A 72,089-nucleotide genomic window follows, 5' to 3' on the forward strand; every position below is an offset into this window, starting at 1 on the left:
AGCATAATAACAACTCAAGCAAGGTTTGTTATGGACAAACCTCCACTCTTCCCAGTGACCTCTACAGAACCTGCTAAAGTCAAGGCTGTGGTGACCTATGCATCAGGAAATCTCCTTCTGATTGACTCATTCTGATGAAGCATGGGCACAAATGCAGAGGGAATGTGTGGGGTGGGGAGTTTCCCATGGGGATGCACTGCCAGGGGTCAGGCACTGCTGATCCAGGGCACCTGTGCTGGCACTCTGCGTGCCAAGAGGCTGGAAGAACGTGCTTTATGTGGACTAGAAATATACAATATCAATAAACATTACAAGTCCTTTTTTCTTCCTAAACCAGCATGTCTCGGCATACAAACACCAGTCCAGGCTTCTTGTGTTTCAGTTAACTCAGAAGCGATCTGTACAAATCAATAAACCCTGCATAAGCAAGTAAGAAAAACTCTAAGGAAGTCTAAGCTTGTCAAGGGGAAAGTGCTGAAGGAAAAGTACAAATTACAAACAATTTCTCTTGATTTGCCTTTGAAATTCATCTTTAGAATGCTGAACTGAATCAGAGCAGAGAAGTGGTGGTGGTACTAAATGCCCAGTACAACAAGCAACCACGAAGAAATTTCTTTGCCTATTCTCAGTGAAACTTCTAATCAATTAGTCGGACTGTACATGCTTGCAGCCAATTTATATGTATTTCCAAATCAAAGAAACTTTTGGAAAATACACCAGAAACACAATTAGAATACAGTAGAAATGGGAATAAAATGAGCAAATCACAATTAATTACCTTCTTACTGCCGGAATGCATATCAATATCTAGAAGCAATTGTTTTAGTTTAATTAATAATAGTTTAAGTTCTATGAATTTACAATATTATGCTCATAACAAACTCTTCTGATATTTCATAGCAAAAGAAAACCCAGTTATTTTAAACAATTTTGGGGAAGATTCAATCTAATCATGGCTAGCAACTGTTTGGGCTGATTTTAGATGAATGAAGACAAAGAGATGGGTGGACTACTTTTCATGGCTCATAAAAAGAGAATTCCTCTCTTAATTTCTCTTAGCTGTACAAAGGGATGGTGAAGTGGAATCATCTCAATATGTGAGGTGTGTGTATCCCACCCAGCAGTACCAGAGATTCAGACTGGTTATGCACATGAAATACACCAACTGTGATCCCTGCTCTGCTACTGTGGTTCTACATTAGACATCATGCTGTAATGGCACTGCATTAATAAAACTACCACCAACAGTCAGGCAATGCAAGGATAGTCCAGAATTTCCATTGTGGAGGATAACAAGCTCAGAAGGAGCATTGATACCCATTTAGGCACCCAGAAGCAGAAGGAGCTGTGTTGCCATCTCATGAGATGTTAGAACGCAGACACCCAAAATCCTGTTAATATCACCTGTTAACCTAATTACAAAGAATGTGCATCTGTAATAAATTATTTTCTAAATCAAATAGCTTCCAGCACATCTCCTATGACTGCTGATTTGAAAGGCTGACATCTCAGCTTTTTCAACCAAAACAACAAATGACAAAGTGCCTTCTCACCTGCCAGAGATTTAAAAGTCTTAATAGATCAAACCTTGATCCTTTTGTTAGGATACAAACCTTGAACTTGTACATACATGACACCAAACATAACAACTACAAACATTTCTTAAGACTAGTACTCAGACTTGAAGGTATTTGGACTCAATTTGAGTTTTCTTACCAATTTCTCTATTTTCTTTGTGAAACTGGCTCTCAGATGAGTTTAGCAGTTGTTACTAATGATGCACATGTGTGTGAGAAGATAAATGGGCATGGTTAATTATGCAGTATCTGGTGAGATTAACGTTGTATCTGTATTATGCACATGTATCATTGAGAAAGACAATTTTATACACCAGACCAGGCAATTGATTAAGATGAATCATCAGGTCACTGAAGATCATTTTACCAGCCAGTACAATGGGCTCTGTCAGGCAATTTCAGCAATTTGGGTTAACATGAACCTCTTTTCTCAAGCTGTTTTGAGGGGGTAATTCAAGAGCAGAAAGGCTCAGTATTTACTGTCAGATAGATGATGTTAGAGGGGGAAATTATCATTATAATTTATCTCCAGTGTACAGGTTACCTTTCATTTTACAACATTTCTCTTTAGGGTGAAGCAATTACATATCTCCACATTAGAGCAGGTAAGGCTATCACCTCTTGGCTAAGTACAGTCTTACACTTAAATTAGTCTAGGTATAAAGAAGATTCATCAACACCATGAAAAAGACTTGGCAAACTTGCACTATCAGATTTACTACTTCTGAGCTGCTGCAGGGACTTTCACTCTAAATGAATGATTTGATTTTACTGTCTCCAACACTGTCAACAAGACCTACAATTCTCTCCTTTTAAAACAAAGGCTCAAAGGCATGCAGTGCTATTCACACTGGAAGCTACAAATCCAGGACAGGTGAAATTTTGCCATTGCTTTAATACTTCTGTGTTGTTGGCTATTCAGTGCTGACCTCTGTGTTTGCCAGCAGGGATGAAGAAACAGGCATTTTAAATGTATGTTTAAGCACCATTACAAATTGACAGTAGCAGTCACATCTGATGTATTTTTAAAAATGGACCCAATTGGGTCCTGCACATCTGCCACAAATGTAGCAGGCAAACTTAATGGCATCTTTATTGCCCACAAGACAAAATGCTTGGATTAAGTTTTTATTTCTAGATTGAAATTAATCTGCACTCACTGGAGACTGAGTTTACATTAAGAAAAAGATTGAAGAAGTCTGTCTTGCATCTGGAATGGAAGCTTTGTAATGACACTCAGCTCTTGTGGGAATTTTTCCCACAATTAAGCACTATTCCCTGGAAGCTCTGTTTGCTGAATAAACGGGTTTAACTGTTTCCAAAGACCATTCCACACGTTTCTTCCTAGAAATCACTATCACCTAAGTGTGATTGGAGAATGCTGAATGCCTAAAACGAGCCTAGAAATTTAAATTTGATTATATATCGTGGGCACAGCAAGAATTCAGCAGAGAGAGAGATGTTAAGGGACTTGATGATGTATTGCCTCACCTAGATAAAATGGTGACATTCTAAATTCTAAATGTTTGTAACATGTTTCTATTTGAAGGACCTCTACAAATTTAAGGGAATGGGAAAAAATGAGATGTTTAAAAGACCAGTATATTAAAAATTAGGCTGCTGTAAAAACATTTTTGGAAGTGTTAATGCTTTTCATGTAGCAAGTCATGTGCCATACTATAAAATTTGGGGATTTTACAATATCTCTTAAAGAGTAATATAAGCAGATGGTTGATGTTTTAGTGGCAATCTCTTCTATGTGCATTTCCAATAAAATAAAAAATGAAACCTTTCCTGGCCTGTGATGTTATGATGATACAGATAACTGAACTATGATGTGACATAACGATTGAATAATGCTTCCTATGAATTGTACTTTTTAAATGTAGAGGAACAACTCCATCTAATCCATAGGAAGGTTCCATTCACATTTCATGTAACTAAAGCATAATAGTGAATCATTAATTAGAACAGTCTCTCTTATGCATTTTTGTATGGGTACAAGAGAAAATGAAGAAAAAATATCTGGACAAAGCACAATGAAATTCTATTTTTCTGTGAAATGCATGGCCAGTGTTGAATTAGACTTTGATCAAGCCATGTATTTTTTGAGAAACTCTGAAGAGTTTTTCAGCACCTGAAGGTGTTCAGGCCATCACACTGTCAAGGTCTCAACATGTTCTGGCTAACTAAACTCTCCCAAAAGATGGTGACACTGACACTTCCCCAGGTCTCTGCTCTGTCCTGACTGCAGTGCTCTCTCTGCTGCTGCTCTGTTCCTCCTCAACAATGGACAGCACACCCAAATTTCAAACCCCAGGCACCAGCAGATGCACCAGGCTGCCAATCACTCTCGAGCCAGTTCAACACACACATTTAAGCCTAACACCAATACCCTTTATGACCATATTTACAGTCTGACACAGCAGCATCAGTGAGGGCTCCTGCATGGCAGGGATATTAGTTCACAGCCAGAGATAACCCACTTTGGTAGACAAGTTGTCCTTTTGTCATTTAAAAGTGATAATTAAATGCTGGTTTTCTTACTGGCCATGCAGGATGCTGTTATTCCTGTGACCCTTTGGATACTGAATTTTTAGTGAACAATACAGCAAGGCAGCTCTCAGGGCTTCACACAGCATGAATTGAGAGGGTTGTGGTTTGGCTTTGCTGCTCCAACTGGCTTCTTTTTATCTCACCTTCTACAGTCAGATTTGGGGGCTATTTTCCCATTATCTCACAAAGGTGTTATAAGGTTTAATAAAATAGAAATTGTAAAATATTTTAAATAAATATTTTAAGCCTGTTGAATGAAAAACACTGCAAACCATAAACACCACAAAAGATGAGTATTAGCAGCTGAGACTCCCATTCTTGGCACTTGCTATGTTGAAGAAAGACCAGCAGTACTCCTGGCATTGCAACACTGCTCTCTTGCTGCAAGGATCATAATTTCTCTGCCAGTTTAGCACTTCATGGGTATTTTGAATTCCTCTTCCTTTTTATGTACAATGTGAAATTAATAATACTCTAAAATACTGATAGTCTAAAAGAGGTAAGTATGTCAAAAAGTTTAGCACCGACTTACAGTCATCTGCTCTGAGCTAAAATGATTCAGAATTACGTAAATTTAGTGACTGTGGATAGATGACAGATAGCCCTCTAATCCTGCAGTGGGAAAACCAAAACAAGACAATATTATTGACATTAATGAGATCAGAAGCAAATTCAACTGTTGGTCACGATTTGAACATTTGAAGACCAGACTTGTGACAGCTCAGAGAAACCAATGATTTCCTTCATTTCCCTCTGACATTTCCCATTGAATTACAGACTTTGCTGTGTTCTTTCATGTTGCAAGGAATTGTGGTCACCCAGATGGATAATGTTTCCTTTCCCCTGCAGAAGGGACATAAGATTTACACATCCTATAAAGGAAGATATCAGAACATTGAAATGCTTTTAAAATTACATTCTTCACTTCTCTCTAAATATATTTCTTTGACTGTGTGTATCCTACAACATAAAGAACATTTCTAGAATCCAAAGCGGCATACATTAGAATGCTTTTCAACAGGAAAATAAAGGATAAAAGCAGAGCACTACTTCTCAAGTATTTTGAACTTTCAGACATCGCCAAAGATGGGAACCTTTTTTTTTTCCCAGTCATTTTTCAAAGTATCAGACTATGCCTTTATATTTTCCTGTATGGCTGATAAAATGCTAAGGGCTGCACCTCATCTATCTCCCTGCATACAGTTACAGAACAGCTGTCAGAGGCTCTGAGCACCTCTGAAAAGGTGATGAAGCTCCACTTCTGGAAACGACCGTTTGTTGCAAAAGACACTTCAATGTTTTCTATCTTTTCCTCTGCATGAAAGTCATTGTTGAGATACCAGCTATAAATAGAGTTTTCTTTGTACACTAGGTGCTTTTCTCTCATCCTTTCTTCCTCCCTCTGACTCTGCCCACTGAATAAGCACTTTGCTGAAGAAATTCAGCTTCTTGGTGAAATCAAACCTTCTCTTTTTAAAAATAATGAGGGTTGGTTGCAATTTTTTAATGTTTTCATCTACTGTGATAAGTCAGCAATCTTTTTCAAATATTTTCCTGTGTGATAGCTAATAGTCTTGATTTTGGAGGTTTCAAGTGTGAGTTTGAGGATTAGGATTGCTTAATTTTAGTTTTATTCTTCTAAAAGTTAATGTTAAAATTACATTTTTTATTAAAAAACCCCAAAACATTAGGCATCCTAGTAGTGACAAATATCACCTAAATAGGCCAAGCTCTGTTTGAATGGATTTTCAGTCCAAGAATCATAAAATCTCCCGAGATACCCTTCTACCTTAGTGGTTTTTCATTCCTTCACAAAAGGAAAAAAAAATTCATCATTTAGCAGACAAGATATTGTCAAAACATGGAGAAAAAAGGTATGTCATGCCAAAATAGTGCAGGAAAACAAAAGGTAAAATCTTCCACTCTTCCACTCACTCTGAAAACAGCAGAAATCAAACTCAGTCAGACATTGCTGCTGCTACAGGAACCTTCCAGCAAAGAGGATTGAAGACTGCAAATCACCACTCACACACAGAGTTATGTCCTCTGAAATTTTAAAAGCTTAAGCTAAATATTGAAAGAACATCAGTTTAGAATATTCATGGGTCTGATAATGATATTTAAAGAGCTTCCCTTGCAGCAAGACATAAAAGCACAGGATAGCTCCTGATACATTGCTGGCTGTAAAACAACTTTCATTACAACCCTTACTGTGTTTCCCACATAATGTGACTTGGAAAACTGATAGGCAACCTTAATCGAGTACACATCTACATCATTGAATATTTAATGCTAAAAACTAGGAGAGGCAAAGGTAGCAAAACTCATATAACATTAAACGCTGCTACACAAGACATTTTTCCTGTTTCTGCTGTCACAGATACTAAATGTGTGCCACTACATCATGAGTTTAAGATCAGAGTAAACACTCCCCCTTCACCCCATTCAACTGTCCCCTATGACCACTCAGTTTGAAAGTGTTACATTCTGTTCTATTATCTGAAGAACAAAAATACTTTATCTGGGCTTACTGCTTTTATTCAACACCCAGAACAATCTATGTCTATTCCTTTAAGCTCCTTTGGATGTGAAAAAATATGGTTACATAAATCTTTGTAATCCTGAGGGGAGGATAGCATATAAAGAGTTTACTGGCATTAGGATTAAGTCTAGTGTATTACAGTGCAATCTTTAATCTCCTAAAATCTACCTCACCATTCCAAGCTGTTTTGTGTGAGTAGATGAAGCTTTGGAAATAGGACACAGCTGGCAAGAGTGATAGACAGAAAGACTTAAAAAAAAAGTAAAGAAAAGAAAGAAAAGAGGCAATTGGTAAAACCATTAATGGCCTGATTTAACACAGTGACCTGCATAACATTATTTTTATTAATTGAGAAGTGACAGAAGTTGGATGGAGTTCTTGTAAAACAAATTAGGAGGAAAAAAAAAATCATCAAAGTTTGAAAGCAGGGAAGATTCAAACATGGACCAGAACACATCTGAAACCATTCTACAAGATAGAAAAATCCTGTTTGGTTTTGAGACTCCTTGATCCAAACAAATATAATAAATGTTTCTCAGGTAACAAAAAAGGACACAACTGCATGCTGAAATGGGCTTTTTGCTCCCTTTTGATGAAAGTGTATGGAATGAAAGCACTGCTGAAGCCATATATCACTCAAGAGAAAAATGTAGGAAAAGGTTATTATTAGGCACATTTGTAAAGAATGCTTCAGCTCTCTTTGGACAGGTGATTTCCCGTTCCAAGCCTCCTGCTGAGGTACCCATGGTCTCTGCTGAGTTTAGCGGTTCAAAAGGCCAAAAGCAGCACAGCTCAGCAACACACAGGCTGGACTGGGTGAGGTGCTGGAGCTCTGACCCCAGCTCTGCAGCCTCAGCTGAGGGATCTCACTGCAGAAGTCTCAGTTTCCTTTGGCTCGGGTAAGTTCAGGAGAGTGTATATATACTGACAACAAAATGTAACCATTTGTTTAAAGGCTACTGTGACCACTGGTATCTAAAATGTGTTAAATTACAATTAAATTAGGCCTTAGATAGTAAATACAGATTGCATGCTGGTGCTGTGTTTGGAAGGACAAGTTTCCTTGCTCCTCCTCTGTGGCTGCAATCCCAAGGCACAGGAGCATCACGCATTGAAACAAAAAACAATGAAGCAAATTCTTCCACCTCTGTCCTGAAATGATACTTAAACTTTTGAACCTGATATCACTGTTTGGAAAAGTTACAAGTGTCAGTGCAATAAATCACTGGACACCAGCACAAACCTTTGTATCTGCCTGGGACACTGCTAGCACAATCTGGATTTTTTTTCTTCCCACCCACTCTCTTTTAAAAGGAGATGCCAACTTTTCTACAGCTCAGATTATTCAACCTGCCTTGTCTAATCTTTAAATACACTAAAGGTCTGGCTGAAGATGAGCCATAATACACAGAAATATGTTTATCGGATAAATTTATGCAAATAATTCTGCATATAACTGATATTTATCAGCATTTCAACTGTTAGGTAAGTTAAGTTTTATGTATTTCCAGCGCTGAGGAGAAATATGAACAGGAAGTAATCATGGTACTGCAGAACCTACAAGACAGTACAATAACAGCATTTCTTTCTTATTTGTAGTTTGTATTTCCAAAGCACCACAAAACCATGAACAAATTAATCTAGGGCTTACACTGAATTTTACTGATAAGGACATTAAAACCCTTTAGCAAATGTTTAATTGAAATAACTGCTGCACATTAATTCCAAGAAACTTGTTTTAGTATCTTAGAGATTTAGCAAACACCTAATGAGTGAACTCCATATGCCCCAGTGCACAGAATTCTGCGTGCTCTTCTTGAGTCTCAACTAGCAAGAAAATGCTTTGAAATGACATCTTAAAAGCAAAAAAAGGGCACATTAACAGAAAGAATCTAATGATACACTGTACCATGGAGTATGAGCAAAAACTACAGTCTTTAAGGGTCTCTTTTAGCTGACAGTATAGGTTTTCATGGAGAAAAAAAGTCACTCTGTTGTTTCAATAATTCTGAATTTGACTCCGAAATCCAAAGGTTTGCCCTTTTTAAAGCAAAAGTGTAACTGTCATCCATTTTTCCCTTCAAAACCAGTAAATTAATTGTGATAACTCAGTAAAACCATGCACTGTGATAAACCCAAGGGATTTCTTAGGAAATTAGTTTTCAAGGAAAAGCATCACTGCTTTTCTGCTGTCTCCTGATAGAAATCTGAATCCTTTGAGTTCCCCACTGAACACCAGTCACGAATGCAATTTTTATTTTGAATTTATTCTTCTTGCACACGCATTTTTGCCTACAGTGCCTGGCATTTAACCCATTTGTCTCTCTCCCCAGTAAAAGTTAGATGTAAAGAATAATGTGGATGTGGAGTTCTTCATATCCACACCTCAAACCACTTTCTGGGTTTCATTTGCAAACTTCTCAGGGCACACTTCATTCCACTTTTCAGATGACTAATAATGACAGTAACCTGTGTCAGGCCAAGCACTGATCCCTGGGGACCCCCCCTGTGCCAGGCTGCCAATTTGAGGAGCCACTTCCCACCACACTCTGGGTACTGATTGTCAGTGAGTCCCCACTGTGACACATCAGCTTCTCAGGGAGGAGACTCTGGGAAACTCTATTAAAAGCTTTGGAAAAACCCAGTCAGTTGATATTTATTGCTCAGCTCGCATCAACAAACAGGTTACTCAGTCCTAGAAGGTGACCAGGTTTGTCAAGCGTGATTTGCCCTCAGTGATTCCACGCTGGCTTTTCCAATCCTGTGCTTCACCTGACCTGTGACAGCCCCGGGGCATCCATTCTCTAATCTCCCCAGGGACTGAAGTAAAACTGATGGGCCAATAATCTCCTGAATACTCCAGTAAGACTTTCTTGTAGATGGGTGTGGCAATAGCCTTCTTCCATCCTCTGGACATCCCCTGACCTCCAGAACTGTCACCACATTTCTCTTCACAGAGAAAAGCAAGGCACACTTCCTCCCAAGAATATTTCTGAGTTTCACATTCTCTGAACCTCAGAGAAAGGAAAAACAATTCTTATCTCATTTTTACTGCTCCTGTTCACAAGTGGAACTCATTGTGGAAGATTGTTTACCTGAAGAGAACCGGTGATGGGATTCTGGTGTGAGTGTTTTCATTCACTGACCAATTGAATCCAGGTGTGTGTGTTGGGACTGTGGAAAGAAGGTGGAAATGAAGTGTATTATATTCTCAGAGGAAGGTGGCCTGCAGTTGCAAGCTTGAAACTCTTTGGAGATCCACCAGTTCAGCCTACCTGTGCAATAATTTGCAAAGTCTCTGCCACATTCTCTGAATTATGTTCCTGCCAGTGTCTCTTCAGGAAAACATCTGTGCTTTCACATGAAAGAAAAAACTGACAATGTATTTTTCCTATATGTAGATAACATGCTGAATTTCAATTTAACATCAATTCCTCCTTGAATAAGTGTACAGAAACAATAAGAAGTATGCCAAGAAAAGAAACAAAAACTGAAACTGCTTAGACAGTAAGTAAAATAAAAATTATACCTAACACAACAGCAGAACTTTCCAGGCAGATATGAAGTGGATTCATTCCTCTCAATGGATATTCAAATGCAAATGTTTGCCTTAGTTATAAAGACATGAACATTAAAGTTACACTGCCTTGTATTATGTTGTTTCTATCCTAAATGTTGTCAGAGAAAGTATTTGTCATCAACTCAAATGGAACTCAAATTTATTTAAAATATTCAGTATATATAAAATTGACTGATTTCACTAAACAATTTTAAAATACATGAGTAATTTTATCTTCAACAGTTTTATGAAAGAAGGGAAAGGTAAAAAACTCATATATTCACATTCACAAAACACTACACCTCAGGAGAGTTAAAATTGAATAAATTGTGAACAAATGTTGATTTGGGGGGTGGGGTTAAAGCAACTTCACATTAGTGAAATATCCTATGGTGCCTTTCATTATTGATTCTCTGTCAACATCATGTTAGTTCTTTTCTAAATTAGTTCTGTGGCTTGACCTTGAAAAGATTGTGATGCAGAGTCCACAGGTTCATTCTAATTGCTGTTTTTCCTGGTGGACTTAACCATGCCAACCTGTCACTCATCAAGACCATTTGTCTGTGAACAGACTTAATTAAACACCTCAAATCCAATTTCTCTGATCCTTTCCACTATTAAAAAACCCCACATGTGCTCCATTAGCTATTAAGAGTTTTCTAAAGGAAAAACTCTAACATCCTCATTGCCATTACTTTCTACTGTTGAAGAAAGGCAGAATTCAAAACCCAAGATTATTAATTAGGATGGGAAAATAAAATATTTCTAGAGACAACAAAGAATTGGCTAACTCCTAAACATACAGTAGAACATTAAAGAATGATTAAAGCACCTACACAACTTTTCCCTTTTTTTTTCTCATCTCCTCCATATCAGATTATTAACTTGCTGTATGGGCATGATTTGAATATAAATTTTAATTTATCTTCTTTCAGGTTTAAACAGGTAACTGCATTACTTTCTGTGAAAGAGGTAAGCATTTTCAGCTTCATTTTCATGATTTAAATGTCCAGCACACTGGTAGAAACAGTCTAAGTGAAAATACCTCAAATATAAATGTGAAGTTTCATTAAAATTATTGACAAGGTGCTTTTGCTTTCTATTCTTAACAAGCTTTCTTGCAATTTTAACTTTAGTTATTAAACTGTTTCCAAATTACATTTAACCATGTCTTGTCTTATAATTGCATTCCAAAGTATTTTATGTTTTAAAAATGAACTAATCTCAGTTTTGTAAAAGATTATTCTGCATTTGATAGATATTCACTGCACCATCAAGTACAGTCTTCAATGCAGATTGCTGGGAGCTATAATTTAAAACCATTTCTTAATAATTAATTTATGAATCATTAATATCACTTACATTGGGAAATATTTAGAAAATGCTATTCCTATAACAGCTTTCATGAAAGAAAAGTTAGTGGTTATGGCTGGTTTTATTGTTGCAAAGTCTTTAATGCCTGGTGAGGTAATTCTCTCTTCTTGCTCTCAGTTACATATTTTCCAGAATTTTATGGCTGCACCAAGACCCAGTCTCTGCAGCAATGCTTGAAGAGTTCCTTCATGACAGATACTTAACAGGCTAAGTACTATTTTACCACTCTAATTAAGGCTGCAGTAAGATGCACTAAATAAATGCTCAGCCCAACCTCTAAATTTGAGCTATACTTTGAAGACATCTCTGAATTCAAACCATTCCCAAGCACAGCAACAGTTTTTTTATTTTATAGCTTGATCAGTTTGGAGTTTGGGAATACGAAGTTTATGTCATAAAGACATTTAAAGAAGAAAGGCACTGAGGTTTCAGAATTACTGTGAGCTTCTAAAGCAGTGTTCAAATATTGCCTCAATGGGTTCTGTCATTCGAATTTAGATCCTTGATGCTAAAAAAGCCTAGAGGCTTATTTTCATGTTTGGTGCAACAAATTATGTGAGCTGCCTTAAAATACAGCAGTAATCAATCTAGGAAAGACACATATACCCAAAACAGTGCATGTGTCTAATCTGTGTACTGCCAGGCTTGATTATTCTCTTCTGCTGAGTTTGTATCACCTCCAAGAAATATAAAGTAACATGACAGTGTCAAATAAAGCAAACGAATGTGACATGATTGATCTCTGGTGCCAGGACAGCCAGACTCATCCCTGTGTCACTCCTAGGGCCAGACAAGAGACATTTCCTTTAACACTCAATAACATATTGTGTCTCTACAGCTGCTATAATGTCTGCCCCATACAAATGCATACATTACCTTTTTATAATACTGGTAAATCTTCCTGCATACAAAGGTTTTATTAACCCTACACCTCACTGGGATTGGAAGAAGAAGAAAAAAAATATTTGTTCTTCTGCATACAGTCTTTTCATGAATGAAAACCACTGCCTGAAATAAGAGCAGCAGCACCCAAATCTGCCAATATTCAAAGTACTGTTGGAGGTGATGGCTCTGCTGCACACAAGCACTGCAGTTTATCTGATACTGAGAAAGACTGAACATTCTTATATCAGATATGCTCTCTTGGCAGAGAGACACATCCCTGAATTTGAAGGCTAAAAATATCTATGCTAAAAGTGTCAGTCCTTTCCCTCTTGTGGTGACTATCACTCTTACTATTAATTTCTCCCATTCTTTAAATTCTATTTTACATCACACCAACGTACATGTGTGCAGCATCACTGATATAAATGGAATTAATCAGTGTTCAGCCTGATATGCTTGGCAGCAGTTCTTTATTTTTCTAACTGTTCTAGTTTATTAGGCTTCCACACATCAGTTCTCATTTGCAGGGAAATATAATAATGAGAGTAGAATCTTAAAAATGGTATCTATTTGGCAAGGCTCTTACAAACCAGATATGTGCTATGACAATGCTCCTGTCCTGCATGATAATTAAAGAAAAGAAAGTACCCTGAGTCAGAGCACTTGTCCTGGGGCTGCTGTGGTGTCCCTGACATGTCCAGTGGGTGAAGCTGTCACAGGAGCACAGAACCCTGCCTGCTCCCCCTGTATTGACCCAAAATCCACAACTGTGGGACTGGGGTTATTACTGGCTACAAATTGTCTCCAATTTCAGCACTTTCAGGTTTCAAAAACCCCATATAATGCCAGCCAAACAGCCAGACACTGTAGTGCTCTCTTATTTGTCCTCATTATTACTCTTGTCCTGCCAGTGTTAGCTCTTTACAGGCATCCAGACACAGAGACATCCTGTCCTGCAGAGAGAGGGCACTTCCAGAGCACAGTCCGAGCAAGGCTTGATCAGACATATCCCATGTGCAGGGAGGATCATTCCCCCAAGGATGTGGGGAAAAGGCTCAGAAACTGGCACGTGCTGAGCCCCAGAGGTGCCTGGCAGCTGGGGTAGGGAGAGCCAGACAAAACCCTGCTTTCAGCAGAAGATTTACTGATGTGATGGTTTTTGTTCTCACATGTTGCTGCCACAGCAATTGCCTCCTTTACCTTATAATTCCACACCTTTTAAGCTCATCCTGACACAGAAGATTCATGGCTCCTCTTGCAGACTTAGCATTACAAATGAAAAAAAAAGCAGTATAATGTTCGAACATATAAAATATCAAAACAGCAAAGACAAGAGAGAAAAATCAATTTATAGATACATTACAATCAATTCAGTTAGTGGGAGGTCTCAAGCTTGCCAAACGAATAATAAGTCCCAGTTCAAGATCTTTTGTTCTATAATTGCATTTGGAAACTTTTTCTGACTACTCAAAGAGACATAAGCACAACTTAAGCACCCTAGTTCATGATTTTCACTGGAGCAATAAGTCCTACATTTAAGATCTTTTGTCCTCCAGAATAAGGACTGAGGGGTCAAGTTTTCTAAATTGTCTCATTTTTTTATGCTACCCCTTAAGAAGAATTAGAGTTGGCTTTTTCTGTAATTCTAAGAATTATTAGAAATAAACTTTGGACATGTATCTGTGTATAAAATTTTTACTTTCTCTTTAGTTTGAATGTTTTGTCTATTAATAATCCATTATGAAAGACACAAATGTAATTGAAGCAGAAATCTCTTTAGAGTACATTATTCTTTGTTTACTAAGTTTTTAGGATGCTTTAGATAATGAAAATTTTACGTGGAGAATGCAATAATTCATATAGTGTTTTTAGAAGCACTTTTGTTTCTTTACACAATTAAAAAATAAAATTTATTTTAGGGTTTACTTTTGCTAAAGTTGTAATGCTTATGACAGAGATTTCTAGATTAGATAATAGCATAGAGTTGCTTTTATTACTCTTCCATTCCCTTTAAAAAACAGAAAGTGTTTTTGAAAGTTTGAGGAATTGTAGCATAAAACTTATCATAATCAAAGCTGAAAAGTAGCATTACATGTGATTTAATAAACCAGTGTTAAAAGAAGGTAGAAGGAAGCCTGAGCAAAATAGTAAATGTCATGTAGGCTCAAAAAATTCCCATTTCAGTCTGCAATGATGCTCATCTGTGTTATTGCCTGTTAAAAGAGTTACACAAACAAAGCACAGCCAGACCTGCTGTATTTCCTTCTGAGCCTTACCAAATTACCAACACAGATTATTCTCTGTACACATGCAAGGCAGATCGCACTTCTTTTTTTTTCCAAAATACCAGCCTTTTGGTCCTTTATCCTTAATATAAATATGAGAAGAAGGATCTTACATTTGGTATGTGCCTTATCCATAAGCCCCCACGTTTTTCCAGGGCATAATGACTCAGAGTTTCTGAAGATGGGACTTGTGACATGCATTTCCAACACGAGAATGTGAACCGTAGCAACTTCTTCAGAAGTTATCAGAAAATGTAGCAGAAAATTCTGTTGCTCTACAAACTACAACTTTGTCTTAAGAACACTTTAAAAATATTTCAAATAACATTTTCTTTGTACATTGCAATGGCAAGTGGTTAAACTGCAATTTATAAAATGTCACATCACTCATAATCCCCTGATCTCCAAAGCATTAGCATTTGATCTCATTGCAAATAGTACAGATCAATTTTCCCTTTGGCATGTGGCTACAAGCAGTTGGAGGTTAAGTGCCAAGACCAAAATGTACATTTTTCTCTGCTTCCAAACAGTGCAAACTGACATCATTTGACTGAATTCTGAGGTGTACAAGAGCCAAATGTGGCTGAATTCACAAAATACTCTCATCTGCCTCATTATCCCCAGCAAGTCCTATAAATTGTCTGTTGCTGGAAGGTGCTTAGAGAAACAATATCAAGCCCAGGTAGCGTGTCTCCTGAATAAAAATAACTTTCTTGTAGAGAACGTAAATATTTTTTTTCAAGAGAAACTAAGCAAACTTGAACTTAAATAGGCTGCTGCTCTGCCCACTTTATCCATCAGTGACCTTACTTTAAAATAGAATCAACAGGACTTCTTTGTCTTATTTTTTAAACAGTCTTACCCCACAATCCACTGGACTTTCCCAAGGAAAAAAAATCACTGAAAATAAATAAACTCAGTGAGTACAGGGGAGAGATGGTTAACACAGCCAGCTCTGATCTCCATGAAGTATTCAGTTAGATCCAGTCACCAAAGGGTCTTAAATTAGGCTGACATAAGATAAGAGGGAAGGTCCTCACAGGGATAACTAACTAAAAGATCAGGGGAAAAGAGCTGCAATAAATAGTCCATTTTCTCAGAGAAGGGAAGGTACAAGTGGAATCCCACAGGGATCTTTGCTAAGGCCTCAGCTGCTCAACACATTCAGGAATGATCAGGAAAAGAGAATGGAAAGGAGATTGAGTTTGCTACTGGAGACAAGTTTTTCAGGGGAAGAAAACCAATAGTGGACTGAAAAAAATGCAAAGTTGCAGAAAGACTTTGTGGCACTGAGTGATTGAGGATAAAATGGCAGATGACATTGGAACCAAACTAATGTAAAGAAATGAACTCGGCAAAAAAAAGAAAAAAAAAAGAAAAACCAAACCAAACCAAAAACCAAAATCCCACAAAAAAACACCCCCAAACAGTTTGAAATTTATGTACTTAGGAATTGATTCTAAGACAGCTATTGCCAGAGGCAACAGAGATCTTAGGTTAAAATCACAGCCTTATGTATATACCAGTTCAGCGGCTTCAGAATTGTAATCACAGGAAAACCTCAAAGTGTAATGCTTCTGTGTAAAGTTTGCATTGTGTCCACATCACAATTGTTATCTGCTCCTTTCATCTGAGAAAAAGCATTGGAGTAGAATTTGAAATAGAACTTGACAAAAATTCTTAAACGTAACCAAGTAACTTCCACAGAAAGAAGATATTTACAGACTAGCACTCCCAAACTAGAAAAACACCAAACAAGAGCCAACTAAAAATCATGACAAATGTGCAAAAGGTGAAGGAAGAATTAGAAACCCTGAAATACAAATTCACAGGTGGAGGTTCAAGCCAAAATCAGGCAGGCACCACTTCACTCAATTCAAAGACGGACTGTGGAACTCCCTGACATAAGGTATAGAATGAATGCTAAAAACAGGCATAAATTCACAAACTCTGGAAAATATTAATAAAACAAAAATCTTACAGGCTCTTAAGACCAAAAAGCCTACGCTGGACTCAAATAGTCCTTTTTCCTCAGATGCCATGACAGCATCCCTCAGAATTACCATGAAGTGTCACCTCCTCACCTGCATTCCTCTTCCCCTGTGTCTGAGCTGGGATCCCAAAGCAGAGGGGCCTTAGTGTGACCTGTTGTGGGGATTTCCATGGGCTGCCAGCACCATGTCCCATAAAGCATTACAGGGCCAGAATCCCAAGGAAAACCATTTCCAAATCCTCTCTCAGTAGAACTAATTCAGAGTGTGCAATGCTAACCAAGCAGTCTGTCTATCTTCAGCAATTCTCCTTAGCTTTGGGTTTTAAAGGATTTTTCTAGAAACAAACATTTTCTTTTTGGAGAACAGATTTCCATTCTGGTGACAAAAAGTATTTCAAATGAGGAGGAAATAATAATAATATGCATATTAATAACTTCATAGTTATCTGTGTGTTCAAAAGTCCTTTGTAAGGGAAGATTAATCATCTGTTCTGCAGAGCAGAAAAAAATGGCAGAGCAAGCTGTACATGAACCCAGCCTCAAATGCTGGTTTAGTGTTCTGTAAATTGGGCAATGCAGTCTCCTTGGATATATAAGAAAACCTCAGTGAGAGTCAGAACAGAGATTTCACTCCATACATTTTCATAAAAGGTGTTTTTTCCTCCATTCAAAACAATTCATCCTCCAGTCTTACAGCTAGTTTGAGCTGCAAGAAAAGTGTCATAAAAGCATGTTGTAAAAAAATAGAGGAAAAAATAGGAATGCTGCATCTCAGTTCACCTATGCTACTAACTATGACGAATTCAAGAATTTTTAATTATAATCCTAGCAAACTGGAATTTCCTGTTTACAGAAATACTGTGGGTTTTTTTTTTTTTTCTTCATAAGCTGTACTCAAAACATTTCTCTATCTTGCAATTCTATGAAGAGAAAACAAAAGCTACAGTCTTACAGAATAAAAATGTATTTCAACTTGAAGATTGACCTACACATTCTGTATAAGGCTTTTAAAATCCTATCAAATGCATTTTAGTTTTTGGAGCCCTGTTTTGAACTGCTATCTGTGACCTAGAACTAAAATCTGTAAAACAGCTAACAGAGTGGGGGGTTTTAGGTTGTTGGGGTTTTTTGTTTGGTTGGGTTTTGTGTTTTTCTTTTAATTCAAAACAAAGTCACATAATTGCACTTAATGGTTTTAGGTTTGCTTATCCTAATATTGAGAATTTGGTCATCTACCCAACTATATCTTAAATAGCCTGTTCTCTTTACTGAAAAAGATTATGCTGATAAACAGAAATGCAGGACAACTTTGATCATCCATCTGTGTGCTGATCAGCTAAGACAACTTCACAGCAGTTGGTACTGAGGATCCAAAAATAACAACTGAAATTGAACATTTTGGGCAATGGGTGAATGTAACTCAGTAAATACTGAGTTATCTATTTCTCCTCATCTCCCATTGCATGATAAGAAAACTAATATTAAAAAAAAAATCCACGCCCTCTGAAAAAATTAGCTGCGGCATTTAAGGGCCATGGTTTGCTATAAAGGGCCAGTACCATTCTTCAACTTTTGTTTAATGTTATCTTTTACAAGGGGCCAAAACCATTCAACCCAGTCCAGAACAGGAAATATCTCCCCTCCCAGACTATGAATTTTAATTCACTCTGTCCATCATATCATTGAACATTTAGATTCTTGACTTTTGGCTTCAGGCAATAGCTATTCAATTGTTTTTAGTATCATTTCTAACTTCCCTACTCTGATTTTACAACAGCATATTCAACAACTGGTACACTAGAAGTCCTGAACAAAAACATCCCAAATTTTGCATCAAAGTCATGCTAGGGATAACATAAAAGTAATGGAATATATAATGACAAATGTGCTGAAATTCAAATATTTAACAGCTAAAAGCCTCTGGCTACCCAACACACACCCCAATGCACCAAGCCTGTAGGAACAGGAGGGGAATAGGCAATGTAATTGTGATGTTTAAAGACCAGTACCTTCAAAGCAATAGCAAAAAAATAACTGGGAGCTAAGCACTAACACCTGAGATGCCAAAAAGCTTCCTTGACTTTGTAAGCTGCACAAAGTGCCAGGTAATCCCAAGAAGGAGCTCATTACCATGCAGGCTGTGCTTGGATCAGTCAAACCTCCCTGAGCCTCGCTCACTGATCATCCCTGAGCTGGGATGATTCACTTTAAAGATCAAAGTGAGCAGCTGCTTGAAGGAGCTCCAACTAAGTCCATTAACATTCCTCCTCCTGACAAAGTCTTCTTGTACAAGGCTCAAAGTGCAGCCAAAACCACACACTCAGAGGATCCACAGGTTGGAAATGCATGGCAGTGAGAGGACTGCTCTGGGGTTACAAACACAGGTAAGGAAGGAAATGGACACTGCTCTCATATCAACTCATTTAACATTAGGTGAGGACTGCAAACAGTTTGAAAACAGATGGTTATGTCAGAATTTTGCAGTGTAAGAAGAATTTATTAGATTGCCAACAGGAGCTTAAATTTTACATTCAAATCCTCATTATAATTTATTCAGGAATATGCGCTACCTTTCTGGTGCTGTGTTGCCTTCATTGGCATTAATTTGTGTTTTCCCCTGATATCTGCAACAAAAAACTGAGTGCAGGTAAAAGATTAGAGCAGACAGAATCAGCATTCCTTTACTGGCATTAACCCTGCCCTCATTTATTTATGGATGAAGCTCTGTGGTTTAACAAACACAGGCACTGGCAGGGTAATGAGAGGATGCACACTCTGATATTTACTGTACAAAATTCAAATTGGGAGCTGAAGGTGAATTGATTTTGTTGTGGGTTTTTCTATAGTGCTCATCACTGTGGTATTTAAATTATTCTCCAAAATATAATTTATTAAATTCCATAATGTTCCTTAAGGACAATTAAAGCTGAAAATCTCAATGCAGTGAATATGATACAGCCAAAATAATACATGAGATAAAAGTTTCTGAATTTTTGTTGGTTTGGGGGTTTTTTCATGTTGTTTGTTGTTTTTTTTTTAACCTCTGGATTCTAGATTGGAGGCAGACAATTATTTTTAGGGAAATGGGAGCTTTAGATTCACTCCATGATCTTCTGTCTCTTGATTACACAGTTACTGACAGAAGGAGTGTATCTTTTAAAATTTCCCAGTAAAGCTGACAATAAAGAATTATTTTGACTGTGAACTATTTTATTTTTCAAAGTGGGAACATGGCACTTATTCTAAAAGAATATGATATTCATGAGAGTACTTTGACTTACAAAAGTAAAAATCTGTGGGATTTAAATAACGTAACCAGCTGATTTGAGAACATTTGAATTAACATTGGTGATAATTTTTTTCACACTAAAATTATTCATACTCAGCAGGAAATTAAGTTGTCATAGTATGTTAGTGTTAAAGAAAGTGTATCTCTTATCTACCCCTACATATGTTGCATGAAATCACTGAATAGTGGTTTCTCCTGGTGTTATCTAGAACATATTCCCCTCTATAAATGGAGTAAAGTCCTGTTGCTTATTTAGTACAAATTACTGACTTCATCAAGTTTATATTAAACTCCTACCTCTCTCAATATGTGAACAATGAAGGAGTTCTAGAAGAGCTGCTCAGTGATTGCATTTTTACAGAACAGTAAAAGAAGAAACTCTGAGCAATATTAGCACATTGTTTTGCTCAGCTTCTGAGAGACAATTCTAAAAAACTGGTAAAGTCCAGAATTCACAAATTGCCAGGAAAAATAATGCCATTTCTGTCCTGTGTAAGTCTGCACTACCTAATTGAAAAAATCTATTCTGTTTACTTGAAATTAATGAACTTGCTCTTTACAAAGTTGTCATTAGATGTAGCTATAAAAACATTTCCTAAAGCGTAATTTTGCAAAGGAAACAAATGCAGTGCAAGGCAAAATGCACTGAAAAGGCAAAATTCACAAACCACTGAAGACAATGGTGTGGTGATACCTTGAGAGGCTACCTAGAACAGAGGCCAGACAGTGATAAAGGAAAAAAGGAGGGATTTATTAAAAGTCCTTCACAGGATACACCTTGGGCAGTGCAAGAGCTTAGCTGAGGCTACACCTAAGATGGACTCTGAGTCACAACTTTTCACACTTTTATAAGTTTTGCTCCATTTTCATATTGGGGTTAATTGTCCAATTACAGCTTCAGGTTATGAAGTCCCATCCCCCCAGTTTGCTCTCCTCAATTCACTGTTTACACTTTTTGGGCCTGAAGCTGCAGTGGTGTCCTTGGTTCTCAGGCTGGAAAAGGATTGATTTATGTGACTAAACTGTGAGGAGAACTTGCTAACACTTATATGAAGTTCAGAGTCACACACTAAGGCAGTACAGAATCTAAAAAATATGAAAGCTAAAATTTAAGGCATCAGTGGGAGTTCTTATGCTTCATAATTCGGGTGTTTTTGGCAAATTACATTTTCCTCCTGAAGAAAAAAGTCAAATTAAATTGGGATTTGGAAGAGGTGTACAATGGAATTTTGATTTTAAGGACTGTTTTCCAGTCCTTGATGTAAGAATTTAACATGGTCCTAATCTTGTTATTTTCTACCTAATAACTAAAGCACTCACTAAAAATGTGAAAAGGCATGAAGAACTTTTGCTTAAGGCATCTGTTAGTCAATCCATTTTGCTTTACTAGGTAAAATAAGATTTATTTGTATCTTATAAAGTGCTTTTGAGTGAACAAAGTCATTGTAATGATTATATTTGACCTTCACTGCTTAAACAGGAAAAATAATCACAATTCAGAGAGTTAATTAAAAATACACAATGATACAGAAAATTGAAAACTGCTTGAAAATAAAAAGAAACTTTTGTTTGGTAAGTAAAGCTCCAGGTGCAGCTGTTTCTTAGGGGGAAAAGGAACCAGACTTTTTTTTGAAATATCTCTGCTGTTATAATGATAGTAATTATTTTTATTCTGCAGTTTCCTGAACTTGCCAGTCTCTTGAATACCATGGTATAAACCTACTGGTAAAACTGCATCTGTTGATAAACCAGATGTTCCATAGATTGGCCTGAAGGGTAAGGGGGTATTTTGCCAATCTGACAGGTTTTTCCTGATATTAAAATCAGTGTATATCACACATAAAGACACATAATTTGTGTATGTCCCTCTTCAAACATTACTAATGTAGACCCCAAAGCAACCCTACAATAGCTGCTTCTATTTCTTTGAACAGATTTAAAATACATTAGCAGAATTATCTATTTATCTATTTGGGGCGGCTTCAGATTGTTTTATAATGTTGTTACTTCAGCATTCACTGCTTATAATAAAGAGACAAAAGAGCTGCAGCCAAAGGGCTTGGCCAGAACTGGGATCTCAGTAACTTTATTCAGTGAATAAAGCAGAGACTCTGCCTGTCCTGCAGACTGACACCTGCACAGTGTGGGCATTCCATCAGACCAGAGGGCTCCAACAGTCTGCTCTTCACAGGGAAAAAAGGGTTGAATTAAATTCTACATAGGTACACAGCCATGGGTAGGGATGTGTTTTACCTTTAGACAAATAAGCTGCTCCAAAAAGCCATTTCCCAGCTTATTGTCACAGAGGTCTTCTATTGATCACAGCAAAACGACACAGTGATTGATCCTGCTTGATTTTACTATTTCCAATATGCTCATAAACTGAAAGTCTAGATACAATTTATGAGGAAGAAAACGGGACAGCTTGAGCCTAGGTTACTAAATATACGAAATTTTATAAAACAGAGTCCAGCCCCTTCACATCAACTGGTTTTACTGCAAAGGACAAGTAGACTATTTAAATAGCATTGCACATAAAAATGTTTTTTGATAAACCTATCAATATATATCCTTCTCCATTGAATCATACTGATTTTATGCAACATCCCAACCTTAGGAGCACAGCACCTGTCATATTCATCACCCCTGTGTTCAATGCTGCCTTCTGTTATTTCAAGTCTTGCCTTCTTTTCTACCAGGCTGCCCCAGATCCTATATTTATGCTTGCCCTTGATCTTCATGGTGACAACTGGAAAGCCTTTATTGCTCTTTAGAATTCAGCTTTCCTGTTGACATGTTCTATGCAAACACACAATCTTTTCTCTAAATAAAATCAGTCTTTGCCTGATGGAGCTTAGCACATTAGCATGTAACTCAACAAAAAGTGGACATTTGGTAAGGAAAGAGAACAGAAAAGGCCACAGTTAGACTAATTCCTTTGATGTAGAAAAAACCTACTTGTTGACCTATGAAACCAAACCAGTTTTCTCACACATATTTTGAGTAAGTAGCCTTTGCTCACAATGACTTGTATGCATACACATAATCTGCATATTAAATCTTATTCACAAGTAATTTTGAAAAATGTGAGTTCTGTGCAAATCAGTCTACAAGGAACAAACTATTAATTAAATTCTTAGCTCTAATAATTCACTGAATTTTTTATGCCTACATTTTTCCCAGACTTTACTCTGATATCACACCTGAGACCAGGCAATTCATAGCAAAATCTTGCTGCAGTTGCTTTTTTAAAACTCACCTAATTATTAATTTGAAAATTCTTCCCTTTGTGAAGACCCAGTGAAGCCACTCTGCATCTCCTGCAAGCTCAGCTGAAGACTGTGGCAGGGTTATGCTGCTGTAAAGAAAATGACAGATGAAGACAATTTTATTCAAATCTGAAAAATAAATTGGACTTGCACCAGAGCTGCAAAATATAGCAGATGTGTTAAAAACAATAATTTTAAAATAAATGCAAGTTACTGTTTTAATACCATGACTTCAGCATTAAATAGTATTGCTTAATAAAAGAAATAATGATATTTGTGACCCTGCAGATTCTGCAATAGCCTCCACTCCTGGAGAACCCTCCACATTAAAAATACTTGCTTTTACTAACACTGAAATATAGCAAATATTTAGGAATAACAGAGAAACAATGTGTAAAAGCAAAACACTATAAAGAAAAATTCTATAGCAGAATTTTTTTTCATAAAGAAAATATTAAGAAGAAAAATAGTCAGTTCTCTGTTCTACCAGGCTAAATCTATTAGAACTCCATGTGATTTGCACCAGTACACCTGCAACATCAAAGTTCCCTTCTCTGCTTCATGATAACAAGGACTGTGTCCATTAATTACTAGATTTGGAATTGGGCTGAAGAGTCATCAGTTTACACAAATTTTGAAGGTCAAGATTTTGTCCGAGAAGGGATTCTCTTGCATTAATGTGTTTATATAACACAGATTAACTAGGCTGCAAGATATTGAAAAATGAATAAAGGCAGTTATTAACACATATTGCTTGTCTGGGAGCTGTGAATAAGGCTATTTTGCAATTCTCTTCTACAAAGGAAAAAAAAAGCTTTGTTTCCATTTGCACTATTGCCTTTTTTTTATTATTTTTCATATGCATTAGGATATTTTTCATGCTGTGAGAAATAAATATATTCAGAACAGCTGCAAAACATTGCAAAGAATTATTGTCTTAAAGCTGGCACTGATTTCAAGCAGACAGAATGTTTATTATTTCATCTAACAACCAGCATACTTAGGATGAGGGAAAAATCAACCAGATAAGCATTCCGAATGCAATGCTTTACTTCATTTGCCCATTTTGGTGCAAAAATAGAATATGGGTTCATCTACATCAGAAAGCATCCATAGTAATATGTAGGGAAAATAAATTCAATAAACAGAATATGAGAAGTATCTATTTCGTTCATCATAACTTAGATGAGCTTATTTGGTAGGCAAAAAAAAAAAATCAAGGCTTTCACTAAGATGTCAAGTTGTAGCATGTGTTCTTCTAGTAACAACTAGAAAACTTCAGGTGTATGAATTGGCTTTTCCCCTCCTTCATTTCAATCAGTCCCACAAAGACAAAAGTATTGCTTACTTGTTTTACCAAGTGATACCTCTCTTCTTGCTATTGAATAAAAAAAAACTTTATTCACAGAAATAATATTTGTGTGGCTTCTCCTGCATACACTTTCATAAAACCATATTAAAAAATATTTAGGTCTCAGATCAAGACTGTTCCCTACTGAGTCTGTAGGGCAAACCTTTGGACAATACTAGAGATTATTAAAAGAAAATAAAAACTTAATTACTATTGCACCACATTTGCTTTTAGAGACCTGAGCCTGACTTTTGCTTGAGTAGTTCTTGTGGTCTTGCTTCCATTGCAGGTGCTAACAGGTCCATAAAATATGGACTTTGTTTATGTCCGTGGCCTCACAGAGCTGCAGCAGACACCCACAGCCCTTCCCTGTCCCCTGATGGTGTCACTCCATCACAGAAGGTCCCTGGGGGCCTTGTCCTTGGTGCTGCTGTTTTCAGTCACCTCCCTGTGCCCAGCAGAGCCTCAGGGGCATCTGCTCCCTGATCTCCCCAGGATGGAGTGCAGGGGAGGCTGCCTGGCCAGGACTTCCCAGGGTCTTCCTTTCTAACCTGTTTAATGTGATAACTTTTTAAGTAACAAGCTTCTCTTAAGAACTTTTATAATATATTGCCTAAACTATTTCCAAAAAAACCCCCCAAAACTCCAACAGAAATTAAAAAATTATATTAACAAATTTGAAACATTTTTGGTCAAATCCTGTAAGTCTGAAGTGATACATCAGATTATTTGCAATTTTTTTTTCTGTTTCAAACCACCAAACAATTCTATTTAACCACCATATCCCCATCCATTTTTCTACTCAGACCTATTACCATTGCAATTTTCTAGAGGTCAGCTTAGACACATATAGAATATATATCATTTTAACCTGAGCAACAAACTATAAGACATGAAACTGCTGGTGGAGCTAGTAATTTGTCTCTACAATTGACCTCTCAGTGCTTCATCTATTTCATATTTCTATTTAATCACAAAGCCAGGGTTATTCTCAGCTACTCTTTATACATTTGACAGTTTTGTTAAAATTCTTACCATTGTTCTCTTCAAATCAGGTTTGAAAATATTATTGAATTTTTCACCAAATTTAAGAATCATAATATTCCATGGTGTTCAGAAGTGGTATATTCTTTCCTATGCTATAATCAGTTATATGGACTATTTATAGTTTTGAAAACAAAATAGATGGAATTAAATTAATCACTGCTGAGTTGGCCCTTACTTCTCCGTTAAAAAAAATAATGGAATGGCAGTTTTAACATGAACATTTAAGGAAGTCATTCAACATGAAATTTGAAATCCTTTTGCTTGCACCTATTTTGAAACATTCTCAAAGGTCAGGTGGGAGAAAACTCAATTCAATGACCTTAACTCCACCACAAAGATGACCAACACTGTCTTTATATCCACCATCAGAAATGCTGTGCTTAAAGAACTGTGCTCAAAAATAGAAGGTTGACACTTTAATTAGAGAATCTATCTCAAAATATTTATCAGTCTGCCAAGTATGGATCCTCTCTGATTAGAGTGGTGGCAATTATATATTTTTTCTTAAATTTAATTATATACCTCAATTTCATCACCTGCTCTCAAGTCAGGAAGTAAATTATGTTCTATGAAAGGAGAAAATCAAACTTGCTGACTGTGCAAAGGTGAAAGTAATTCTTAGAGAAGTCATCAAGGACAAAAGCCGTTTGCTTCCAAGTTTTCCTTAGCTTTCTACCAGCACGACCATTTCCCCTCCATAATTTATACCCTGGTATCAGAGTGTACCAAAGTTTGTCCCCTACTTCTCAGGAACATGCCCAGTGTGTGAATATCCTATTTTAAAATACATGCATTTATTGATAATATATTTTAAAATAGGAGTATTTATGAACAAATAACTTGTATTATACTAAGGCTGCCTCATACCCAGCAGAGTCCTATGTACAAATTGGAAATATTCTGATACCATGGTTGCAACACCCTGGGAGTAGTTCGGGGATCTGAAGTTTTAAGTAATATTCAAACATGACAATTAAAAGTAATATTCAAACATGACAATTAAAAGTAATATTCAAACATGACTCTCCCTCAGACCTCCTGCCCTGGACTGCCATTAGCAAACCCAGTTCCTGGTTCCAGTCTGTCTGTATTTATATATAAAACCAACCTTCTCTATGCATTTAAAGGCCAATCAATTTTTAGTTTTTAAGCTAAATAATGCCTTATTTAAAACAAACAAACAGACTATAATTTATCAGAAATCAGTTTTGTTTGGTACTACAAGGTTTCTTTCTAGAAATGCTAAAAACCACCAACATTTTCATTGAAACAAAACAACCTGAGATCCCAACAGTTGATAACTACTTGCAAATTATGAAAATACTTTATTTTCTATAGGAAATACTTATTTTCACAATAAGTTTTTTCTTTCCAGGTTAAAGGTTTTTTTCCAAAACATAAAACAGAAGGATAATCAGGCTAGCACATCTGAGGATGATTTTCCATAGACACAGATGTTGGTTCAAAGCAGTGAGAAAAAAAAAAGACCCCTATGTCCACAAGTAACTCAAAGGAGGATTTCTCAGCAACTTCTGATTGAGAAAATGTCAAGTGTGTTCTTAATGCTCTGTCCATAGGATAGAAAACTATCCAGACTGAAGTGTAAACAATTCACCTTTCAACTTTTTAGCTTTAAGCTAGTAAATCTCCATTTGTATCTTTGATAGTTCCCTAGGAAAGGGGTCTTATTTTTATATCAACTTTCATGATTTTGCTATATAATAAAGCAGCTTGAATAATATTTTTGAGGCGGGAAATTGGAATTTGAAGTGTTATTGTTTTGGAAACCTTGAGATTTCTTGGAGTAGAACAATAATATTTCTGCCATCTGTTTTGCTTTCTCTGCTTGTACCAGGGACCACGTTGCTGTGGCAACTGAGTTCCAGGATGGCTCTGGAGCTGTTTGCTGCCCTGTGCAGTGGGAGCAGCATCCTCCTTGGAGGAGAAAGCTGTCATGACAACACTGAATTCCCCAAACACAGCAGCTCTGAGGTTAACCTGTTTAATCATATACGTGGTTTGATAAAGAACACAAAATAACAAGAACTAAAGATAAGAAGAAATATGGAAAACAGGCTCCAGTTTAGGCTGATTGTTCAACCTGTGCTATGTCAGGAAAGAAGTTCACTTTTCTTTCTGTTTGCAGGTTTGTCTTGAACAGCTCTCAGGGTCCTTCCTTCATCACATTACCTCCATTTTATATATACTACCCAACGACTTATATTAATATGAAGCTTCAGGGCAAAATCTTCACTTTTCAGAAGTTAATAAGTGTTTTATCATCAGCTTCCTAAGACCATTATTTATTTGCTGGAAAAGGAAAGACCAGTCTACAAAACATGCAGGTGTCACCTCTGTAACTAATGTACTCTCCAAAGTAAACAAAATCCTGAAAACAACTTACCAATAATATAACATTCCTTTAGCTCAAAAAAGGGCTTGTGTTCATTAGAACTGCATTGGGACATCACTTATCAATTTGGCAGATCTCGTTATTTAGATTTTTGCCTTTAAAATCTAATCAGTATCTTCATTCCAAATCATTTTTATGCTCCTTCCTCATTACAAAAACTGCTATTTTCAACTTAATCAGTTTCACTACACAGTTATATTTCATTAGACACTAAAGAGCTGTGAGATTGGGGAAGTCTATTAAAGAAAACATTAAACATAGAGCTTGATGTCTGAGAAATAAAGTGCTCTACAGGACTCCTAATGGAAGAGATTGGTGGGAACATCATCCTAACAGGAATTTAGGAACTAGACCTTGCAATATATAATTAGGCTTTAAAAGCATTGTGTTTTGAAAGAATTCTCAAATACATTCAAATGGAATTATGGCCAGTCTATAACTACAGTCACATCTATCTTTCCTGTGTACAAACCTTCTAAATCAAGAGTAGCATTCAAACCTCAGATATATTTTGACACCAAAGGCTGATGATATGTCAGCTTTACTGGGATGGGCAAGGTGGGGATGAGGAAGGAGCAAACAGAAACCCAGAAAAGTTTTCCAGCTTTTTAGCCATATCAGAGAGCACTGAACAAAATCCCACTGTTTTCATGGTTGTTTGAAGGTTATGAGTTTGCTGAGGCAAGTTGAAATTCTCCTGAAGGTCTCATGAAACAAATTTTGTGGGACCTTATAGAAGAGATATGTAACTGCCCTACACAGCAAATACCCGCTACTATCTTTTGGTGCTCCTCTGCCTGTAGGATACACACCTAAAGATGAACACAATAATTTTGTTTAACAGCAGAAAGAAATTGGTTTATTTTTTGTTCAGAGTCACACTTCAGTTCAATTCACCTATTTTAAGAGAAATAAAAGCAAACAACAGAGAAGAATCAATGTGAAAAAACCAAATCCCATAATGATACTGTAGAGGAGACACTATTCAAACTGAAGTCTGTCTGAGCAAAGAGGCATAATGGGGGTCCATCAAGCTGAATCAAGATTTTAGATAATAATGATATGCCAAATGTTCAAGCATTACCTTCTTAAAAAGACTGATTTCCAGAAGCACCAAGGGCCAGGTGAAAAAAGCCCAGGTTCCACAGGTTTATTTCTGCCCACGTTGCCGTTTTGAATACAGCAGGAGTTCAGGGCATTTGGCCAGCCCAGACCCAGTTTAAAGAATAAATCAGAAATAGACCTACAAATTTATACCAGCAAGACTGCTAATGTTTTGTTTTTGGCAGCAATCTTTTATTTTCAAGGAAATAATACATTTCCCTCCATGTTACTTTATGGAAAACAGGAAAACACAAGCATTAAAATATTGCTTCCCAAGGATAAAACAAACTAGGCCATATCACTGCTTGAACAGAGGTGAAAATGTGCACAGTATCATATTTAGATATGCAAGGGATACTGCTGATGTGTCTGCAGCTCAGAGAAAAATTACAGCACAAACTTTGCATGAGTCAGTGTCATGGCTGCTGTCAGCAACAAAAATCATCTGCATCTTACGCATCTACCACATGCAAAACACTCCTGCAATGATCTCATTAAGGAGGCTCTGCCATATATCAAAATAATGTTATACCTACAGCAGCCTATAGATACTAAAATATGCCCTCCCTGCTTATTTTGCACACAGTGAAAAATGAGACACTTGTGGGTAAGCTTGCTCATTAATTCTGACAGATAATTGAGAGTACATGCTTGATACCACAACTTAAGTATTTGAAAGCCACAGAAATATAAATGTTTGTGGAAAAGAAAGAAAGGGAGAGGAATGGAGACAGCAATTATTTGAACTACACAGAATTTTAAATGGGCAATAATTAACTCGGTGGTGAGTAGCTGAGATGAGCCACAAGAAATTTCACAAGCTTTCTTGAGCAGCATCTAAAAATAGGGCTGAAAGAGAAGAAACACTTTTTCAGCAATTCTGAGTTTCTTTCATTCTTTGTTGAAACACCAACTTCTATTTACTTTAAAAAGCTGAGGAAGTTCTGTACGCTCACACGAAAGAATTGAGGACTGTCTTTTACTTATTCATGACCTTGAGTAGACCAGCATTCATTAAGATGGGATAAAACTGCAGGGAGAAATTCCTAGAAGTTTTCTCTCAAAAAGACACAATCAATCCCAGAGGTGCCTTGTATGGCTGAGATCGTTCATATCTCAGCACCTTTGTGCAGCATGGATATTCCTCTCCATTCCTAGTTAAGGTTCCATGCACAGCACAGGGCGCAGCTTCATCTCCTGCCCAGGAACACCCTTGGAATAGCAACGTGTTAGAATGGCCCTCTGAGCACCAGCCAGCTGCAAGGGTAGCTTTGGCAGAACTGCCTCTTCATTCCTTAATCAGGAGGGGAAAGCAGCCCCCATCCCTCCATTCCTGGGCAAATGTGCCCAGAGAAAAGGAAAAACTGCTGTGATCAGACACAATCAAAGCATTTCTTAGAATAACTTTGTGTCTAGAACTGATCCTGCTCCTCAGGAACCAAGTGGATTCCTTTCCTCCAATTTTCCTTTGCTGTATAACATCTATACATAATCCACTCTATTCCATATTTTCTAAGCAGCACCCATCACATTGTTCATTCAGAGGTCAGGCCAACACATATGGCACGCAATTCAGAACAGAAAACACGAAAACATTTGTCATTAGTCATTAAAAACCCTAAGTATAAACATAAATAGTTACCTAGAAAGGATATTTCATTTCCTAGGAAAGGAGGTGGCAGTGGATGCTCACTAGCAATGACTTGCAGCCAGTACAATAATTTGAAAATTTATATACACAGTCAGTGCTCCAGCCAAAAAATAACATAGGCAATTACTGCTCCTGTTAATGTGCCTGTGTGCTTAATTTTGGGAGCAGCATGCCCAGTGATTTCCCCTTAAGGTGGCTTGAGCAACTGGTCTGTATTTTAATGGAGAGAACCATATGTAATGAAAGCAGAACTTCCAGGAGGCAAGCCACAATTTCAACTTGTTCTTGTTGCCAGAGTAATAATTACAGTGAAATGGAAAGAAAACCAACCCAAGTACACACCTACTATAAACAGATGGCTAATAAAAATTTGGGGAGCTCTTACAGTACAGAAATTGAGTACTCTGAAAAGACACCTACATAACAAATGCTTGGACATGTTGTCTCCTTTTATAGGCTACTTAAAGATGTGCCCTCTGGCTCAGGAGCTGAACTGCTTTTTCTTTTATTAACAATTATATGCAAAAGTGTCAGAATATGTTTATACTAAATATTAAGCTTTATTATAGAATGTTTCAAATATTCTTGTTGAATACAGGCAGTAGGTATTAACTGTTAATGTGACATACTCTAACATGGTCATGAATTTTTATGTTATTTATCACAAATTTCTGGTCTACCATCTTTAAATAAAGAATAATCTTGATGAAATTAGGAGTTTACAATATATATTGTAAGCTTGGTCCACTGAGATTTACTCCTGCCTGCAAACGTCTGCTCTGTTTTGTACTTCCATTTGAAGACAAGAACAAATATTTCCATTTGCTCAAAAATGCTGACAGGTGAATCAATGTTTCAACATTCAAATAGGTGAGCCCATGTTGCATTATTCAGTGTAGCAACATGACTTCTCAACAATAAAATATGGTCTAATACAAATTTGAAGTGATAGAAGCAAATATCTATTTTTCTTGCACAAGAAAAGCTGCTTTAATTTGAAATTGTCCCTCCTCCATCTGTAAGAAGAATGTGAAATATTACAAATGAATTACTTTTGCCTGCCTATCTTCTTCATCCCAGCTGATAGCCGAGCAAACACAAGAAATAAGGAGAAATCTCTGTTCCCAGGCAGCACAAGCAACAGCAGATTTAAAGAGACATCATCACCTTCAAGCATTGCCAAGTAGAAGCAAAAAGAATAAAAGCTATTTCAGGTACCACAAACTGCCTGAAGTCTTCCCTACCAATTTAGGGAGGCAAACCCAAGCCATTTTCTGTTTCTTAGAATGTTTGGGTTTTTTTTACCCTGTTTGTGTTTGAAAAGTTGTGCCCTAAAGGGAAATGCAGTCTCAGAGTTCCACATTGTCTGTACACAGAAACACTTGTCAGGGGGGGAAGTAAACAAAGAAAAGCTGGCTCCTCTCACCTGCCTCATTTGCAGCAATTCTAGGTAGCACTTTTAGTGACAGGAAGCTGGATATTCTCAGGAAGTGTTTATCAAACAAATAGTTGGCCCAGAATACAACAAAGAGAAATCAAAAGTATACTCGTACAAAAAACCCACCAAAACAATAATGTGATTTACACCACAAAATACCCTTATATTCTCTTCTCAGAGTCTGTTATTCTGTCACAGATTTCTGACACCAAATGTCTACCACAGAGTTTCCTACACAAAAAGAAAATACATTTTTGAGATTGCAAACACAGACCCTGAGCATTTTCTTAGACCATGTGCTACTTTTTCAGAAAGAGTCAAATCCTTTTCCAATAAAAAAGTGAGCAAACTCAGTATATAATTAAAATTCAACACTGTAATTTAAAAAAACCCAACCAACCAACAACAAGCAACAAAACAAACAAACACCCCCGGAAAACCAAGAATATCTTAGGGTTTTATTAATAATCCAATTATTTATTAATTAAATAATTGAGCAAGGTATTTGTACACAGTCTCAAACACGAATTTATGGAGTAACCAGCTTGAAATGTCATCTTTTTGGCATTGGGGAGGATAAGGTTCACAACTTTAAGTCTGTTCATTCATCTTCATGTGCAAGCAATCTGATTATTCAGCAAAATCTACACACATGCTTAAAGCCAAATATACCTGAAAATATCCTTGCAGATGGAACTGCCCATAATCATGGTTGCAGGGGATATGATTGAAGAACTTTACAGCCTCTTAAAGCAATATTTGTATTAGAAATTGGGTACAGATTTATCCAAGAATGGAGAAAGGAAAGCTAAGCCTTTTATTGTATTATATATTACCTCCCCACTAGCAGCATGTTCCTGGGTGGTGGCTTTATTTGCCTCTGACCCCTGACAGATGGGATACAACAGATTCAGCCCTTCCCTGCCACACTTCATAAAACCTCCAAAATGACAAATGGATCAGAAGGGGCTGGGGAGAAGAGGGAGGGCTGAGACACTACAGGTAAAACAATGGTCACATAAGCCCACAGTTATGTAAACTGATTTCTTTAGTAAAAAAACAACCAACCAACCCTTCACCCTCCAACTGATTACAATAATAAGGTCATTCCAAATAACTCTTCTGTTAAATACTTACCTGCACAAATCACAAAGACATTTCACCTCTGATCACATTTCAGATTAGCCCCACTATGACCATTCTTTTAAACTTTCTGATCAACTACATCTTTACAAATTTAATATATGACCAGGCTTCTATTGCTCTATTTGCTCCCCTCACTGTATTTATTAAGGAGCTGCTCTTATTATTTTTTTAGCAGTCTTGTTTCTCCTTTTCCTAGGTCAGTTATCTCAGTAATTTAGACACTCAAAGTGCTGTCTATGTCCATCACGTTGTCACACAGCACCAAACTGGGAGCATTTAAAACACCCCTAACAGCTCTCACTTCCATCCAGGTGATTCTAACTATGTTACTGAGACAAATTTCTCTGGTACCACCATCCAAAAGCATGGATGAAAGGTTCAGAAGCAGTTTTTCTAGGCAGGAGTTGGCAGAGCCTGCACTGGCAAAGAAAAATAGCATTTGTCTGAGGTTTTTCACTTAGCTTTTGCTCATCTTTTCCCCCCCACAGTTTCCTTCACTAATGGCAGTGGAATGGATGGCAAAGAAAGAAGGAAAACATATGATAAGATGACACATCAGTTGCTAATTTTAATTTGTTTGGTTTTGCTGTGTCTTTAGAACACAAAAACCCCCCATTGTTTTTCCTATTGAAGTGTGATTCTCCACAGAAAACTGACTAAACAGTGACACCATAGGGTGCTCTGCCTATTCACACTAATTAATTTTTACCTAAAAATGTGCAGCATGTTAAACATCTCAACTGCTACCCCCTCCAGAAAGGATAAACAGCAGCACATATTGGGCACTCCAGCAATGAAACCTTTACAGGGACTCAATATTTTTGTAGAGATATCAAGAGGTCCTGTAAGGGGCAACCCCAGCCTCACATTCTTCCATTTTCCATAGACTTTGTATAAAAACTGTTCTATTGCTTTCTCAATCAATACTTCCCAAAACAGCAAAATAGCTCTGAATGCAAATTAATCTGAGGAAACTGAAACAGATCTAAGTTCAGAGATAGCAAAGTTGTAAAGCGATCATTAAAATGCTGGTGACAGACAGAGGCAGACAGAGACACATTTGTTTTCCTCCATAAAACCTTTGCCTTTTTTTCTTTCTTTTTTCCTACTTTAAGCCACAAATTATTTGCATTCATTTTCACTTTTAGGGGGAAAAATACCCAATCAAGTTAAAGTGTTTTTTTAAGAACAGACATTAAAAATACTTCTCGAGATGGAGACAGAAGTACAGATTAAGTTCTATATTTTTAAAACAGTTTTGATAGCTAAATTTATGGCCAACCCATTAATTTAAATGTCTGTAATAATTACAGCTTGATCATGTCTCCAGTAGAATTTACAAGTCCAGAATGACATTAATGTTTATTACTTTTATTTTAGTAATGAATGGATCCCAAATAAAGGCTTATAGTCACTTTTTTTTTTTTTAAGGTATGAACAAGTGTTTCTCTCACTGTTACTGATCAATATTTTTTCCATTTCAATGGAATTTTCAGTTCTCACTTACTTAGCTGATAGTAATAGGTGGTTTTTCACAGGCTCAACATCCTTCAGAGACACTTCACATGGTCTGTCTTATCCAATTGTCACTTTAACCAGCTGCACAATTTTTTCAAACAACTTCGAGTTGAGCAAGTCCCTGAAGTGACCTCTGCAAGTCTGAGCCTGCCCTGCTGAAGAGAATGGGAAGCCTGGGACTGACTTCAGGGGACTCAGAATTCACATGTTGTTCTAGAGGCCAGGAAAGCTAAAGCTGAGATTTGGATCAATAAACTCAAACAAACCTGTGAAAGCATCGGGTCCAGTTGAGCACCTGTCTAATGATCAGAGCAGTTGTCTCTGCTCTAATTACACATCAAGGAGTATAAATACAACTTTGTTTGCATCTGGGCACTTCAGCTGCAGCAACTAAACTGTGAGAATAGTAAAATAAATTCCAAATGCCATCAATGAATACAGCAAGATGGAAACAAATTATGCATTGATGCTACACAGTGTCTTCCAAAGTTAAAATGTCCTTTGTGGTTAGTTGTTTGGACATTCTCAACTTTGAAAGCCAAATGTGAGATAAGTCAGATCAGCCCACTGAAACCAGAAACACTGCTGAGGACACACGCTGGGTATCCCAAAATGGAAAGCACTCAAAATACCTTTTTGAGATGGACATCATTGTGCTTTAAGTGAGGAACAGAAAGAGAATTTATTGTTGCAGAAAGTTGCATTAACTCCTTGATAAATGAGGTTCATTCAAGTGGGCCCAAAAACCCCTTCATGTTCCCTAAGGAAATGAATTTAGCACACTTGTCTTGCTCTGTCCAGAAGGACCTACTTGTTTAGGGTGTCTGTCTGCAGACACAGTGCCATGGGTTATTATTTCTTTTGTAAAACAACCCTTAACTTTGTTTTTCTGAAACCTGTGCCTCTATATTTCTCAGGGTGACACTGTACATTGTGAGAGACATCATGTCTGATCACATCAGTCAGACTGCATTAAGCTGTGTCAGTAATGACTGCCAGAGTGACTGATCTAACTGGATGTGACACACCATCACTCTGTTTCCTCGTCTGTGAAATATGAGATGGATTTTGGGGGCAAAAGGAAAAAGAAAAATCACAAAAATTTCATACCAATAGGAAATGAATTTAAAGAAAACTGTTCCTATGCTTCCTTTCAAAACCAAAATTGATTGAATGTCTTTTATTATTTTAGAGACTAAAATAGTGGGGCTTAAGATATCTCTACAGTCAGCTGTGCAGATGCAGATCTTTTTAGAGAAAAATCATGAAAACTGCAGGATAAAACCTAAAGAGTTTTGCATGTAAGGAAGTACTGCTTATTTGAAACCCTCATGAACACCCCCCGTTGCCACCTCTAGAAGAATGCTCTTATTAATTTCATCTAAGAGAACACAGCAGGTAAAATAAAGCAGTTTAACACTTCAAAATTGAAAGACTAAAAATTTGGTGGACCTTAAAGGCTTCTGGTTACTGCTTTATGATGAAGTATTTTAACACTATTAGCATGCCAGTCACTAACAAATTTCCAAGAACTCTTTTTGTGGCCATCTGATTCTTTTGGCCCTGGCTCAGGCCCATCACAGGCAGGGATCAGGATCTGCAGAGCCGGGCCAGGAAAGCCTCTGCTACCAGACCTTTTAAAAGCCTCAGTCCTTCAATACTCATGTAAGCTCACAAACAGAATTTAAGCCATCTTCAGCAATGCCAATATTACAGAAGCCAGCACATTATTTGCCATGGATACATCCTCCCTAACCCTCAAAAACTAAGCAGTCATGAGAATCCAAAACAAATCAAAGCCTGGAGAGCAGCTAGAACAGTAAGACTTTCATATGGTGCACAACAGAAAAAAAATTCAGCCTTTCAAAGCAGATCACTTTCAAAAATCCCATGTGAAACTAAGGCACAAAAATCATGAGTAGTAACAAGCACTTCAGGGACATTTACCCTTTTAACTTCCTGCTATATTTGTTTTCCTCTGGCCACTTAGGGAATTCTCACAGCCAAATTCTCAGGATGGCTGTAGGAGCTGCCACACTGCTCTTTGCAACACAGAACACTCAACACGAATTGGCAGAGACACAACTTGAGCAACGAGATGAATCAGTGGCTCTTCATCTTCTATCTTTGCCTCTCTGCTGAAATTACATGAGGGGTGTTCAAGTCCTTTGTACCAACATCAGGAAATGGAGTTACCAAACATTTCGTGTGGGCTGACACCTACCTGATCATAAGAACTAAATAGTGTCACACTGCTGTCAAAAAATAAATCACACACAATCAACACCATCAGGCATCTGCCAGCATGTAATAACATGTAATACTTATTGCTTATTATTACATATTGATTTTATTTTTTTTTAAGCACTGCCAGGTAAATTAACCTCTATTAATTATAAAGCCCATTAGAAGCAGCAGGAATGAAATCCCATGCAATTCTAGGGCAATACAGTCTTGTTTTTCTTTTTTTCTTCCCTTTTCTTCCAGTTGCCTCAACAGTTCTGAACATCATGACCTAACAGAGCAATATAGCAGCAGCCATGAGGTGGGGTGCAGAAAATCTGCCTTGCAGGGGCTGTAGGAAGACAAAGTCACAGGTGCAGCAAACTCAGTCCCACAGAGAAATGCAGGACACGTGCACAGCACACACACACAGTGGCTGGCAGTGCCCAGCCCAGCAGCACTCTCTGCTCAGCCCTGCATCCTCAGCTGCAGGCTGGATTTGCCTGTAAACCCATAAGCTCATGTGGCCTGTGATTTGCAGAGGGGGAGAGGATTGTCTGAGTTAAAGAGATCTTTGCTCTGTTTACAGCAAAACAGCCAACAAGGCTTTTGCCCTGTATACAAACGACTGTGTGCAGGTCCTTAAGCAGCTTTGTGGTTCAGTGGGAACTTGACCATATATAAGCAGAGGATAAAAATAATGTTTTGAGTTCATTTGCTGCAGAAAAAAATAGACTGAAACATGTTTTTATATGTGCACAAAAATAAACTTCTAAAGAAAAAAGATTCATTTATATTAAAGCATCCTATTTTTAAAAAAGTTTCAATATTTACACACAGAGACATACCTCTCCCAGACTGCACACAAGGCATTTAACTGCCTTGATCACACTGAGATTTTACCACAAAGACTTGAATATGACAAGCAGGGGAAAAATAATTGGCCAGGTAATCTTTAGAGTCACACAGGTACATTTGAAGGTCCATCTCTGTTCTTAAATTCCTTTTCTAAATGCATCCAAGTGTTCTGATAAAAATCAGCCTTGATGTGAAATAGGAAGAGAATGCATTTTTGCTTCATTTCAGCCTTATCTCCGAAGGTCATCTCTCCCCCCAACACATTTTGCTTACAACAGACAAGAGACTATATTTTCCATGATGTTGCCTCACTAAATTGTATGAGTCAAAATAATTTGTGTGCCTATTTTCCACAAAAAGTTTTCTGAAGCCTAGAGCTCTGTACAAGAGAGTCTGTATAAATTAATCATCTTCAGAGAGAAATCATGCGAACATTGAAACTGGGAGCTGGGTATGCAAACTTCAGCATTAAGGAGCTGAACAGAATGCAGAGCATAAGCCCACTAGTGGAAATATGACTTCCCACAAATGTCTTTATATCTCATGCAGAAAAGTTGCCTTTACCTCTTCTCCAACTTACAGTCTGTTGAACAGAAATGCAGTTACAAGATATTGCTCACTGGACTTGTGCCAGGGAAGAAATTAGTGATATTTCTAAATTTATCTCATCAAACACTAATAGCAATTTTTAATTCTAGTTCTGCATTTTAAAGTCACAACAAATCGTGGAGAGATAGAGTTTTTAGGTCTGTTTGAATATCTAGTTCCACTGACACTCAAACACCATTTCTAGGCCATAGGAATCCTTGCTGCTTTCAAGAGGTTTTTCCTGTCCAGAACAGTCACAAAGCTGCACAATATGTTTCCATGTACCAGTGCACACATTAGACAGCAATAAGGTCACAAAGCCAAGAATTTATCAACTTCTTATTCAGTGTCATTCAGGAATGAGCCTATGTGAGCCATGTTATACTTCAAAATACCTCTCCAGAAAGTTAAAAGAAAAAATAAACCCACAAAGAATTTAAGGGAGAAAAAAAATCATCTTCTTCAGATAAATGCAATAGAAACTTGTCCTCTTCCATGATCCAGAGTAAACTTAGAGTTGACTTTAGTATCCTTTGCTAACCCTAATCCTAACCCAAAGGCATCTCAGCTTGTTTTATGCAGAGGCTGCTGTACCAGAGAGCAGATGTACATCCCAACAAACAAAAACTACAGCCATGCTTGGAGCATCCACTAACAGTCTCCTTTCTGGTCTGTATCAGCTGAGCCAGCCATGCTTGGTTCCAGGTACTCCAGGTTTCCAAAGTCTGAATTAGATTTCAAACACTGCCAGAAGCAGTCAAGGAAGAAATGCTGATGAGATGTTTCTGAGTATCCCTAACTTGCTACAGACCCAGGGTGTTGAGCACATGCAGAGCACAAAAGAAGCTATCAACACTGTCCAGAGCACATGAGGATCTAAAAAGAGTTTTAAACATATTGAACAACAGACCAGGACTTACTCTCTAGAATTGCACGTGCTAAAAATCCAATTCTTTGCACCTATGAGTGTACTATGAATGAAATTGTGAAAAGTTAATAATGCCTTGTTGTCCAACTGTGAGCAATGAACACTGGCACAGCTGAGATGTCTGCCTGGAAGCTCTCTCCTAACCCACATGACAGCAATAGAAAAAATACATTCAGGAGCTTGGCATCTGAGTCTTGCAGCTGTCAGAGCACAGAGTGGCCACAGGTGCTACTCCCAGCCATGAAATCCACCAGGGAGGGAGAAGGCAAATGAGAGTAGAAATGCTACCAGCAAAACAGGGAGTAAAGGGCAGGCATAAAATCCCCTTCAACTGCCAACACACTGGTACAGATCCCTTCTGACTTACATGGTGACATAGAAACAGCAGTCAAATTGGTAATCTTAATGCATGGAGTATTTGCCTCTGATATAGGCAAGTCAGCATTTGCCAGAGTCTCAAAAATAAGAGGGATGGAGGTGTAAAAATTATAAATAAATAAATTAAATTAATAAAGAAATAATATTAAATGACTGAGGGGAGAAAACACAGCAGTTCACTTCTTTCTGCAATGATTGCTCAGTGATGTGGAGATGTACACATTTCTACTCATTTTTCCTCTTGCCCTGTTCAGGCCTTCTCCTTTCATCCCTGTGGTCAGCTGTCATTTCTCATTGTATGAGCCACCCATGCAAGATGCTACCTCTGAGTGTCACCTTCACAACTGTGCTCATGTCCTCCACAGTGCTACATAAATAGTTCCATGAAAACCAGCACTGACAGAGGTGACTCTATGAAATGGCCAAGGAACTCAAGCCAACTCTCTGTAGTTACAATATTAGGGTAAGTGATCATTTGCAGCACTCATAACAAAAGAAATGTCACTCCCAGTGAACCCAAGTCAAGTCATCCCCTCCCTTTTCCTTTCCTCCCTCCAAAATACACCTATGCTTCAGCTAGAAAGTTTCAGCAGCAGAATATTGGAAAAGCCATTACAAAGATGCAGTTCTGCAACATACAAAAGTAAATCAAGCAGACTTGCTATTGCAGCTAAAGGAAGATGAAGGTCTCAGCTAGTCTCCTGTAAGCTGCTTACTCACCCCAGGAATGGAATCCATCATTATCTCATCTCTGTATTTTAATTCCCTTCTTTTAAAAATAGAACTTAACACGAGAGCAATAAAAGGCAATATTCCTCATGAAAATACCCTAATAGAAAGCATTACTTCCAGCTCATTGAATTTCAATTTTTAAAAGTCCTTTGATTTTCCTACAAAAATAGTAAATATGGATTACTATAAGGAATATCAATTCCAAATGTTTTGACAGCCATTTCCCTAACTTTCTATTTGTTCTCTTCATTTCTAGATACTTCTGTAATAATCAAGTGTATACACAATACTAACAGACTTGATTCCTTAATCCACCCAAATTCTGAAGAATTAGCTAAATCCCTTCCTGTTATTTCCTATCCAACTCTAAAAAAACCCCACACATTTGCCCCAGACAAGACAGCTGGATGTAAATTCTTTCATGTACTCTTTCAAAAATGCAAGAAATCAGTTGCTGTGTTAGCACAATGATTAGATCAGAGTCCATTATATATATGAATCAGGGCATGGCGTCTGACTAGTTTTTAACTATTGCATGGTGGCAGATCCATGTGAGCCTTTGCAATTGTAAAAGTAAAACATGGATTAAACTCATGCAGTATTTTCTACAGCTACATAAAATAGACTAATTCCCTTAACAGCCTTTACATTACAACTGGTTTCCATGTCCATTTATTCCAAAGCTTTTCCACTTAGCAATCACATTTTGCAACATAGTCTGTGGCCATGAGTACCTGGCTGATTTACTCACACTGAAAAGCTGATGCTGATGTTTTGCACGCAGTTAATGCCTAACAGCTCATTTGATGAGATTCCCCAGGGTGCTTCACTTGATGGGATGGTTGGAGTGCACAGGGTCCACATTGCCAGAGCTGCTGAGAGCACAGAGGTCAAATACCAGCCCATGGCTGTGAATTTCACTAGGTATTAAAAAACTCTGTGGCAATTAGTGATTAAAAATGTTTTCAAGGCAGTACTGGTAGTTATGATTCCCTAGCTCTAGCTCCGTGCATCAGAAGATACAGATGTCTGTAGCATGTAAGAGTTTTACAAACACTATTTTAATACAATGGAATTTATGCCTTCAATTCATTTAAGCATTTTGTTATCTAACCTGTCACCAATTTGCAGCTAACAGTGTCTAAATACATTAATAATAAATCACTTTTATCAATTTGTATCATACAACTCATTTTCGGTTTAGGGACAAACTAATTTCATGGTACAACACTACACTTTCATTTGTATTCTGGTGTAAGTAAAATCCTAAACTAAACTATGTAAATCTAGGTAACAGTGCACATAGTCTGGAGACAAAAAAAGGTTATCACAAGACAAAAGCACATGTTAGCTTCCATCTAGTGTCTGGGAGATGATTCAGGTGCTCCCTCTCCTCAAGGCCCTGTAGGGTTGCAGGGAGCCTTCAGCATGGCACAGTGCAGTGAGCTGGCAAAAGTTATTCCATGTTATTGTCAGAAACTGAGACCATTGAAATTCTAAAAATAAAAAGGTGTGACCAAAAATTACACCTGTACTTTTCCCTTATGATCCCTCATGAACCCCGCACTCCTTTCCCTCCCAGGTACTCTGCCTCCGTCCCTCCCTGTGCCATCCTCTCTGCCTTTACTCCCAAGTGTGTCAGTCCTATCTTACTTCTCCATCCTCACCCAATTTCTTATTTCTTGCCAGCAATCATCTCTACAGAAGCTTTTCCTTCACCAGATGAGATTTCCAAAATGGAGTCCTATAAAGTCTGTTTCTCTAGAACCTCCTTGGGGAAAACTTGGCTACATCTTAAGTTAAAGACTGAAAACTGGAAAATGCATGTAATCTGCAAAGGCTATCATTATAATACTATGCCCACTCTGTTCCTTGTTACATAGTTCCACCAAAGCAAACCCAGAAAATAGGTATTAAGCAAAATCTTTCTATAAACTAGAGCTTGAAGATAAGAGAAACACCATGGTCTGAATTAACCAGGACAGTGGTTTTGCTCAGCTCACAGATTCCCACATAAACTGCCCCTTTTCCATTTAGGGGTCACACAAATACAAAGGACAGAGGGTGCTGGACTCTGCAGGACCAGAGCCAAACTCCATTATTGTGATTAGAGTTTTGTGACACCAAAACCACCTGTATGAAGATCTGAAACCCACAGGACCTAGAAAATTAATAGATACACTTAATCTTAATATAGACATTTGTCCACCTTCTGAGGGTGTATTTGTTTCTTTTTACACTGAATTTCAAGGAAAGACTTAATATTTGATCATTTACATGTGGAAGATTTTCTTAGCATCTCCTGTGTGCAAATTTGTTTACTATGAAGAGAGCTCATTTATTTTGGGGCAGAATTGTCGATTTCTTCTAAAAACAAATAGAATTTCTGACTTAATAAAGAGATTATGTCTCTATCAGATTTATGAGGCTATAGAAAATATTAAACCCATGAGAACTTAACTTCCAGTGGTTCATAAATGTTATTTCCAACTGCTAAGTTAATGTCTTATGGTATCATTATGGAACTTTTTCAATCCCATTGGAGAATTTCATCTATTCCCACTTCTGGAATAAATAGCCTGAAACGATGTACTCCCAAACTGTTCCGGCTGAAAATCTTATGACACCCTATTGAGAATCATAGTTAGATTTTTATTTCTTGCAAATACAAATATTTGCCTCTCAAAACATCCAAGGAAGCTATATTACTGAACAGTTACTTCTTATTCATCTCCCAGCTATCTTATTAAACCTTTCAGAAGTTATTTCCAAGTGATGGGTAACAGAAAATGAAGTATTGCCAGCCATCTCACTGAGCTTAGAAATTAGGAAAAGCACAGGGATGATTGGCTGCTCTTCATTAAAATGTGACTGTCAGTTTTTCAGTATTTTTCTCATGTCATAGGGAGTGACTTTAGGCAGGGGTGGTGCCCTCCTAGGGCAGAGCCACTTCAGGTTTACACTGGCTTCAGTCATGGAGAGTGTACAAAAGGACACATTTAGAGTGAACAAAAGGACATCCAGAAAACCCTTATCGAGAGATGAACAACAAATCAGAACCATTTGCACAGGTGTTAGCTTGGTGTTAGCTTATGTAGCTCTTCTGTATTTTAAACTGAGAATTTTAATTCAGACAGGGTTTCTTTGTGTCATTCTATTGCTTCCATCAAGACTATGCTGTCCTTACCCTTTAGCTATTTTTAGGGTGTAAATAAATTGAAGTTAAACACTAGGTCCTTGTTTGAGGAGGTTTTTTTTTCTGTTTTGGCATTCAGCCACTCCTGTTAAATGCACATACTGTGTTTCCTCTGACAGAAAACTTCCCCTGCTGGGAAACACAAAGAAATGCACAGAGCACCACTTGTTCACCCAAATCTAACAAAAGGCTCATCTGGTGCATTAACCTATAATTAAATGTATATTGTATACATGGCAAATTAATTTTAACAGTATTATATCAGTGGGGTTTTGAAGCTGACCCCTGATGAAATAAAATTTTCCTCCAGTACCAGACACCACTTTCTGAGAAAAGTGTCTGCAGTTCCATAGCATCTCTGCAAGAAAACTACATGCTCAGCTCCAGCTGGGAGAAAGATTACAAACTACCAAGAAAATGGAAACTAACTTTTTCTTTTAATTGCTGAAGTAAACATCTGTTGAAGATGAAGTCCTTTGAAATAAAAGCATTGTGTCATGCTTATATCTAGAATCTTCTTGTAATAATTGAATAGCAAATTAATATCTGTAAAAATAAAAATATGGCCTTGTCATTCTGTTGTCCTGGAACACTTCTGTGCATCTTATCCAAGAAAAAAATTTCTGTAAGAAAGAAGCATTAGCTTCTCACAGAAAACCTTTCTGACTATTTCAGCTTTCTACATGGCCATTCAGAGGCAAATGCTTTTACTTTCTTATGGTAACCTTCTCATACTCTGCTTTACATGTGTTTTATAAAACATCTGAGCACAACTCTGGTTCAAATTAGACAGAAAACTAATGCATTGGATCTTTCCTTTAATCTTCTTTTTTAAAATTGCACTATGTTAGAACTCTAAATGTAGTCTGTTGTTAAGAAAAAGGTTTTTTTCCAAATGACATTTAATTTAGATAAAGATGCAGACTAGATTAAACAGATAGCAGACAAATAAAATATGATAGTAGAAAATTGGTTTCTATCTACTTTATCAGGATCTGAATCAATGTTTTGCACAAAATGCTAAGTAAAATAAACTGCCAGAGAGAAGCATTTGTTCTCTCTGATGGAGAAGTGAAAGCCAGCAATGTGATACAACAATGTTCATATAGAAATCAACAAAACTGCACCACTGGTCCATGCACTGCTGACAGGAAGCTTCATCTCTTTCCATAGCATGAAACAAATCCTAAAATGCAGTTAAGAAAGACACTGGATGGAAAAAGACATACCTTGATAAAACTCACTAGTCCATAGTTTGCAAAGAACTTCTCTGGCGGATTTTAGCAATCGCTATGTTTATTAAAAAAATAATTAAAAATACACCAAATATGAGCAAATCCCACTGAGATACATACTGGAGATAGGAACTGCTCCAACAATTTACTGTTTTACTGTGAATTAGAAACCACAACATATTCCCCCTAAGTTCAATGTCCAGTCCTGCTATGACTGAAGTAACGAGGATTTAGGTCATAGTTTTTCAATGAAAATAACTTTTATTCACTCACAAAATCAACCTGAGTAATAGTAGTAAGAAGCATTAGATTTTTCTTGCAACAGGTGGTAAGAAAATATACAAAATCAGACACATTCTGCCTTTGTGGCTGTTTTACTTTCCCCAAAAATACACTATTCAAGAGTTAGGTGGCAGGTTATTCAGGGTTTTTCATTTATGTTCCCTGTCATTATATATCATCTGCAAGCTTCATTCCTTCTAAAATTGGTCCAGTCGTTATTTCTTAGTTACACTATGGCAGGCCTCCATTGCAGATGACTTTCAGAAATACAGTAATTCCCTTTCTGAAGCTAACAACATTGCATGCCACTCAAACTTCAGGATGACATAAATCACAAGTCTTTTCTTTTTCCTTCAAATTATTTAATATTTACAAGCTTCTTAATAATTTCTTCCAGCACAGAAAAATTACTGCTTAGAAACAAGTTTTCCATATTAGTTTTTAGCACCCCTGTCCATATGCCTGATTATATTTCGAAGATACATAATTGTATTTCTTAATTAATTTTGCATTTTAGCTAATTGATTGTATTTTGCATGTCAGCAATGCAGTTTATGAACTGTTTACATTTCAAAACTTTATCTGCTCTATGCTTTAAAAGAAGGCAAAAAACTTCTTTTCTGTTATAGTCCTGAGGGGATCTTGACATTTGCTTTGTCATCCATCTGTACACTGAGTAAACACCTGGATCATCTTTAAGCCTTTTACATAATTTCAGCACTGTGCAAAGATGCTGTATTTTAAGTGTCCACACATTTCACCACTTTCAGGTTTGATTTATATTGCTACTTTAAAAGGTTTTGAGCTTGTAAAACTTGGTGCCAAACCCTGAAATATGCTGGTAAAAACAAATGGCCAAGCCAACAATCAAGTTCAAATGGTCTCTGATTTGATGGAGAATTGGCAGAGATTGAGATAGATTAAGGGAAAAATAAAATTATATGTACCACACTGAAAAATAGAGATTATAACTCTCAGGGTGGTGGGAACAGAACAGATGAATGTGAGAAGCTTAAGGGAAAAAAAAAACCCAACCAAACAACAAAATAAAACTGCAATTCACATAACTTGGTTTGCTAAAGGTCCAGTCCATGAGAAACACTCTGACTCCAGGCCAACACTTGATGCATTACTTTTACCAAAAACTCAGTGAGCAACTTTTTTAGAATAAACAAGTCAGCCTTCATTCACTTCTGATCATAAGACTGAAAAAATATAAAAATATCTGGAAAACACATGTCACTGAGCACAAACTCCAAAGCTTCCAGCAAAGTGCAGTGAACAGTAACCTGTCCAGCTGTAGAGCTGACTACTGCCACAGTGCTTTTCACACAAAACACACTCATCAGTACAAAACATTAGGGCTGGATATTATGCTTATCTGTAATGCAGAAATACTTCACTAACACACAGCACTGGACTATGCGTACAGAGCAAAAATACAAATACACACCTGGAGAGAAAGAAAATAAAACGCTGCAGCATTTGTTGATCCCACCTGGCAGCATGGGGTCAGAGACTCAAATATTTTATTTTATGAACTGATTACAGCACTTGTGCTTTTAATTTTTTGGCATTAAAATTTCATAAGAACTTTAATGTTGACTTACTGCACTTTTACAGCAACCACACAGATCCAATCGACCACAATGGCTTTAAAAGCTTTTTAACAAACTATGTGGACAATAAACCAGCCTTGACAAAGGAACCTGTAGAGACTCCCCAAGGTAGTATTGTAGGCTTTAATAGGGTCTGTTGATAATTCTTTACAGAACTCTGCAATTCCATCAGACTACTGTTTCTCTTTGCTAGACCTTGCTAAACTTCAGGGTTATCAAAAAGCTGTGTGAGCAGGGTAAGGTGGGACCCTTTTTGGGCAGCTTTGAAAATTCTTACACTTGCATTGGCGCCTATCACCTCAGTTTCAGCCAAAGTTCCAGTTTTATCCTCTTTCAGGATCTACAATAAACAAGCCAGAAAACCACACAATGCTCTAGTCACACTCCTCAATAATTATTCATAATTAATTTTTTCAATTTTTGCTTCAATCCATAAACAACAATTCCTTGAGAACGCAATCCATGGGTTGATTTTTGAAAGTATTCATCTCTTCTTACTTCACAGCTAATAACTTAAAGTGCAAAAAGCTTTTAGTTTAACTACTCAAAATCCGTTACAAGATAATTAATTCTAATTGGAAATTCAGTTCACGTGCTATTATTTTCTCCTCTAAATTAATGTAATTCTTCAATTCAATGTGCAAACATCTAAATTTCCATAGGCAATTTCAACTTCTTTTTAATATTTCTTAAAATTTGCTTCAATTTATCTGCTTTCAGCTTTTATACTTGCTTCCACACGTGGTCTTATGCAGAGCAAAAAGTCTCTTTTTTTACTGTTTTGTAATTTAAACAATCTACAGAGATTAAAACTGGTAGCAAAAATAGCAATCAGCTCATTTTGGCATTTTTCAATTTTACAAAGAAATTTCCTAAAAAGATGTCAGAAACCAATATACTTCAGGTTTTTTATTCAGATGGAGCAGTCTAGGCAATCCTCCAGGAAACTAAAAGGGAGGACTGAAAAAGGCAACTGTACTTTAAAGTACCTTTAATACTTAATCACAAGGAGGCTGACACATTAACTAACAGCTCTAAAATGCTCTGTGCTCACGCATGAGCTAACAAAAAATGGTCAGTCCCACCACCTCATTTCCAGCATTTAGGATTAATCACAATTCATTATCAGACCCTTGAATGCCACTTCAGTCACCCAGTGTCAACCCCATCAGCCTGAAGGTCACAGCTGCTTCCATGAGCCCTGCCCATGGTGAAGCACTGTTGGAGAGCTGGTTTCACCCTGATAATGCACGTGCCAAGAGAGAATGCAAAGTGCTGTCTCAGCAAAAAGCCTTTCCTTGGTGAGATAAATAATGGAGCAGAAACTAAAAGCACCCCTCTTCATATTCCCACCACTCTAAAGAAAATTACAATTCACACGGAACTTCTGCATGTAGATATTTTTTTTAATATTTCCATATTATATGAATATATAAGGCAGTGTACTTTATCTTTCAGGAAGAAAAAAACCACAGTATCCCAGGTTTCTCCAAAGGTGACAAAGAGAACACTTTCCCCCCAAACCAGATCCCTTTACTTCATCCACACACTTCTTTCTTTTTAAAAAGATATTTTTAATTAACTGCCCACAGCATAAGAAATGTAATAGCAATATTACAAGCAGAAAAATTGTTTGCAAATGGGATTGGGAAAGGCAACTCAAAGATAAGTGGAAAGGTGAAGAGTTGAAATATCTGCTGGAGTCTTGTTTGTTTAGATTAGCAGATGATTACCACTTGCCCACATCAATTGCAATCAACTGTATTTATATTTATCCTTGGCATTTCCTTCTGAGATATCAATCAAAACATTTCTCTCTAGTTTTTGTGTTAACACACACTTCTAATCTCCACTCTGCATTTAAGACTCACTTTAAGTGTTTTAAGCCACTTACACTTAAAAACACATTATTAAAAACAAGAAAGAGTGAAACATTTTAGTAAATATGAGTGAAAGTAGATTCTTTCTTTTAGAACTTAACTAATTTGAAGCTTTATGAAGATTGAAATTGCTCTAAACATTGGAAAACCTACTTTTCCAGTAAAATGCCTAATATTAAAATTCTGTTGATCTGTATGTTGCTGTATACTACAAAAAAATGTAATTTCCCTAAAATAATTTTTAACTCAAAGCTTGAGCTTTACATCCATCAGCCCTTCATGCCAAGGTCAAAATATTCACCTTCATGACCATACTTTATTAGTGATAAAACGCACATGGTGCACTTCTGCACCAGATGTAGTGCAAAAATCCCTATGGCAAGGTGTCCAAAATTCCTCATCAGAAATTTGCTCCTTCTAGCTCTAAGCCCAGGTGTTTACAGGAAATATGGGGCTTTAGTGGCTGTTGAGTATAAGCAATAGAAAGGAATGCACACAGTGTGGATTCTTTTGCACATTCACTTCACGTTCCTGGGTACACAGACATTGCCACCTACTTTGACCAGTTCTTCCAAGGGAGTTGGAACATGCCAAGAATTTACCTTCTGCTGTTGCCAGAATTACCCTAGAGCTCCTAATTTGTATGATATTCAGCTCCCAATAATGTACTGGATTACTATTTTAAATACAAGTATACAGAACTTTCAGACTGACAGAACCTTATGAATTACTTTTGAAAACTTAAAAGCCAGGCAAGGACTTTGCATTTAAATTGATTTTTGAAGGGTTTCCTGAAAAGGCCTATTTTCTTGACCATGCTTAGTGATATCCAGCAGGATCCCATAAAGCATGGGTAGCCTAGAATAGAATGACAGTCATTTACATACAAATGAGCTCATTACTATTGCATTTTTTACCAGCTGTTGATTCAAAATTTGAAAGATGTTTTATGAATCTACATAAAATATTAAGTGATGGCCATTCTATTATCAGTGTCCCTTATTAATTCTTTGTACTAGTTTTCATCTGCATTTTAGTAACTGTCACTCCATATATTGATTTTAATCAAAGCCATCACATCCCCAAATTTTAATCTATGTTAAGAACTATTTTCAACTGCAATGCACACTGAATTGCCTGGCCAAGAGTGTAAGTTTAAGCTAGGACACGACATGCTAACAAAATGTACACTCATTTTTAATGGAGCCAATACGCTACAATTCCTTTCAAGGAAATAAGTATTCTATCCATTGCTTAAAGCAACATCAAATTTATGGGCCACCTCTGCAGAAACTTCCTTGAATAAACATTCACTTCAAAAGGATTAACATACATCTTTTCAGGAGCCAGCTCTTAATTATTCTGGTTGCCTTGCTCTGAAGCAGCAGAACTCTTATCTTCCATCTCCTGTACAACAGGTAACGTGGCACAGCCCCTTCCAGAACCCTCATCTGGCTAACCCCAGGGAAGCCTCAATTTACACACACACAAATCTTCATTTAGTCATTAAGGACTGCTTATTTACCAAATTACTTTGACTAGGTTCATGTTACATTTCATGCACACCTTCACACAATAACAAAGAAAGCCAAGGAACACATCCTGGCTTCAGAGAAATTCTGCTAAGCAGTGTCTGCCAGGAGGCAATTGCACACCTTCAGTGGTGCAGATGAGTAACACTAGTTTGTATTACTCATTTAACATGAAAAACTTTGAAACTATCTTGAAAGAAAAGGATTTTATCTTAATGCAGAAGCACAAATTCCGGATCTCATGAAATAAGCAAGCATAGTGTTGAAAACTATCCCAAAAGAAATAAGGTCCTCCAAAGCAGGGGTGTTCTCACTAGGAGTGTGATGTCTCAAACAGCAGAGATGAAGCCATGAACATAATATGAGGATAAAAATGCCCATCCCTGCTCCCAAATTACTGCCCTTAATCAGAAGCACCCAATGATGACCAGAAACTCTTCATGTCAAAGAAATTCTTACATCCCAGAGGTACCAGATTTTGTTGCTTTACCATCTCAGAAAACCCAGCTCCTCCTCTTGCCATACCTGGATCTATTCCTCATCTTGCTCGCTGCCCCTTCCACTCTTGACCAAAGTCAGAGTTCACCCATTCCTCACTGTGAGGCACAATTTGTTCAAGTAGCAATTAGGCACCAATAGAATCAGAAGATGAACAAAGCAGGACAAAGAAAACAAAGAAAGCTTGGAGCTTGCCAAATTATGTCTAAAAAACCAGTCCAGTTTACAAGATTAACCACAACATTCCAGAGGAATTTCAAACGGTGGTTTAGACTGACACCATTCTTGCATGCCAGCTTTTGATTCTCAGACCTGCTGCAGTTCATCATCCTACTCCACTGTCCTTTGGACTATAAACTTCCCCATCACAGAGCATTAATTAATAATATCTAAAGTGGTGGATTTTAATTTAACCATTGCAGCACATTGCTGTTAACACTATAGCCCCTGCAACTGTAGATTGTGTAGTATTGTTCATAATTTTCCTTCCTGCAGAGTTTTTGGAGGAATCAAGCATTCATGAACAAAGCTTTGCTAATTAGCTCAGAGCCTGCCTGTCTGAAGGGCAGGCTCAGAAAAATGAGAAGTAATCAGCGAGAGACTTCAAAACACAAGAAATTGGCAAGAAGAGCACAGCAAACCAAAACATAATTGTATTCTAAATATTGCATCACCCCTGAAATTAAAAATAAATAAATATAGGAGCATTATTTAACAGATATTATAAGCATAATTGGAAGGTATATAGAGCTGATTAACACATTCAGCAAAACACTTTCATATTTTGAATACATTGTTCATCTCGTGTCCTGGTGGGTGTGTATCTAGCTTTAATTTCACACTTTTCATGAGCAACCAAGCTAGAAAACCATTGAGGCTATCAGCAAAAACTCTCATGAAATTCCATCTTATGCACTTCAAGCACAGCTTATTCAAACCGTTTGTCATTGAGAAGATCTTGACACATGCACCAAAATGTAACCTCACCCTGAGGGAGGCTGGTGCAGTGTTATGTGGAACATTGCAGAGGAGATGCAAACAAGATTTACTCCTGCAATGCCACCACACAAACGCAATAAAATCTGTCATCCCCACATCACACTGCAGCACTGATCCATCTCCACACCAAAATAAATCCAAACTGGTAGATAAGGAAGGCATATACAAAATCCCTCTGTTGAATATGATTATAATGATGTATAAAAGAAACTGCCCTGTTTCAGGCATTAATCAAGGAAATGATTATAAACTTGTAGTACTGCAGAAGCAAAGCATGGAACAGTGACCCAGGCTATCCCATGATCCTAACACAGCTGCAATCAGTCAGCTGTGCCCTGAATTGTTTCTGGTAAATTGTTTATATTTACAGAAAACACAAGGGTTATCCAGACACCTTCTAGATCTAATGGTTTTTTATGTGTTCTGCCATATGTTTTTTTGAGCTAAGTTTCTCAGTAAAATTCAAAAGCCAAACAGAAGTATCTCCATCAGAAGAGATTTGCTTATTTTATGCTTAAACTATTCCCTTAAGAGATAAACGTTGTCAGAGGTTCAGCAGTGAAAATTAAAATATTTCCACTACATTTAAGTTTCCAAAACCTTTTTTTTGAGCCAGGGTTGTTGTTCTTGATGAGTAAGACAGCTAAGATTTGCACTAGACTTTGAGAGAAGGCATTCTTTCACTGTATTTTATACTTCATTAATGTCTATTCTCATTTGATGCAAAGAGGCTGTGACAAACCAGAAATCCAAAATACTAAGACAAATCATTGCTTTAAATTTTAAGGCTCCAAGAAGAAAGAAAACAGATGACAATTAAAGTCTCAGATTTGGATTCTTCAGAGAAGTCACATGCAGATATTATTTTTATAATACCTATTCAAAGCTTAACTGAGTCTTTAAACTTGCCAAACTTTGACTATGACTAATTAATTGTCTGTGCAACTGCTGATAATTCTCTAGAAGTTATCAAGGTCTATTGCACAAACTTCTTCAGGGACTTAAAATTAGCATGATAGAACATATAATCTTTGAAGTGGTTTGGGAGTAGACAGAACAGGAAGCATTTAATACAATGCATACACCTACTTAACACAGAAAATGCTCAATAATATAGAAAATACTATGAGAATGGAGGGATGATCCCACCTCCCTCTCCTGATCCAAAATTATATAGAAGCAAGAAAATTCAGGGCAAAATGTGTACCATAAAGTCTATGAACCATATTTTTTTTTTATTCCCGACTGGCTTCTGTCATTTTTTTAGTCAGAGCCCTTGTGTCAGTTCTCCTGAAGGGCACAAGTATTGGCTTGCCCTTCCTATATTGCTGGCACAAAGCAACAGTCCCCAGGCTCCAGGAACTATTTTCAAAAATATCACAAAATAATATTTATGTACATAAATACAAATACAGGTTTGTGTCAGGTATAAGCAACTTAGGAAATGGGTCATTAAGTTGGATGGAAGTGACAGAAACCAAAGAGAGAAATAAAGTAGATTCTGCAATCCCATATTATTTGCTTCACGTAATAGTAAAATACTACAGCTAATTTCTGTAACAGTGAAAACCATAAAACCCAGAATATTGAAACCTTTACAGAGTTCAATGGATTACTCATGTGAATAACCAGCTAAAATAACAGTAATTTTTAAGATAAGAAGACCAGTGAGAGAGTACATTCATCGGTAAAGACTATTTTTTTCCTCTTCTAGCAGTAATTTTTAAGAAGCAGTCAGAGTCTATTCCAGTTTTTAAAATTTGGATTCCAAGAGAAATACAGCTTTTCTATTCAAAAATAAGTATAATAAAAATACTGAAAATTATGTGTTCAATTGAAAGCCATAAAATGGTTTCAAAATATTTTTCTAGATTGCAAGGAAGCGTCCAAGTAAGGATCAAGGAACAGCTATATTAAATAAATATGCACAGACTAATCTTTGTAATACTTGCCTTCATAAAATACTTCACTAGTCAAAACACATATTTTCTACACACAAAACAACTGTAGGTGAATGAAAATGTTTCATAAGCCCCAGACTTCAATAGGAAAACTTGATTTTTACTCATAGATCTGAGCAGGAATGCAAAGAACCAGGAAGAGGTAAAACTGCCCACAGCATTGGTGTCAGCTGCCAGGCTCTAAGGAATTGCCCCTTTCCACAGACTCATCCTGATTAAGACATCCTGACACACCCAAAACAGAGTCACATCTTTCAGCAGAAAATGCTTAGAAGTGTAAGAAAAGCCATGTCTACTTTTGTATAAAAAGAAAGCTGGGCTTCCCTGAAAGCACAGCACAATGACCTCAAGGAAAGGAAACTAAAGAAAGTATTTGCCAGATTTAGGGAGAATCTAACCAAAATTTGCATGATTTGAACCAGAGTGGGCGAGAGGGAATTGTGGGTTGATTTGCTGCTGTGTATAGAATTGGCAGGACACCAGGAGCTGTCTTTAGCTCAGCTGAACTTCTGGACACTAGCAGTAAATATTAAATAACAGCTTGACTTAAAATACAGCAATCACTTTACAATGAGATGATCCCTGTAATCAAAATTAAATAATTAAAATTCTAAGAGCATAAATCCACATTTTTCATGGTGCAGATAGGTATTTTGCTGATTAATTTATACTGTTCTTTATATAGCCAGATTATTTGACAGACCATCTTAGAGTCAACCATGTCAGAGGCAACAAACTCATTCAACAGACCAATATTCAATTTCATTACAGAAACTCAAGTGTTTCTAAAAGCTTTTTATTCCAATTGTTAAAGCAGAAGCCTTTATTGTTGTCCCATAGGGCTCAAAATAACCTTGAATGTTTGTGTCAAGATATTAGGATATAAACAACTTCTACCTTTAATGAAAAATGATATTGCTCATATTAGTATCAGCAGGACACTTTTAATCTTGTGCTTGGGTTTTTTTTCCAAATGAGAAAGAAGATTAATTTTTATTTATCATTGAAAGAACTTGTACAATTGCAAAGGGTACATGTGGGAAATAATGATGGAAACTTTGCTGATGGCAACATTTTTACTAATTGCTTCAATCCACAGGAAGTAGAAAAATATCCAGAAGTACTTGGCTTTAATCCCCATCTTCTAACAACTTTTTGATAATTAGCTCTTAAGCATCTCCTGATACATTAAGTTATTTCCTCTAGCTTCATGAATTTAAGAAATAAACTATAGATGTTTGATATTGTTCAGGGCTTGAAATTTTGCATTCAGATTTTTAAAAACAGTTTTAATTTCTTCTTTGAGCTTGACAAATTTGTCAAAATGATAAAACTCTCTCAAGTCCAGAGATAAGAGATTTAAAGGTAGTATTTGCAGTACTTTATTTTTCAGCCATAACCACTCTCAGCCTTTTTGTTCCCAACATTTTAACTACACAGTTCACATTTGATTAATGAAAGCACAAATAGCTAATGAAGAACAGGTCACATTTGATAAGGACTGGAAACACACTGGAGTTTTATCCTGAGGAGTGACAAAGCAGAAAACATTTCCCTTCTCATGCCTCAATGCAAATCTTGATTCCTCCTAAGTGGACCCAGGAGAATCATGACATAGAAGGCAGCTGTACAATCAAGCAAGTTTCTTTCTTTCTCAGGATTTTTCCTCTCACTTGTATCCCTTATAGATCTATAGCACACAAGTCCTCGCATGTAATCAACTTACATCAGGAGAAAAAAAACCACTGTTCACAGAACACAAACTGATTTTTTTTTTGTGCATGTGTAAAATGAGATTGCTACTTTCAGGTTGCCCTCAGTTTTCGATATCTTCAAATTGTTCAAGTTTCTTGCCATCTTCATCACTTCATTCATTAAATGAAAAAGATTCCCTTCTCTTTGTGTGAGCAAATTACACCCCCGAGAAAGTAAAACAACACTTAGAGTTGCTAATAGATTCATGCATAAGAGCCCAAACAATTCCTTTAAGGAACTTGATTTTTAATTTTCAGGAACCAAAATAAGCATTCAGTGTTGTAAGATAAAGTGCCATAGAGAAACCTTCACCCCTACTTGTATCTCTGAAGCTGAAGTTATAATCACAGAAGTCATCTGTGATTTGATAAATTTTGATTCACTTGGGATATGAAACTATGCAAAGCAGAATTTACTTCCTCTATATTGATCATGTATAATATAAATACTTGACCAGAGTGGAAAGACTCCATTAAGTTTTTTTTTTTTTTTTAGGAGCTGCAAGAAAAAATAAAGTGTTCAAATAATGAAAAACAAAATGCACTCAATACTTCCCAGGAGATGATGACTTAGAAGAGCCAAAAGATTTAGGGAGCAAGATCAGGAGTTGAATAGTCCTGTACCCTGACAGGACCCAAGGGATTTGCAGAATATACCCATAGCTAAATGGAACAGTTAATTAAAACATCTTTGCACTTAAACTCATTTGTTTCCTTCAGCTAAGACCCAGCCATTGAGATGAAGATGCTGCTCTTGAAATGTCTTGCTGGTCCAAATAACCTGAAATTCAGAGCATTGCTCAAATTTTCTTGTTATTTGATATACTGTATGATTGGGTTTTCATGTCAGAGGTGTGTAAGCCTGTAATTCCAGAGAAAGTAAAACTACTTTTTCAAAACAAAATATATTTTAGGACAGGGATCTGTTGGGGGCACAATATGTCAAACTTAAAGTCCAACATAGTTATTACTAAGCATGTAAGAGGTTTAGACAAAAAACCTTTGCCTGATCAGGTCTGAGCAATAAAATTCCATTTATAGATAACCTAGAAGATGCCATTTATAGATGCAACAAGTTATTGAATAAGGAACTAAATGCTGTAAATATGAGCAACACCCCTTCCAAGAAACAGGGAACTGCTCTGCAGCAGTACAAGTGAATTTCTCCCTGCTATCACCAGAGAGCAACAATCTGGAGAGAATTCTCCTGTCTGTATGAGGAAACAGCTCTCAGACTCAAACCCATGAGCAGATATGCTTTTAGGAAAGTTTTCCTGAAAGAAACATCCCTTTTGTTCAAATACATACTATCCTAATTCAAGCAAAAAGCACAAGACTTGTTAGGCACTAATGATTTCTAAAATGTTAATAGCTCAATTAAGTGAGAAGGGAGGACTGGATGGAAGCAGAGGGACCCATATTTTCCAGCTGCACGACTGAGACACCCAGTGCAATGTACATCAGCCTCCACTCCTGCTCAAAGGTTATGGAACCACTGGGTATCAAACTGCTCACTTACTGGGACACAAAGTCCCAGTAAGAAATAAACTATAGATATCTATAGCTTATAGGAAAACCATGGGGATTTCTCTCACCAGCTCTGTTAGCAGCTCTGAACACTCCAAACCATAACAATACATTCAATGATATAAGAAAAAAAAGATGCTCACATCATCTTTCAAAGGACATCTTAACAATAAATCAAGAAGTTCTGTGGAAAAAATACATTTTCCTTTTAAAAAACCTCCATCATCAATGTGAAGTTATAGCTGCCAGGGAAGATCTTCATCCCTTCCAAACATTCAGTTTATTTAAGTTCAAGCACAGTTTAGTGCATGTCTTAATCCTGACTTGGGTTTTTGCTACCAAGAGCTAACACACAGATGGTGTCACACAGCTGCTTTTGAAAGGCGCTGTTTAAAACAGTGTATCATCATCCTACTCCACAAATACCATCCAGCATTTGACAAATTTTGCAAGCATATTATGTTTTTCAAAAACTTTTCACTTTTAAGCATATGATACTATCTCACTCTTCACTTTTGGTTGCACAAAATCAAATTTCAGAGCAACACTCTCAGCACTGTAACTGCTGAGAGTGGAACTGTCCTTGCTGCTGACACCATTCACTGAGCCCCTGGGACCATCCATACCACCCCCTTTTGAGCAGATGGAAGCATGAAAATACTACTTGATCAAACAAAGAAAAATACAACCTAATTCTCTTAAAATGTTTGCCATTGAATTTCAAATAACTCAAAACTGCTGATGGTTTGTCATATTAAAACAGTATTACCATCTAAATGAAACTGACTTTTATATACACAACAGTACTGCCAATTTTTTTTTTATTTAAAGCATCATCTCTCTTGAATAATATATATATATATATTGTGCTCAGGCTAACATGAATTAAAATCTAAGCCAAAACCACAATAAGATTTTCAGACAAAGAATAAAAAATACATCTACATAAGAATGATTCCTCTCCTTATGTTTCTCTGAAAGTTAAGCAAGTTTACTTCCTAAGCCAAGATACATTGCTGCATTTTACACTTTACCTTATTATTTATTGGGTCCTAGAATGAAATTCCAATTCCTTATTGCATTATTTACTAAACAAAGTGGCAAACTATAGAAATGCAGCCATAAAATTAAGGTGGCTTAACAAAAAACGCCGAATTTTAATCAAGTTATGGGAAGATGGTTTTGAAGATACTAAAGCAAGACAGTTTACTCAACAAAGACAGGAAAGGTTTTTCTTTCCTGCATGACAGAAATTAGGAAAGCATTCTAGTATTTTCTTCATCTGAAGTAAAAAAGAAGAAGGAAAAATGAAAGAAAAAGCCAATAGTACTTTTCCTCAACAGAATTAATATGGATAAATGCACATTATAAGGTAGTTCTGGGAAGAAAATTAAAATTAACATTCTAGCAGATCCCCTAGCCATCAGCATTTTTGCAAGTCTTTATTCTCCAAGAGAGACATTCACAAAATCCACAAGTGATGATTATTATGAAAAAACCCTGAAACCCAAAACAGATAACCCCCATATGGTCTACAAGTACTAACACATGCATAACATTTATACAGCTTTCCATTCATGCAAAGGTGAGCAGATTTGTCAGCTTCACACTCCTTTCTCTAACTTGTTCCATATCTGTAATACTAACACTGGATTTTGCAGGGATTTCCTACTACCTGGAAAAGCTCCCCTGCTATGGAGCTCTGAGTCAGGGTGCATTTCCTGAGCTCATGCACCCTACACTGGCTCTGCCTCAATTTCAGTGCCCTTTTTCTTCACCAGACATAATCATTGTGCTTTTGCATCAGATCCCAAGGTTCCAGCCTGAGAATGGGGTCACTCTCTGGGAAACTCCTGAAGAAGTCAGTAGGTGTTCCCTGGAAAGCTCTTTCTGTAATCTACCTAATTAACAAACTAATTTATTCTCTTTAATTAAGACATCAGGAATTTGCTTTCCCTCCAACATATGTTGGTGTGTTTGGTTCCCTTAGCAAGCTGGGGAACAGCCCAAGCACACAGAGCAGGATCCTTCACTGCAAGGAAGAGTCAAATCCCAGCAGAGCAGCCTGTGGCAAGCAAAGGCTCCTTGTACAGAGCCAGGTGGGCAAGCAGGATGGAAGGGTCTGGGATAACCTGCTGCTGCTTCTGGCAAAACATACATCTCATATTCAGGCACATACACAAAATCAAAACAAAAATCAAGTTTTGACAGGTATTATCTAAGTTTTGATTAAAAAATTAACTATTTCAATCAGTGTCTGGGTGTCTCCATTCTAAAATAATGCCAACAAAAATTGTGCAAAACCAGCACTGTTCTAGAGAGCTTATATATATGTGTATAGATGTGTGTGTATACACACACGCTTCTTATATCAGTGATGTTTTAGACTCTCTCTAGCCCTCTCTGTTATTCAAACAGCTATTCCAGTTTTTTTCTGAATTATTCCTGTTTTTTTCTGAATCTAATTTACCTCCTTTCTAGATAGTGGCAGCATGAGATTACTTTGGTTCTTAGTATTGCCCTTTCTGAAGAGACACAAAAAAAATTTATATCTGATGTTTCAGAAAGATCATGTTCTCCTGACTACAGCAAAATAACCCAATCAAACATGAAGACCAAAGGCTTTTTCTTGCTACTGCAATGACATTATGCAATTTTTCTTCTCTTATGGAAGGAGCATAAAGGAAACAGAATTACAGCACACTCCATGGTCTAAGATAAAATAGGTACTGCCTTTTCTAAAAGGACATTCACCACTTGCAATAGGGTGCACATAGAGTGAAGGTAACTCTTAGACATGGAGCTTTTTCCCTCTGAACTAGGAATGTTCAGCTATGCTAACCTTCAGAATTCATGAAACCTGTGAGGTGAAGGACAGAGAGGTAGCACCACCATGAGCCAATATAACACACTGAAATGACAGAGTGACAGTGGTGACTGAGATGACAAATTACAACGTCCATATTATTAAGTGCTAGATGACATTCAGGGACTGTCCAGTCCTGACTACAGCAAAAGACAATACAGTGCCTTGGAACAGCAGCAGATGAGAGATTACTTTTTAAAATCTTCCTCAACTTGGGCAGTCAGCAGGGAAGGGACAATGCTACATACATCTGTAAAGAGCTCTTGTGGAGTTCAGCAAAACAGAAATTACTCAGAAAATGTATGTGCAGAATTTTTCATTGACCTAGTTAGCTGTGTTTTCTTCTTCCAAATCTATAAATTCAAAGTTTTCTCATCACATACAAAAAGGGTGAAAAAGAAAATATTTCCCACCCTAAAATAGAGGCAGGAGACATTTCTAGGCCTTCCAAATCATTCTTTCAATGGACTTTTTTGCTCATTTCATCCATATACTTTATGGACCAATTTGCTGAGCTGGTCCCATTCTGGCTGCAGAGTTTGACAACAGGAACATTCAAATTCCCTTCTGCTCCTTGCTGCCTCCCCTGTCCTTGGTCCTCCCTCCAGGGAGCTACAGCATGTATTTCAGCCTCACGCCAAAACCCACCAAAGTAAAATGTTACCCCTTTTACAAAGCAGGTGCCTTTCCCACCCTGCCAGCTGGGGACAGACCCAGAGAATCCTTTCAGACACATCCTTGGACAACCTGTACCCCTGTCCCTGTCCAGCTGCTGATCCCATTTCGTCAGACTGACAACTCCCAGAGCAGCTGGTTCAGTTGGCTGCTTGCTAAGAGCTGAAGAAAGTAATGAGGTCCTTCAATGTCACCTTCCAGGCTGTTATTTGGAGTGGTTATATCCCACAGTTTATTTATTTCCATCAGACAGTGTTTTTCATGGATTTTCCATTTTGGTTCTGCTAAGAAAGCTTTTCCCAAGCCAGAGTGAAACACTCAGACTCTACCATGTTCAGTGGGGCTGTACACTGAGGTCCAATAAAATAAATGAAGCACTTCCAACAGAATAAAAATATCCTCACAGCTGAATGCATTTTTAAGCCTTAAGAAATACACACTAAAATAGAGACATGAAAAGATAGAAGCTTTCTCTCTCCAGGCTGTAGGCCAGTGCAGCCAAAACCAGAAGTCAGTTTCAGATGAGTGAATAATCAATGTTAGACTACACAGCTACAAACACTTTCCTGCCCCAGGCTGCAGCTCAGCTGCTCTTCAGCCAAGCCCTGACTGCCTCCCCAAGCTGGACCACGGGCACTCTCCACCTCTACAGAAAGGGAAATCAAAAGAAAATTCTCTTCCTTTACAGAGGATAACAAAATAAAGATACTTATCCTGAATTTTCTAACCTGTTAGAGCACAGTTCAGCTTTAAGACACTGTACGTTCCCTTCACTATTATTCCAGCAAACCTCGCTCCTGCCCTCGCATAAAACAATGTTAAGTCTGTGTCGCTCATATACTGGCAATGAAGGGAGATATCCATCATCTTCCTAATCTTTCAATGTCTTTGGGGCATGAAAGCCGTGAGAATTTGGTTCTAGGCAGTCAGTATTACTGGAGGGGTGGGGGGCATGGGGGTCTATGCTCAGCTGAAACAAGCAATCCTCCAACCCTGTTTTATAAATATGCACTCACTGATTTTATGAAATATACAGAAAATCCCCTGGAAGTTTGGTGTAGAGAAGCTCTGCAGTCCAAGTACTAACACAAAGGTAATAATTTCATAAAGAAAGCTGCCCATAGTAGTTAAATAACAGGTGAATATGAAGATATTATGTATATATTCGTGTATTATTTATATAATACTATTAGCAAGTATGGTGCAATGATATAAAGTATCCAGTGTTAATCTAAAATATAAATAATTTTTATGGCATGTTTTCATATTTTGCTATTACAGAATACAAGCCCAATACTCATTTCAACATACAAAGCAGAAATAGCTACTAACCATATGCTCTGAATCTCCTTTTTTCAAACACCTCTTCATCATGTCAGGTGTTCATATTTCCCACCAAGAGAAACAAAGATAGTTTAGAATTGGAGTGCTTTAGCAATTAGTAACCATCACTAAAAATATTATACAGAAATTATTGAAGCCTTTTACATGCCAAATGACTCCAGGATTTTAATACTGTGGAAAATATTCCAAGTTCTAGATGTAATCAGATTGTACCACTATGTTGAAGCAGACAGGACAATAGTTATTGTAACAGTTTAGTGTCCATGAACAGAAATTATGAATCAAGCAGACCACAGCCAGTTATTGTAACTAAATCAATGAAATGGGAACCAAACCAGCAGCTTACTCTAGGCACAGTTTATTATATGGAGAGCTTCTAACCAAAAGCCAAAAACTTTCAAGTTAGAGCTGACAAAGGAAATACCAAACACACACCCACTACACATACATGGACAGCTTAACCATCTTGTTAGAACTTCTTTACTTATTTTTGATCAAAAACTATAAGACCATATTTCATTTAAAAAATTGATATTGAAACATGACCACCAATTAATGGGAACCTTAAAATTCCTAATACACAACACGATAATTCATAAATGCACAAAGCAGACACAACTTGAACCCTTAACAAAGCCAGCCCATTGAATGCTCAGTCACCTGAAAATTACTTTTGTGTAATCAAATATTTCATCCACTCTGCCTTAGGAGTAGATCATGATCATCCCCCCCACTTTGTCTTTCTCAGGACTGCAATGCAGAGGTGTTTGTGATCCAGAAAACTTTAGAGACCTGCCCATTTGTCAGCCCCTGACCACATTTACATCGCTCAACAATTCTTTGTTTTTCTTCTGCCTGCCAGAGAAGAATGATAATGACCAGCATGGGTGTGTTAATTTGTGTTACAGTTGCATATGAAACCACAGAATACAGACAGAAGCCTGTGATCTTCATAAATTTCAGCAGGGCTACTCCAACTGATCAGGCACCATGATATTAGAACATGACCAGGAAGCCTCCAGAACACAGCAGAAAAAAGCCCTAATGCATGGGGGAAACAAATTACAGAAATATAATCAAAACATATCATGTCTAAGTGCTTAGAATGGTCAGGAAGGCTGCTGAGACAGAACAGCCAGGGGAACATTCTTTCCTGTATTTTGGCAAAAGCAATGCAGATATGAATTTTATACCTAACTGATGAGTCCAGTACAGTACTAAATCCAGCCTGTTAGCACGAGAAAATAGCTTTTCATGGTGATGGGATGAATGTACGATAAGCTGCATGGGATGGCTGCAAATTCAGCACTGCTTGAAAACTGCAAAGTAGTTTGAGATGTACAGCACATCTGTCTGGAGCCAGCCACAACCCTCCTGTGAGATACTCAGTGATGGTTAAGGATGAATTCAAACCACACAAGGAATATTGACTTCCTACAGGAAAGGATGGAATATGTCTTTTCATACTCCACTGAACTGTGCAGGAAAAGTATGCAGAGATTGTGTTGGCATTTCATAGTAAAAGTTTTGCTTTCAAACATTACTAGTTTTCACTAAAACCACAGTGCATAATATCCATTACCACTGAAAATCCTACAGAAAATTAAAAAAAAAAAAGTGTTTCCATGCTTATCTTCCTTCATAGTTACTGTCTTGGTTTAGGACAAATTTTGGGAGGAAATTTTTGAAGTGGTCTCCTTTAGAAAGCAAATTTAAGCTGCCCTTTTCATAACCTGTTCAGGAGAAAAATCTTTTTTGAGAAAAGTGGAAAAAATTGTTTATTTAATAACAAAGTGCTCACAAACATGAAAAAAATGAATGATCTGTCAGGAGCCCTCAGTATTGGGGATTCAGGCAGAGGAAGGGACAGTGAGGGCAGGGCAAATGACACAGAAGCTCACTGCTATGAGTGACAGACCCTTAAGCATGTCCAAATCTTATTCAGACTAAAACAGAATCCAGGAATCTAAAATTCTAAGAGTTTAAAACTCATTTTATGTTTAAGTAGAATAACCAGTTCCTTTCAATGAAATCAATTTAGATGAGAGATTGTGGAGGGGTGGGAAGAGGTAACTGACCTTCACCTGGCCCTTTGCACACACCTTTTCTCAGCATGAGTCTGCAGGGTTGCAATGCCCGTGCTGAACCCCATGATGAAAAGCAAGGCAGCCCTGAGTGTGCATTGCAAAAAGATGTTCCTAAAGGCTCTTTTATTCTCTTCTATTTTCCTTCCCCACCCCACAATGGCTATCAATTTATTGAATGACATTTGATACCAAGGGGGAACTGCTATGTATCCTTCTCTGTATTAAAATCCATACCTAATAAATAAAAAGTATGACATATAAAGATCTTTTTCCTAACATTAGCATGCTTTATATTCTTTTTACTTGAGTGACTCCATTTAACTCTCACCCTTTTTTCTTTGAGCTGACAATCTATTTTATGATAAGCAGTCAGCTATATTTGTAAGCTTTATTCTACCAGGTGAATCTGAACTCTTCTCAAACACACACCATTACAGCACAGACAGATTTACTAAAGAAAACAGAAGTTGTACCACAATACTCCTCACTTCTAACTTCAACTTTGTGACCCAAAACCTGTGCTGTAAGTACTTTTTTCTAGATAGTAAGTTTATCCTAATTTGTACTAACATAAATACAAGACTAATTATTGAATAAATAAATAAATATTGAATAAATATTCAATATCTTAAATCAACAGGTAGACCATAAAACGGTTAAAACAGAGGTTAGAATAATTCTAATTAATCACAATACATCATATTTTATGGACACAACATTATTTTACAGTAAATTAACTTTACCATTTTGTGGAAATGAAGTAGAAGGGGTCCCATTCTCTGTCGCAGCCTTACTTTTGAGCTCTGTTTGGATCTGCTGGCTCAGCTGCTCTTAAGAGACCATCCCCAGCAATGCCCTGAGGTTGTACACGCCTGTAAAGTGGGGGGCTGATGGGTCAGGACTTTAAGTGAAATCAGCTGTGGGGTTGGCTGTGATCACATTCACCTGAACACCTGGCACGGGGCTAATGATGAGCAGCAGAACAAAATTATTTGACCACAGAGGAATCAGTTTTCTGATTTTTTTATGAGAGTTTTACAAACTACATCCTCCTTTCAGGAAAGATACTATGAATGTTCCTTGCTGGTCAACTGTTTTGTTCCTTCTATTGTTTGTTTTTCTCTAGCATCAGTCTGGAAAAAAAATTAAAGTGTTGATGGAACCAGTGAGTTCATTATACCCAGTGCTGGACAACAATACTGAACAGAGCTGTTGAGTGATATTTTAACAGCAGTGTTACTTTGAAAATAAGTTCTGTCTTTGTACTGTTCTACCTTTTCCAGATAATATTGCTGCTGTCCAAAACGTCAGAAACTGCAATAATTAAAATTATGGTTCAACTAAATATGATGAAGATAAGAAGAAAAAATAAACCAAACTGGCAAGATGAACAAGTTGCAATTAAGAAAACTTCAAAAACCTATAATGATATATGGCAAACTCCTTTATGTCTTAGTAATTATCTGATAGCTAGACTGGTTCAATAAATCAGAAAGGGAAAGAAATAGGAAGACAAAATAATGCTACATTGTGACAACTAAGACATGCAAAAGAAGGAAGACACAACAAAAATCTAAATAAAATAAAGGTCTATGAAAAGCAAATGGTTCACCGTCACTGATCTCATAAACATGAGAACTGTTTTTGAGGTTTTGTTTATCCTGAAAGCATGAAATCCTGCACCTTCTTTTAGTAAATTGTAGATTTAGTTGTACAGTCACAAATCCCTGCACCTGCAGTGGACAGGGAGAGAACAAGAGCAAACAAGACAGGCAGAAAGATGAACAGTTGTGTGCATTTTTCAAAAGAAAGAAAGAGATCAAAAAATATGAAACCTTATAGTGGGCAAGATGCTTGCCAAAGGATAATCTGCAGACCTTAGGTGAGCAAGACAGTGAGCCCAGCATCCTGAGCTCCAGTTCAGTACCTCTCAGTCACACCACATCAGAAATGAATAATTTAGTGTCTTCAGCTATTAAAGGTGAGACATTAAAGAATGGGACCTTTACTTCTATTTTTTTAAAACACCACTTCTAAAGTGTGCACATTCAAGCTCAAACAACAACAAATGAAGCTTTGAAATAGGAACACCATCATTTTTAGAACAGCACACTGCTCTTGTACAGGAGACCTTATCACTCAGTGTTTGCTTCAAAAAACACAGCCAGGTTCAGTTTGTAGCTCTTGTACCTCATGCTGCTTGAAGCCCAGCCATCATTCAAGCTCTCTGTGTCTCAGTTACCTCATCTATAAATTGCACAGTGAATTCAAAGTATGTTGTTAGAAGAAAACGCTCCATTGAAAATAAACATTTTTAACTTTGAAATCCAAATATATCCCTTTATCCATTTACAAAAATAAGTAAAAGAAGTGACCTTGTTTTATATGGAAAGTCTCTGGGTATTACTTTCAATAGAAGAGGTTAGGCAGTGCAATAATCACAGGACAGCTGTATCTGCTGACAGCAATGCCTGCATCAGGGGCTGAATAAAAGATCTTTTCTCTTTTCAAGATGCTTTAGTTTTCAAAAACTTCTTTCCTCAGCTGATTGGAAAATCATTCCCACTCCCTTGCACAAATCATTACAAGTTAAATGCATTTAGTAATAGCTTGTTGGACACAGCTGAAAGGAAAATCACATATGAGGCTGAGCACAGAACCCTTTTATGAGTAGATGCAGCTTTCACTTGATGAGCTACATGCAAAGTAGTCATACTTTGGGAACCCTTGCTATACTGTTTTGGGATTAATGCTACTTCTCCAACATTTTCAATATTACATCTGTTTGACATCATTTACAGTCAGTCTCTCTCAGCTGAGTATGATTCACAGCTGAATATGCCAGCAGTTACTAGCCAATTACATGTAGTTCATGCTTACTTGTGTATTCTTGTAGTTGTTATTTATTCTTGCTGCATTTCCAGGGTGACCTGCAGACCACACTAATACACAGCTCCTAAATCACAGACTAATTTTTCAGAAATGCTGAGCTTTAAAACAGCATCAAAAATCTATTGCTTAATATTAGACTGTCAGCTTCTTATGTGGCCATGCAGTTGCTACAGATACACTTTCAACAGCTTAAACAGAGCAACTCATAAAGGCTCTGATTTAAAACATCTGTTAAACGTATGCTGCTAAACAGGTATGGGATTCTCCACAGCCTTCAGCCAAGGTGTAAGCTCGTGATTAAATACTTTGCTAAAGAATACATACTATCTTATATGATCAGTATTATTTTTGTTACAAACTCCTGTAGGTAAGAACTCCACAAGTTACTCCACAAAGTTTTGTGTTAAGACAACAGAAACAACATTTTCTTTAATATAGTCTGTTTTTCCAGTTATCACAAAGTATTCATTTATCAATACAAAGCACAATAAATATCTTATCATTATGGTTTATTTTACAGTAGCCCTATTTCTCAATTTATTTCTATAGGTAGTAAAATATATTTCTCTGGCAATAAAAAAGGTGTCACAGCAGCGTGTTAGTTGATGAAATCTTAATTTAATAATATATATGCAAGCACAAAAGGAATAAACCTGAACTGGAGTACAAAATCTAACTGAAGACATTTATAAAAAACTGTGTGTTTACACGATTCCTGAAACATTAATTAAAATGAATTAAAATTAATAATATTGAGTGTGGTTACTCTTGTTTTGAAATGCTTCTTCACAGGGGTTCTTCTATGAAATGTTTTGTCTAACTCTAAAATTTCTCTCTAGCATTATGTTTGAGTGATAGGATTTCCTGCCAGAGCAGCACCTGCTAGAAAACTGTGAAATCAGGTATCAACATACAAAGTTTAGAACACCAAACACAGTGGTTAATTAAACAATTACCAGTTATCAGATTTTTAAGTCCCGAAGCTGAAGGATGTCAAATTATCACACAGAATAGTTAAGTTAGGATACAAACTTTAGCAGTAAAAATCATTTGTTTGCCTGTTTTATTACCTTGGTTACCAAAAAAGGCCGCTTGATTAAACTGTTGATGACAACAGCTTAATTTGATGAGTTAGCAGTACTGAATAAAGAGTGACAGGTCACTAAAAAGTGAATTTAGTTTTCACATGTTTGGAATTACACAATAAAACTTGACTCAACCACTGCAACATTATGAATAGTTCAGTCAGCAATATCAATACAGCTGGACAAGTAATACACATCTATTTGTGAGAGGTGTGGAATGGATACATCAAGAGCACTGTTATTTAAAAAAGGACAAAAAACAGAGATGAAAATTCAGTTCGCCTTACCATAACCTTCCATTTGAAGCTGCAAAGATCTGAGACTGCCAGTTTACCACATAAAATAGAAACTTTATTCCTTCTGCTGCCCATTTCCAGCTTTCTGTGAATGCTACCAGTTTTCTGGTTAAAGTAACTAGAATGATATAATCTGCTACAAGGGTGAGTATTAATTCACTGATGATTTTTACGTAGGCAGTAATTTATTGCATTGACATTTTCTTTGCCTGATTGACGAAGGATATGACTATTACAGGTCCTAAAAGGAAGCTTGGTTTTAACAAGTGACAGTTTATACCTTTAATTTCATATACATACAGAAATCCAGGTTTCGGTGTCTTTTCTGTCAGCTCAGAAAAGGTGATGAGCATTTTATTTATATAACATAATCTCTGCCTCTCAGTCCCTCCTCACTCCAGTCTGCTGGATGTTGCAGGCATTTAACAGTATACTGAGTTTTCCTGTCCCTGGAGACCCAAATTGTAACCCAAGAGCCAGACACATTCTAAATGAAATCAGGAACAATTGAACAAAGCCCAAGCCACTTGCCCTTTTTCTTAGCTGCATAAGACTTGTATGACTTAGTGATAAGATGTCATTTTTGGCCCTAACAATACAAAATCCTTCACCCCTAGGCAAGCCTGGAAAACCATACTTAGCCTGAATTTACCATAAACCTTCACTGTTAATAATATTCTCCCTCACTGAAAACCAGTAAGCCTGTCTGAGCCCTGAGATTACCTGAGATTTATTCTAAATCTAATCCTAGCCTACTCTGAAACTACTGATAAACTCTTCTTCCCTGCTGGCATTTCACCCCAGCAAGACTTCTAGAATCTCAAATAAAAATTTTGCATTTTTATAACCAAAGTATATTCAGCACAGACAATATCTTACAGGCCAACACCTGCTCAACAGCTAAATCAGCTGAGGGCACACTGTGAAAGAATGAACACAAATCTGAAGCTGACAGCATCAGTTACTCCTTCTCCCTTCAAAACTTCCTGGCCAGGCTCTGCAACCCTGGACAATCACACTGGATGCACCTGAGGCTTACACTGGACTTGCACTTACCCCATGTGGGTCTTTGCTCTCAATCCCAACTCCAGTTTCGTACCAAGGCAATGGATTCAGCCACAGCCATTATCCCAGGCTTGTGAATCTTGGAGGACAAAACTTTGCTCTGCAATTCAAAGCCCTAACCCCAGAGATCCCTTTTGGTCACCAGAACTTGTCAAGAAACACTACAGAGCACTGAGCAGTTTTGATCTCAGCCCCAAGGTCTGTCACCACTACCTTCACCTTTTCTATTCCAACACCTAAAGTCACTACCAATATAAAACAAGGCTTTCTTCCATGGCCTGGTGTCACCACGGTCTATTCATCTCCAGTGCAGCCAGCTGTAAGCTACACTACAAGAACTAATCCTAAAATGAGTCTGAAGGATCCTGAGGTTTATTTGACCTTGGGGATATTTACCCAACCATTAACCATAAGTTCTCCAATATTATCACCACTGGATTTTATCTTCTTTCTGTCCTAAAATGTTGACCATAGCAGGGATTACCTGATCTTTCCTTTCAAAGGATTCCACAAGGTATTCTTGGACTACACATTTATCTAGGACTCAGGAAAGAAACACAAGATCTTGATATATTCCTTGATCTTGCAAGGCTGCAGGACTAACATGGAGTGTGGCAGCAGTAAAAAATATGGGATTGTTATTTCTCAGAAGACTGAGCAACACTCAGGGCTACAGTGTGAAATAGGTTGGAATTCACTAAGGAGGACAAACATTTATTGCTGTATCTCAAAAGGCAGTCAGAACAAAAATGGATGCTGGTGGGGTGGGCCAGACAGTTTGCACTTACCTTCAAGCAAACATATATCCACTGGACTGTGGCTACAGCTAGAATTAGAGGTGATTTGGGAAAAAGAGATTGAGGATTCAATTTACTGCAGACCACTACATCTGTAAGCCTTCTGAGATCCAGGAATAATCTTAGCTGCTCAAGCAGTGCTTTCTCAAATACCTGTCCCTATTTCATCATTAACTCTGAATTTACTCTAAAAATGAATTTTCTCTTTCTCTCCCACCCTCATTGTAAGCCTTTTATCCCCACCTAAACCACCTTCTTCACACTAAATCCTACAACATCCAGAAACAAATGTACCCTTTGTCACTCTATAGTCTCCAACACTAATCTTTAACACATCCCTAACTTTAACCTTAACATCAGAGCAAAGAGATTTTGCAATTCTAGAGCTAAGCACAATCCAGTTATTCTACTATATTTCACTTCTGGACTGTGTTAGAGAAAAAAGATTGAGTTTTTCAACCTGTTCCTCATTTTGCTATTTTTATAGAGTTTAATATTTTTTTGTGATGCTTTCACATGTGTTCATATATCTTGATAGGTCTGGCTAAAAAAAATCCATCATTTCTATAACAGATATTAGTGCATATAAAATTGGAATGGTTTATGTTTCAGCAAAATGATAGTGTGTGCTTTTAAATGGCACATGGAAAGTAATTAATAAGATAGAGCATTAATTTGCTAACCTGAAGTGATGGGGCAACGAGAATATTGGAACACCAAATGTTGTAAGACATTTGTGAAGTCACTCAGTGCTAAAGGTAGAGTTTTTAAGGTGCTTCTAAGATTAAATACTTAAAATTATGCATATAACTTTATTCTGCTCTTATTACCCACAAAAAGTAAATGTAGTGCTAATTAACAGAATGAGATATCCTGAGTATATATTACCAGATAATTGAGCATGTATTTGGGAGATGTTAAGGGATGAAAATACATATATCAATATAACTGGTTTGAATGGTATTTTCTGAAAAGGACATCACCTTTGGTCTTAATCATCAAAAACCAAAGGATGGGTGAGCATCTGAAACTGTTGTTGAATATTTGTTCAATTAAACTCTCAGAGCATGAAGTTACATCTAGGTTGTTTTTACTGTGAAAATACGAAACACAAAAACAAAATTAATTTTTTCACATGCCTCGTCAAGGTTTCAACCTGATCACGAAATATTTCAAATATTGAACTAATTTTTTTTTTTGGTATCAAAGTCAACAGATAAAAAATCCTGGTAGGAATAAGGCAGGGAGAGTGTCAGACTGTGAACTTCTGACCACAACCTCAGTGTTCCTCATCCTCTGCTCACAGTAATTGTCCATTGTGTGCTCCCTCACATTCATACAGGATCATCCTCCATGTGCAAGGGGTACTCAATGCATACAGGAACAGATTCCAGCATGACAGCACAAATATGCAATTACAATTAAATGCTACTCATAGACATAGACACAGTTATCACACATCCATGCAATAGTACAGAGCTCGCATTCAGATTCAGAGAAATATCTTCACAGTTAATAATTACTATGAAGGTAGAATAGAATTACTGGAATAGAATGCACTTCTTAAAGTAATGACATGAAAAAAATTATATATGGAGTCAAAGTATTACAAAATCACCCACTGAAAATCTAGCACATGCCATAAAATGCACATAAAGAAAAAGGTTTTCTTTACCCTGCTAAACCCTTTCTGACTTCTCTTACCATTCCTAGAGCACTGGTTTATTATTTTCACATGGTATATATTACTTCTCATTAACCAATGGTAGATTTTTTGAAACCTCACAAGCCTAAT

This window comes from Camarhynchus parvulus, chromosome 4A (genome assembly GCF_901933205.1).
Source record: "Camarhynchus parvulus chromosome 4A, STF_HiC, whole genome shotgun sequence".
Taxonomy (NCBI): domain Eukaryota; kingdom Metazoa; phylum Chordata; class Aves; order Passeriformes; family Thraupidae; genus Camarhynchus; species Camarhynchus parvulus.